The 72,089-nt window shown below is 38.4% G+C and overlaps 2 protein-coding genes across 3 annotated transcripts; one reads left to right on the top strand and one right to left on the bottom strand.

Moving 5' to 3' along the window:
- Positions 1-34,007: 34,007 nt before the first annotated feature.
- LOC113310292 (protein trichome birefringence-like 3) lies at positions 34,008-35,960 on the top strand. Its single transcript, XM_026558912.1, has 6 exons — positions 34,008-34,268; positions 34,375-34,651; positions 34,737-34,908; positions 35,011-35,210; positions 35,317-35,475; positions 35,547-35,960. The coding sequence occupies exons 1-6, from the start codon at positions 34,085-34,087 to the stop codon at positions 35,878-35,880; spliced, it is 1,326 nt and encodes a 441-aa protein (XP_026414697.1). The 5' UTR covers positions 34,008-34,084; the 3' UTR covers positions 35,881-35,960.
- LOC113310290 (asparagine synthetase [glutamine-hydrolyzing]-like) lies at positions 35,909-39,859 on the bottom strand. Of its 2 annotated transcripts, none has more exons than XM_026558910.1 (13): positions 39,665-39,859; positions 38,737-38,875; positions 38,562-38,657; positions 38,315-38,456; positions 38,045-38,235; positions 37,773-37,934; positions 37,557-37,637; positions 37,247-37,468; positions 37,026-37,160; positions 36,827-36,907; positions 36,638-36,724; positions 36,428-36,535; positions 35,909-36,337 (listed from the first exon to the last, which is right to left on the bottom strand). In XM_026558910.1, the coding sequence occupies exons 1-13, from the start codon at positions 39,742-39,744 to the stop codon at positions 36,095-36,097; spliced, it is 1,767 nt and encodes a 588-aa protein (XP_026414695.1). In that variant the 5' UTR covers positions 39,745-39,859; the 3' UTR covers positions 35,909-36,094. The 2 variants fall into 2 exon arrangements, with proteins under 2 accessions (XP_026414695.1, XP_026414696.1); XM_026558911.1 differs by lacking the exon at positions 39,665-39,859 and adding an exon at positions 39,159-39,241.
- Positions 39,860-72,089: the final 32,230 nt, after the last annotated feature.

The raw sequence follows: 72,089 nt of genomic DNA, 5'->3' as shown, positions 1-72,089 counted from the left end.
GCACGCCAGAAAATATCAAAATTCTCAGGACTGAGACGCGGATGCCTTGGGGACACGAGCACGCTATCTTGACCGACCAAGATTGGATCTTTGGCTCACAGAAGCCGGTCCCATCAATTTTCACAGTTTTGACCTAATTTTTACAATTGCTCGTATTAGGTCCAAAACTCTCCCAAACACTTTGGATTTTCATGAAGTGATCGTCAGGCGGTCACGGGACAACCCAGGGCCGGTTTCATGACTCCATGGTCTGTCCCTCGCCTCGTCATAATTAATTAGCTTTTCTCACCTAAGGCTCAGACGAGCATTTTTGAATAAATGATTAAGCCAGCATTTAATCATTCTTCCACCAACAAATCGTCAACTCTTCAGGAGTTCTTCGTATTTGCTCAATGAACATATAGAAACTACATGGTTGATCCACGGTCCCATGTAGTCGCTCCCTCCTTCGTCCCATGGTTGAAATTCTGACGAACCATGAATTGATCATCAATTGATCAAATTAGGGTTTCTGAATCCAAGGATCATCATTCCAGATTCCAACCTTAATAATTTTACGACGACCTCATGGTCATTAATTTTATTAATTATTCTCGGTTCAACGACCAGTATTCTAATTAATATTTTTGGTACGCTGCCAATAATCCATCAGACGAGCAACACATGCTCAGACGATCAAATATTCAACAATTCATAACATGAGCAACACTTGCTCAGATGATAAATATTTTTTCAAACCAAGGAATATTGGTTCAACAATCAATATTCAACGATCCACCGAATGAGCAATACTTGCTCACTTCATCGTAAGAACTATACCTCTGTCTCATGACATGTTCAATTCATGAGTTTCAGAATATCATGTTCGACACTCAGCAACTACATGGACTCATCGTCCTATCAAACCACGAAGTCATCAATTGACTAACAAACCACGAGACGTCAATCGTGTCACTTGGGGGGATATCACTTAGGGTTTTGGTATGGCAGTCTACGGCACGTGTGTTCAAACACACGATGGAATGTGAACAAGTCGTGCAATCAGTTGAAGGAATTCACGAGGTAGTGGGTGGACAATCGACCAAGTCTCCACACGTTGAGCAACTGGTTTCAAACACGATCTCCACTTCCCCACTCCTTGATTCCATCAACTGTCACACTTCATGGAATCATGGTGTCTAAAATTCCAGCAATATAAATAAGTCTCTGAATCATGATTGAATCATCATCATCATCAGTATCATCAATCTCACGTCAAACTGACAACACGAGATCATCAACTCATCAATTGAGAAACTACTCTGAATTGAGCAATTTCAATCACCCAGAGCTTATCGTATTCAGAATTCACACACACACAATCTTTGATTACCATTGATTTCACACATTTCTCAGCTTCCCTCCTACAGATCAACCCATCATCTCTTGTGACCGAATTTACTCTGGAACGGTCATTGTCTTGATTTAGGCCGGAGTACTAAAGATTGATCTCTCGAATCTAAAGCACCCCCTTTGCAGCGGTGCATCTGTGTGAGGTTTAACATTTCCCTCGGTTCGAGGAGTCTCCTCCGGACGGTCGTCCCCTCAATTCCTTAAAACCAGCAAATTGTTTTTCCCCATCTACAGATTTGCGACCACAGTGGGAGATTAATCTCTCGGTTGCAATCTAACAATTTCACAAGATGGTTGATCTCAGGTCAGGTTCAGTTACGAATCCTAACAGAAACCGTGCTAGCACTAGCAACAACAACAATCAGAATATCCCGGAGACAATTACGGCCTCTAACACTGATGGTGGTGGCACTACTCATCCTCACGCCGAAGGTCATCCACTGTCCGGACGACACCCTGAAGAAGTCAGAGGAGATCCACCGCCGACCATTGATGATCTTATCAAAGCGCAGGAGACTCTTGCAAAGAACCAGACTGACATGGCTGCTACACAGAATGAGCTGTGTAATTATCTCAAAACTCTTACTGACAAGATGTCAGAGAAGACTCAAGAGAAGGGAAAGGAGAAGGAGAAATCCTCAGACGACGGTCCTGAAGTAATTCCAATCCATACAGTAGAAGACGAAGAAGTCTACAAAACTGCTGTAGACAACTCATCAGCGAAGGGATCATCGAATTTCATCACTCGCGAGGATCTGGATCACCTTTTGGAGAACCGTGTAAAAGACAAAACATCGCATGACCATCGTCATCAACCTCCTTATCCTGCCGCTACGTAGAGGATTCCACTCCCCAGAGGTTACGTTTCTCCAACCTTCACCTTATATGATGGAACTGGCAATGCTCGGGAACATGTCTCTCGTTTTCTCGAAGCCCTGGGAGAACATGAACATAATCATGTCGTTCGTCTCAAAGAATTCTCAAAATCTCTGAAAGGCAGAGCATACACCTGGTATAACAACATTACACCAGGGACTATCAACAATTGGGGAGAAATGGTTATCGCATTCTACAGGAAATACTTCTTCGTGTCAGAACAAGTCACCCTCTCCAACTTTGGAAGGATGTTTCAGAGGGTCAGTGAAAATCCCAATTATTATGTGAAAAGATTCAGAGTCCAAGCCCTGGATTGTCATGACCCAAACATCACGGAGCAACAACTGGTGGACTTGTGCATCAAAGGCATGCTCCCGGTCTACATGGCCTTGCTGGAAAACCTTCGATTCCAGACTTTCTCAGAGCTTCACGAAGCCACGAAGAGGTCGGAAACTACTGCACCCGCTCTTTTGGAAAGAGCAAAGTCTACAAAGACTGAGGATTCAAAAGACACTCGAGGAAGCAGGCGTTTGATCAACAAGCAGTACAACCTGCAACCTTCAACAAATGCTGTCGCAGAAGGGAGTAAGCGAAAAGCAAAACCATAGCACAAGCAGACTTCCTCCACCCCTTCGAAGGCACACAAGAAGGAGAATTCGAAAATCCCTCCTCAACATACGGAAGATCAAGAAGGAACCAACTGAAGAGGCCATGGAAAATCCTCGGTATTGCCGTTTCCATAGATACGTCAGCCATCCCACAAGTGATTGCAAAATTTTGAAGCGCATATTCAAGGAAAAGGTCGAATCAGGAGAGCTCAACCTGGGGACCCTCCCAGTCAGAACTTTTATCATCTCTGAACCTCCTGTCAAGGAAACGGTCCAATCTCTGATCGAACATGTCTGCGAGTTGTTGTATCTTTCAAAACTCAAAGGAAAGACATGTTTGCTGCACTGAACCACATCGTGTTTGGAAAACGTCTGTTGATCCAAGCAACCACCACCGAACCGTCAGCCACCGACAAACAAATGTATGACTGGGGACTGCTCACCACAATGCACATTAAAGGAAATGAGTTCAAGAGAGCGTTCGTCGATGTTGGTACCGCTGTCAACATCATCCCTTTGAAAACTCTCAGAGATGCCGGTATTAATCGACAGGAAGCCACCCATGCTCCCATAGCAATTAGGGACCACGAAGGAATCTCCAGAGACGCATACGGCTTCATCACTCTCAAAGTTACGGAGAGATTGATCTGCAATGAGGCCAAGTTTTTCATAATACGGGAAGACCATGGGTACGACATGGTCCTTGGAAGAACTTGGATTTATGCCGGAAGGATAACAATTCCTTCAACACATTCTGTCATTGACGAGGATTCTGAGTCGGAAGACGAAGCAGAGGACGCACCACCATTTGAGCATCTGGAAGAAGCAACAGCTCTGATGGGACTTACGCAAGAACTTGGAGAAAATCCGCACACCTTTGTCAGAAGGTTTCGAGCTCAGGAAAGTCTTATTCCTCCTCATGCTCCAATGTTACCAATGTTCAAATACGCTACTATAGTCCAGGGACTTCTCCCCATGAACAATTTAGCAGTCATCAAAAGCTACGAGTGGGTAACTTCACCTCAGCAATATTACACTCAATAGTTGGGTTCAGAACTTCTTCAAATTGGTCACTCCATCGAGAGGTTTATTGCTAAAGACTTGTCTAAGCATGATCAACACTATGCTGGATACTCTCTTCCGCGCGAGTGTCCATATGGGCCACAATCGTGGAATTCCATCAAACAGGGAATTCCGAATCAGCGGAAGATATTCAAGGCACGATCGACCAAGCCTAACAGGTTTCATGAAGGGGACCTGGTTCTCAAAGCAGTTCAGCGCGGTCTTCATCCTACAAGGAACTCCAATTGGGAAGGACCATTCATGGTCGCTGAGTCCGTGGCCGGAGGATACTACAAATTGACAAACACAGATGGCAGAACCCTACCAGTAATTCACGAAAATTGGCTCAAGGCGTTTATCTGAAATTATTGGACATTTAAGGTATTGGGCGTTTGAAGCACTCATGGCGTTGGGATTTAACATTTAGGATTTTCTGTCATTTGTATTTCAATTCCTCCAAAACATTTGCAATACTTGCAATCAATATTTGAATTCAGCAATTTATCAAAATTCAGTTCATGTTTCGTAAAAGAAAATCTCTATCAAATCTACAAGTAAATCCTTAACCATCAGTCAATCCAAAACTATCTAAATATCAAAATCCAAGTATAAACCTCACATCTCTCATAAGTTCAAGAGATCAGCAAGAAAAGGCTTTCGCTCATCAGCATCCTTCAAGATTTTCAAATCCTCCCTCTCCTTGTTCAACTCCTCGGTCAGCTTGGTAATCTTGTCCTCCTTCTCCTCCACAGCATCATTGGGAAAGTATTATATCTGGAGTCACGGTATTCCTGGGTCTCATATGCATATCACTCACGACACGCAAGATAACGCCTACTTGCATGGTTAAAGCACAAGCACGCCCAGGGTTCCTGTCAACGATCATGTGGCCAAACTTCTTCCATATCATCTCGTACAAGCGTGCATATCCAATGGGAACGCTGAATCCGCCGACCAGTTCATGATATGGGAGTGAAGTGTTAAAGGGAGGATCGAAAGCAACCCCTGCAATTGGATATTCATACACTATTATACGGTTCTCAGTCACTGGAGCGGTTCCCACGACCAAAGCAACAATTCCTTTGGTATTCTCCGCTGCTATCTCGGTTTCTTCTATCACTGAGACGACAACCATCTGGTCTTCCATAACATCATCAGTGACCTTCTCATGGCCTCGAAGTGCAGGGATGGTTGTCTCTTCATCAATAACTTCGGAAGGGTTAGAGTTGTCATCATTGGCTCCAGTATCCTCAACTTCGGTATTTAGCACCTAATACGAAGATTACATGAGGTTAGAGCCAGGAAGCCAAAGGAGATTATGAAACATAGTATGCCTGAAAGGCAATATCATCAAAGTTCATAATATTACATTCAAGGCACGATCAAATAACATGAAAGTCATGAAAACACATTTTACGATGAGTCCGTCTGAAGAAACTGAACTCTGCCCTGTACTAAGAGATGAACTGGGAGCAATCTACAAGAAATCTTAGGATGTGTCATATGGCATTTTCTTCGTATGGATCTCCTCTATGACATGTCAAAATTTCATGACAACCCGATGAACGAGCGAGTAGATGTGGCCAAAATATCAAGTGATGCGCAATCTGAAAAAGTTCTGGAAGTCTCATGAAGTTTATTGTTTCGCCTTTTTCAAGCTCTGAACGTGCTCAAAACTTAAAAGCTTATTTAATAAAGCTTGGAAATTTTCTGGGCTTGAATTTGCACATGCAGTTCATCAAAATCCGACTCCGGACGAAGATTCTACAGCCTTTTTACTAAAAAGCTGGGTTCTGAATTTTCTGACGACGAAGTTCGACTAAGTTTTCATATATTCACATGGGTTCTCATTCATTCATTCACAATTCAGCACTTTTATACTTCTATGAAGAATATACAGGATATATACTTACTTGAGAAGTCTCCAAAGTGTGCAAGGGGTTGGAATTGTCCACATCAACGATAAGAGGAACATCACTTCCATCCGGCTCTGAATCTTGGGAATTACCTCCATTCCCATTCCCATAGGATGATTGAGTTCCAGAATTCTCCATCTCCATGACGACATCCTCTTGTACACGTCCTTTACAATCAATATTTTCATCTATGAAGCACCACATTTGAACAAGTGAAGAAATACTTACAGTTCCTTCGTCACTCAAATCAACGATTGCTTGTTCAGTAGCGAAAAATTGAAGACCTTCAAGACTTGATGGAGTAAAATTCTGCAACAAAATTAACAACATCGGCTTCATGATTCTAATGTTAATAGCAATGAAAGTCACGGTGAGAAATATTAGGTACCCACCAAAGAACGAACTGGGGACTTCATGGTATTAGGTAACATCTTATAACTTTTGTTCCTTCCTTCTCCACCGTGAACAACTTCTCCAATATCTGAAAAATCTGCATGGATTCGAGGTCTTACGCTACGACCGTCCTGTAAAGAATTCAATAACATGATCAGAATATAGTAACCACAGTTTCATAAAAGACATGTGGAGAATCTTACTTGAGAACATCCTGGAGATAATTTTCGTTTATCACCAGAAAGGTACTTCAGTCTTGGTCGACCAGAGATCATCTCAGCAGACGGAGGAATCTTCATTGGAAGCTGACTAACTGTCACGAATTCATGCAACCTCTCAAATTGTTGATGCCAGAATTCTATATAACCTGGGGTTACATATGCAAGTCTATCAGAACCAGGAAACCAGTAACTACTCCCTTCCACGTGAGTGTGATCTAAACGAAACGCAAGCTGATAAACTGATGGTTTCCTTCTCCGGGTAGTTGGAACACATTGATCCATACCCATTTGTCGAGCCGCCCTATCAATGTTGTATTCTTCTACTGCCCACTGTCCATACATAATGGATAACAAGTGACCAGGAGTACAGCTCAACATGAAGGATCTCTCACCATCATTCGGGTTAGCACCAGATTTCAGAGTCGTGCTCTCTCCAGTATTGAAAGTCATTGGTTGAGAAACATAATCAGGAACCGACACCCACGGATGAAAGTCAAACTCCGATTCTTCATCCAACACATCAATGAGGCGTGCTTTAGACCGAGGCTGCTTTGTAGACCAACGCATGATTCGGGCATTATCTTTCTCGGCGAAGATGTGACGGGCATCAGTATTTGGTCCTTGCAGGATGTTACGTGGGATAGGCGCATAATTCTTGAAGTGCTCCCACATCAAATCTTGAAGAAACATCATGTTAACATAACACTCAATCTTCATGAAGCCATTCGACGCGCTGGAATCTAACACAAAGGAGTCTAAGTTAGAATACAAGGAAACCAGGAATAAGCTACCAATTGGGAGTTGCTCACCTTGATCCATATTAATATCAAAAGGGATTACGAAAGGCTTCAACAAATGTCCACTGTGTTCGAATATGTCTCTGGATAACCACAAGCATAAGAAAGCGGGATTAGGTAACATACCGGTGATGGGACTATCAGAAACTTCATCTCTTGGCCACCAACGTGTCAACCAATGGGCATAAAAACCTTTACTACCAGACGCCTTGTTCACCTCTTCCATCGCAGCTGTCAGAGTATCGAAAACCACTTTTTCCTCATCCGAAAGACCTCCAGAGAAATTACCTGTGATTGGGAGATGCATCAAAGCAGCCACATCTTCTAAGGTAACAGTAAATTCTCCGCATCTACATATGAAGGTATGAGTGGGAACACACCAACGGGCCAGCAAAGCCACAATACTTTTCACATCATGATTAATAGACAAGTCTCCAGAAGATTGAATAGCTCTCGTCACTTGCGCCTGGTTGAGCATAGCCCTGACATGAGGGAAACCCAACATATGCCTTGCCCATCCAGAATTTTTTTCCAAAGGGCGTCGAGAAAGCTTAAACTCTATGGTCGATGAAAGGAAAAGCCCTCGTTCGAGAAAAAGTCGTATTACCATCTTCGGGGTCACCGATTTCTTCTGAGTCACAGTCCTAGGGTTGATCAGAAGACGATATACTGGGGACTTGAGATATGCTTCAGCTCCTTTTGGATCCTCCTCAAAGAATGCATCGTCTATATTCGGAATGTTCTTCACGCCAGTGGAATCCTCCTCTTCTTCACCAATGGAGGTCTCTTCCATGCGTGCATCATCCCTGGAGATGTCATCATCAGAATGCGACTCGTTCCTTGAAGTATCGTCGGCTGAGGAATTGGTCATTTTGCTAAAACAACTGCAAAGTCCACATTACATTCTACTTCAGTATGTTGTCCAGACACGAATCAAGGAAATACGAAAAAAATGGTAACTCTTAACTCATACCTTTTGTACTTCCACTAACAATAGTGATAGTAACGGTAGAATTAACACCTCAAACTCGTTCGTCTCTTCGAAAACTGCAAAAACGAACGAAACTTTATTAATTTCGAAACTGATTTTTCATAAAATCACGAACACAATTTTCATAATGTGAACATTCACACAACTGACCTATGAAGTTCATAACAATAAAATATTTCATCATAAATATATTGTCTATCTTCGAAAGTTCCTCAAAACCCAAGTTTCTGATTTTTCGAAAAAATAGCAATTAATGCAACATTGCTTACATAAATTCTCAAGAATTTTATCTAATGAAAAAAAATTCATGCAAATAAAATATATCATCATATTTTACACAATATATGTCACGGCTACATATATATATAAAAAAAAATTCCTTCGTATCGTCGTTATTTGTCTTTAAAACGAAGGTTTATTTCAAAAATAATGTCAAATCTCACATCTCATACATATGATAAAGTTTTGTATTTACATGAAAGCTCATATGCAAAATTTTATCACTGGACACAAGTTCATCATACATATTTTCCTTCGTGTCATCATTATTTGTCTTTAAAACGAAGGATTATTCCAATTTCATGAAAATTCATTTTTTTTATGATGAAACCTTGGTATACATGAAAGCTCATACACTAAGTTTTATCACTGGACCTAGGTTCATATTTTAAAAAAAAATCTCTCCTAAATCAGGGATTATAGTTAGTTTTCAAAACTAACGATCGAACGAACGTACGTTTTCAAAAACGAGGTTTTTTCATAAAACTCACACTAATATACACACATGTATATAACTTCATCATGATCAAAGAATGAACAACTCATGAGTATCATAAACATCAGCAAACAAAAAAAAACGTACCTGGGAGCGCCGGCCGGAAATTGGTCGACAGCGGCAACGACGGCAACAGGTGGTGGTCCGGCGACGACGAGAATCTTTTCCTGCTGGCGTGAAAGTGCAGAGATGATGGAGAGCTGGTCGTGGAAAAAAAAATGATTAATCCCTTTTATATCAATTTTATGTCCAAAACCTAATTTTCTAAGGATTTCCTTATTGGGCCCGACCCGCGAATCCTAACCGACCACGGACTCGTCGTCCAAACCATCGGTTCAACACCAATTTATACTCATCAAAAGACGCTCCAATCATGATATTGAATCCTTCATCAAGTCGTGGTTTTCTCATGCTCTGTAAATCCGGTAATGTCTCAACTTACGACTAAGTTCAATTACTGGTATTATTATTTATGGACGAAAAATCACCATTTAATGCTGACTGAGGAACACAGCTTTCCTCAGTAAGCAGGGGACTTAATGTAGATGGTGGATTTTCGGCAAAGGATAAAATCATAAGCTCATAATTATACGAAGCTCTGATTCATCAATCAGACGTGAGTATTGAGACACGGGTCTCTCATCGAATTCTCAACGGATAGTACTTTCTCTCAGAGTACATGTAGATATGTAGTCTCACGACTGGACAACGGCATATATCATGAATACTGAACACTTTCAGTGATTATTTCTATATAGTATCACGAGATGGACGGCTCCTAGACAGCTTGCTTTGCTAGTATAGAGCGATAACATCTTCAAGAACAAACAACGAGTTTACCCTGACTATATAAAGGATATGACTTACCGACAAGCTCATATCGGGATAATTAATGCTTCTAGACAGCTTGCTTTGCTAGTATAGAGCCACAAAGTTAATTATTCCTAATTTCAATTGCTCCTATTCCATGGTCGAATCCATGACTGGTCCCATGGAATGGCAATAATCAATTGTTCTGATTCTATGATCGAAGCCACGGCTTGATCTCATAGAATAGCAATAACTATATTATCTCATTACTCCGGATCGAATCCACAACTGGTCTCATAAATGGTAATAAATAAATCTTAATTACTCTGATTCTATGGTTGAATCTACGATCCCGTGGAATGGTAATGCTCACTTTGTTATTCTGAATTCGTAGTCGAATCCTCAGCTGATCCTATGAATTAATAATAAACATATTATTGCTCAGTTTTGTGAATTATTCTCCACCGAATTCCACCATTAGTAATAAATAATCAACAACCGGGAGTCTGAGCTACCTCTAAGTAAGCCCTGATTCAAATGGTGAAGGTGTATTCAACGACGATACACTAACAGTCACCGCACGAACGAGTATTTCAAAAATACAACAAAACGATGAACCTATGCAAAATAGGGAAGAAAATAATAAATAATTAAAAATATGGACCAGGGTGCTGGGAGTACGGACACACGACCGACCGACCGTGTGGTGGTCAATCCCATGCCAGTTTTATATTTTAATGCATTTTTATTATTTTCCACGATTTGATGAAAATTCTCTCATTTTATCAAATCTCCATCGTCTCGAGGAAACTCCTCGGTTTCATGGTACTTCCATAAATCCATAAAAAAATAATATAAAATTAAGGAAAGAATATGGGGAGTGACCATTGGCCAACCAGCCATGCCTCTGTCCCAACCGGCCCCACACCCCACGGTTCCTTATTATTTTTTTTATTATTATTATTTCTCTAATTTCATGAAAAAACTCCTTGATTTCATGGTATTTTGCACAAATCATCAAATAATAATAATAAAATAAAATAAATTATGAAAACTTGTGGGACCGGCCTTGGCCGGCCGGCCATGCCCTAGCTGTTCCCACACACCCCTTTGTTTTATTATTTCATTATTAGTTTTCCTTAAATTCATCAAATTCCTTGATTTCATGGTATTTCTCTCAAATTAGGAAAAATTCCCTCAAATCATCAAAAATACCTAAAAAATATTAAAAAATTATGAAAAACTCGTGGGACCGGTCCATAGCCGGTCGGCCATGCCTCCATGGTCCCACACGCCCTTGTTTTATTATTTTAATATTTTTTGCTTCCCTGAACTCATGAAAACTCCATAAATTCATGGAAACTCCCTAAATTCATCAAATTTCTCAAAATTCATGAATTTTTCATAAAATCATCAAAATATTATAAAATTAAGGAAAAGGCACCACGGGACCGTGGTCACGACCGGACGACCATGCCTTAACCACGACAGTCCCACGCCTTCTCATTCCTTATTTTATAATTATTTTTCATCATCTCATGGTGTTTTCCTCAGTTTCGTCGAAACCCTAATTTTGGCATATTTTCTCGAATGGATGCTCAATTGCACGCCAGAAAATATCAAAATTCTCAGGACTGAGACGCGGACGCCTTGGGGACACGAGCACGCTATCTTGACCGACCAAGATTGGCTCTTTGGCTCACGGAAGCCGGTCCCATCAATTTTCACAATTTTGAACTAATTTGCACAATTGCTCTTATTAGGTCCAAAACTCTCCCAAACACTTTGGATTTTCATGAAGTGATCGTCAGGCGGTTACGGAACAACCCAGGGCCAGTTTCATGACTCCATGGTCGGTCCCTCGCCTCGTCATAATTAATTAGGTTTTCTCACCTAAGGCTCGGACGAGCATTTTTGAATAAATCATTAAGCCAACATTTAATCATTCTTCCACCAACAAATCGTCAACTCTTCAGGAGTTCTTCGTATTTGCTCACGTGAGCATATGGACACTACATGGTTTATCCACGGTCCCATGTAGTCGCTCCCTCCTTCTTCCCATGGTTGAAATTCTGACGAACCATGAATTGATCATCAATTGATCAAATTAGGGTTTCTGAATCCAATGATCATCATTCCAGATTCCAACCTTAATAATTTTACGACGACCTCATGGTCATTAATTTTATTAATTATGCTCGGTTCAACGACCAATATTCTAATTAATATTTTTGGTACGCTGCCAATAATACATCAGACGAGCAACACATGCTCAGACGATCAAATATTCAACAATTCATCACATGAGCAACACTTGCTCAGATGATAAATATTTGTTCAAACCAAGGAATATTGGTTCAACAATCAATATTCGACGATCCACCGAATGAGCAATACTTGCTCACTTCATCGTAAGAACTATACCTCTGTCTCATGGCATGTTCAATTTATGAGTTTCAGAACATCATGTTCGACACTCAGCAACTACATGGACTCATCTTCCCATCAAACCACGAAGTCATCAATTGACTAACAAACCACGAGACATCAATCGTGTCACTTAAGGGGATATCACTTAGGGTTTTGGTATGGCAGTCTACGGCACGTGTGTTCAAACACACGATGGAATGTGAGAAAGTCGTGAAATTAGTTGAAGGAATTCACGAGGTAGTGGGTGGAAAATCGACCAAGTCTCCACACGTTGAGCAACTGGTTGCAAACACGATCTTCACTTCCCTACTCTTTGATTCCGTCAACTGCACACTTCATGGAATCATGGTGTCTACAATTCCAGCAATATAAATAAGTCTCTGAATCATGATTGCAGCATCATCAGTATCATCAATCTCACGTCTCATCGACAACACGAGATCATCAACTCATCAATTGAGCAACTACTCTCAATTGAGCAATTTAAATCACTCAGAGCTTATCGTATTCGGAATTCACACACCCACAATCTTTGATTACCATTGATTTCACACATTTCTCAGCTTCCCTTCTACAGATCAACCCATCCTCTCTTGTGACCGAATTTACTCTGGAACGGTCATTGTCTTGATTTAGGCCGGAGTACTATAGATTGATCTCTCGAATCTAAATCACCGCCTTTGCAGCGGTGCATCTGTGTGAGGTTTAACATTTCGCTCGGTTCAAGGAGTCTCCTCCGTACGGTCGTCTCCTCAATTCCTTAAAAACCAACAAATCGTTTTTCCCCATATACAACAAGTAGAAATCGTGAGACCTTATAGAGGGACTCTGTAAAGAAATTTCCAGTAAATACAACACTAGCAAGTGGACCTTGAGCTAGGATTTTAACTACTGGTATCAACCTAAATTCACAAAGACTAAATCGCTCGGTTGGATTACATCTTGAGTGGGCTACTAATTGTTGGTTCAGAAGAATACAATCTGGTAGTCGAGACCTTCTGTATCCAGTGATAAAAGGAATTTTGGAGATAACATTGAGCTAATTGCTATTATACGGTTTGTGATAAATGGTTCTAACAAAATAAAGATACTTATATTGATTAAGTCAACGTTTCTTAACGACAAATGATTCTTAATCAGATTTTATTCTTATTTTTTGTTTATTTTAGTTAATTAATCAACAAATGCCCTATTTAGTTTTTATTTTATTATAGCTTTAATAATTCGAAAAACATCTCAATTACACGGTTCTCTATAGTGTCTATCCTTACTACCGTCATATTACTAGTTAATTAGTGGGAAATACCTTTAATAATTTGTTGCACTTACGATATGTATCAGGTTTTCAAGTTGGACTAGGCCCCGAGATTTTTCCTCATTATATAATTTATCTTTATAATTGAAATATCATAAATATTATGTTAATAAACTTAGATAGTCTTAGCTCAGTTGTAGAGAACCTACAAGACTTTTTCTTATGAAACCATTAACATGTATATTTTTTATCCCCTACCCGTATGGTAAAACACAAGATGTATACACGTACTTGCTCGAGGATTTAAATGAATTTTTGAATCATATTTATCTTAAAAAGAAATTATAAGACTTGTTCGTGTTGGAGTTTGGTTCTTGTACAGTTCGGGTACATACTAGGTTAACCTTGATATACAAACAGGTAAAAGGATCTTTTACTTTTGATTTATAATTATTAATTGTACAAGGTATTATTCATACAGGTTTGCGAATGAAAAGTTTTGTGGTGTACTCTATCTCATAAGGCATAAGCTATATCCCCAGGTACAAGCCTCACCCTCAGTCTCATAAGCATGTTCATGACTATCATGAATCTAGGCCATACAAACTCGTCCAAGCATATGAAAAGATTAAATACAAACCCATTATATCCCGTCATACTTATCAAAGGGATCTAAAAAGGGTAATTTGATCTCCAAAAGAATGCATGGACGACTGTGCAAGGTTGGCACTCAACCTCAGCTCATTCCGTGTCTCACACATGATCCATATATTATCTCATGCTATCTATGCTCTATGGCTCAGGATAATCATAATGCACAAGTCAGGGAATATTCCTCCACCCCAATTAACATTGACCATGGATAATATTGATATCCTGCCAAAACATCACACATGAGGGCTGACTTATGTCACAGCAATGACTGATACCTTTAGAATTTTGGTCTGGAAGTATGCAACACATGTAAGTGTCCATCTTTACTCACATAAGAATAGAACATTCGGGCGTGGATTTTACATGAATCAAGAGATAACTATGCATCATCACTCCATTATTTCTACAGGAGAGACTCAATTCATCGATTTATCTTTAGCACAGATGGGGTGTTTATCGTATCCCTCATCCTAATACCACTGATTGACTAGAGATTAGGGGTTTCTACAACTATAAATGGATCATCAATAAGTCATTTTAAACACACCAACATTATCTTAAACTATACCTCAGAGCATTCTTCTACAACCAAGAATCACTATGATCTAAAAAATTTTCTGCTTTCTCCCTAAGACAAACCCTGATTCTTGATTCATGAGGTGAAGCAGTCTTCAAACAATTATAAGTTAGGTTTAGGCGAAGACTGTTCGTGCTCAACACATAAACTTTAACTCAAAACCCTGAAAACTTACTTCTACCATTTCACCTATTTTTTGGTACCTACACCTATGTATCCATTGTTAAGCATAACTTGGACCTTGTTTTTTTATAACCATCACCATCTTGAGCTTCACATGGAACTTGTTGATCTTCTTCTGATCAACTTTTTTCCTCCTCTTCCTCCCAATTCTTATTTGATCCTTCAAAACTTGACACATCCGTTGGTTGTGTTTCACATTTACCAAGATGATTGTAAATGTGATGGGTACGATCAACTCGTAATAGGTGGCACCTTTCAGGACTTTCCAAACGTCGCGTCTCCCTGCGTTCATGCTCAATAACCATGTCGTGCAAGATAAGAAACTATTTCATTATCAAGTCCAGATCACCTTATTTTTAATACTTGCATGGTGACGGAAAATCCTAAGCTCCAAAAGCACGCTTAATATCCTTCCTCTTAACCACTTGATACTTGTAAACCTTACCCGATCTGAAATGTCCAAGTATACTTTTAGAGCTTTGGTCGGTTGAACGCACATGCGTTGATATGTCAAATCCGATTGTCAAATTTAAAGAGAAATTTGTTGGTCTACAAAACCCGGCCTAGCTTATCTTATAGTCCAGCAACAAAAAATAATTAACCCGAGGTCCAAAAACCTTTTAAAAATTATAATTTACTTCCCTTCTCATCACCATTCACGTGCCAAATTCACCACATACCTCAATTTGTGTGAACAAAAACATGGTTATCCCCAAATCTCTTCGTTCCTCCCCTGTCTTCGTTCTCCTTCAGTCTTCATGTTTCTTCTTCAGTAAAATCCACGGAAACTTATATATACAAATCAAATCACGTGATGATCATTGAAAACCTAGATCTACAATGAAGAAATTATATAAAATAAAAAACCCCATTTTCTGAAGAATCGCAAAGCAACAAAACCCTAGTTTACTAAGAAAAATTAGCATAATACGAGATTCATCTCCTAAAATTCGGTAGAAGATTATGATTTTGAAGAACAATGTACTCCCAATTCCGAACCTACATCAAAGAAGAAGAAATCCGTTGTTTCTGAACCAATATCAAAGAAATAGAAGAAGTCGATTAATATTTAACTGATAACAAAGAAACCGAGTTTCTCCCAAAACAATGGTATTGCTTCTAATTTAAAAAAATACAATACAACATATGTAATGTTTTTATTTATTTTTTTTTGTTGATTATTCATACCAATTTACTTATATGATCCTACAGTACATACACTTATGTATTGATGAAACCCATAATATGTATTGCTTAAACCCTTCTACTGCATGGTGCATATGATGTTAATGATATGTATGTATTGTGTATGACCCTAAAGTACATATAAATATGTATTGTTGAAACCCTAGTTTATTCGTTGAAAGTACTTTGTTCTTGAATTAGTACATATCAACATGTACTGATTGAAAAAGCGGGGGTCTAACAACCGCACCCAATATTTCCTTAGCAATCTTTATGGACTAACTCCGAAATACTTTGCTAGAGAATCAACTAGACGGTCAAACTCAATCTAGATAAAAGTATCTCAAGGAGTTAATATCTCTCTCTTGTTTTTGATATTACTCAAACTAATAGAAATCAGCGAGTCATAATCAAACACAAGGAATACTTGGACGGTACCAAAGACTAATATCCAAGGATCAATCAATATCAATCAACAACCAGAGATCGGATTTCCAATTGATGATCTTTACCGCACAACCTGTATTATTTCAATTATATAAAAATATAATGCGGAAAAGAAATAACACAGACACCAGAAGTTTTGTTAATGAGGAAACTGCAAATGCGGAAAAACCCCGGGACCTAGTCCAGATTGAATACACACTGTATTAAGCCGCTACAGACACTAGCCTACTCCAAGCTAACTTCGGACTGGACTATAGTTGAACCCCAATCAGTCTCCCACCGATTCAAGGTACAGTTGTACTCCTACGCCTCTGATCCCAACAGGATATTGCGCACTTGATTCCCTTAACTGATCTCACCCACAACCAAGAGTTGCTGCAACCCAAAATCGCAGACTTGATAATAAACAAATCTGTCTCACACAGATATGTCTATCAAAAGGATAAATTTGTCTCTCACAGAAAAACCCTAGGTTTTGTTCCGTCTTAAGATATAAAATCAAGGTGAATAGGAACCAATTGATAATCCGGTCTTATATTCCCGAAGAACAGCCTCGATTAATCAATCACCTCTCAACAATCCTTCTTGACAACACAAGCGGTTTGTCGAGGAATCACAAACAATGAGACGAAGATGTGTGTGACTTATTTATCTTGCCTATCGGAGAACTCTCACGATCTCAAGCCAATCAAATATTGTACTCGTACGATAGAAGATACAAGATCAGATCACACAACTGCGATAAAAGTAGTATCGGTCTGGCTTCACAATCCCAATGAAGTCTTTAAGTCGTTAACCTGGTTTTAGAGAAGAAAACCAAAAGGTTAAAGGAGAATCGACTCTAGAGAGCGCACTAGTATCACACAGACGTGTGGGGATTAGTTTTGCACAATGTTATATGTCTCCTTTATATAGCCTTCAAATTAGGGTTTTGCCTTAGTTACAAAGCAAGCCATATTCACCGTTAGATGAAAACCTGATTTAGATTCAAGCTAATATTTCTCAACCGTTAGATCGAAAACTTAGCTTGTCTCACACACTTGGGTAAACGTTTACTGGGTTTGTGAAAACCATGCCCAAACGTGTACGTGTATGTTGGTTCAACATAGTAACCCAAAAGGTTAACCATATGAGCATTTCATATTAACCTAGTTCTTCTTCACCATAACTAGTTCAGTTGACTCAAATGAACTAGTTAGAGAGTTGTTCAATTGCTATGAGATCTTATGAAACTACACAAAACACAATTGAAACAAAGATGATTCGATTCGATGAATCGGCTCATGAACTTTATATCCACGATTTGCATAAAGCATACCTTAATAATTTAAGTTTCATGTTCAGAGTACATCTTTAGATCATAACCACTTAAGCTCACAAACAAGTTCGTGGACTTAAGGCAACCGGCATAGTTTTCCAAACTCAGCATAAAATCTCGGCAAGGAGACTTCCGCCAGTTCGCGAACTAGGTTCGCGGACTAAACACGCAAACGAGTTTTTACAAAATCCCAGCAGAAATTCTCGGTAAGAGAACTTCCGTCAGTTCGCGTACTGGGTTCGCGGACTTGGGAAAGCCAATTCCTCCGGTTTCTCTCAATCAACAAAGTTTGAAAACTTCGTATTAAGGAATACATGGTTATGTAATCTAAACTCTCATTCCAATCATTGAGACATTCTCAGAGGACGTTATATAGCCGTTATTCATAGACCGTTTCACGTCAGAGCAATTCTCAAAGTAATTGAAACTTTTCATGACTTTCGTCACTAGGTGAAGATAAACTTGATCAAAGCGAAACGATTTACCAACACACGATTTCGAGAAAAAGATAAGTAGTGAATATTCAGCTTGAAATGTCAAATTGTATGATCCAGTCTATATAGCATACGACTTTTTGTCTCATAAGAAGTAGGAGATAGAATAAATAGACTTTTGAGTGATAGATAAGTTCAAGTCTCCACATACTTTTTTGTTGATGAAGTTCCACGGTTCCTTGTATAGATCTTCGTCGTTGTATGATGAATAGCCATGAAGTCCTTGAGCTCAACTACACTTTTCTATCCTAGTCCGAGACTTAGCTATGTTGATTATAAATCAAGACTCATAGTTTTGATCACTAAGATTGACAAACATGCTTGATATAGCAACGCATTCGAGGTCGACCGATCTATGCTCTAATAATCTCCCCCTTTGTCAATTTTAGTGACAAAATTATTAATACATATGGAATACAAAAAAGATAAACTTTAGTGGCTCCTATTCCATAGTCTAATCTTCAACGTTCCTTGAAATCTTCGTCCTCCCAAGTACTCCAATGATCCCAAAGGTTGTAAGTTTAGCACCACCGATGTTGAAGATCCGTAGCTATAACAATGAGAGAAGTCGAGATTCTCGATCATTATTATACAGTGTCATAGTATCATTATGTAACATCAAAGTCCAATTGCATCACGACTTTAACAATAATACTATGGTGATATGTAATACTCCCCCTTAGTCAATACTCCATCTCGATCATGGAAACCACTCCCTCTTACACAATGGTCCGAAAACCATATGTATTTGTAGTGTGAACTACATTATTCCCTCCCCCTTTTTGTCAATAAAATTGGCAAAGGTAAAAGAACGAGTTCATAATGAAATTTCCACAAGAGACATTTCATAGACTAAAAGAAAAAAAATACATACCATCTTAATTTAGATGTAATCATAAAGCCGAAGCTAAATGCATTCATCAAGGAGTTTTAAGATACAAGATAACCCCTATAAAATTCCACAGCCGCACACCCCGCAAGATATTACCATTAAGCACAAGTTCAAAAGAACTCTCCCCCATTTGATGTCATTCCCGAAAGAACAACAAGAGCGATCTTAATTTCGAAAGAAAAGAAGGATTTTTTAATTGGACACCAAAAACCATGGAAATGATTTTCTATATCCAAAACTCAATCAAATTAATCACAAGTAAACCCATGATTAATTTAATTGGAATATGCAACTAAATCAAACCACAAAAGTGATCAATTTAATTGATTGTGCTCAACATAAGAAAACTCACGGAGCTATGACTAAGATAACCACATGGAGATGACTACCTTAATCGTTCAAATACTCAACATAAGGAAAACCTTACGGAATATACGACTACATCAACCAATAGAACATGATTAGTATAGCCGTTCATATACTCAACATAAGAACTTGTGGAATATATGAAAAACTCAACTAGATTAATTACAAGAGAACCCATAATTAATCTAATTGGAATACACAACCAAACTAATCACCGAAGCAATCAATTTAATTGTCAAAAGATTTTGCTCGACAAAAGAAGACTTTCGGAGAAAATAACTAAATAACCAATCAAGATGATTAATTTAGTTCAAGAATGCTCAACATATAGCATCTTATGGAACAACCAACAAGGCCAATATTAATGGACATGGTTGTAAGGTGCTCAACATAAGATACACAATGGAGCCTTCACGGTAAAACATAACAAAATGGATCAATGAAGATCAATACCGTGGATAACATACAAGGATCTATTCTATTTTCCATCACTATTTGCATAACGACATAATAGACTTTATCCTTGTCAAACAAAAGATTTCATCTTATTTTCCATCAAATACATGACTGCATAGGCATGACTTTTGTAATTTTCAAAAGTCCATTCGTCCTTTTATCAATACGAATATCAATTTATGAACGACTTTACTTTTCACAACATATGGGACCTTCAAGTTCACAGATGCAAACAATACATATCCCATAAACAATTGCAATATCACAAAATCATAAAGATTAATACTGCAATAACAATCTTTTCCCTTAGAAGGTAGAATCAATCTTTTTCGCACGAATTTATACCAAGAGTGGTTACCAAAAGCTATAAAAATATTTCCTTAACAAAGAAGAACATACAAAGTCATTGACGACTATGCACCATAGTTCACATGAGATGATTGTGAACACTCAAGAATATATAGGAATGTGAACTACTACCCATTCTCGAACTTCCTTCTTTATGATTCACCAACATCACTCTTGTAACAGCCAAAAAATAGCTTAGAATAGGATTTCTCCAAGAATCCCAGTGCCCAAGTTCAAGAGAATAGAACAAGTGCAACGAAACGGAGCAAACACTAAAAAACAAGAGATGGGACAAAGATCAATATTAACTCATCCAAATTCAACAATTCTGATCTCCATTTTGAAGGGAATTCAATAAGGAAGAGAATGCAAAAAGACTGAGGTAAATCCGAGTTCGGACGAAGAAGTTACGACCAAAACAAGTTTACCGAATATCAACGTCAAGTATGCATACGGGTTTGCGAACTTAAACCCCCTGGATTTTGATTTTGAATGTTGCTATGCATACTTGGTATGTGTACCATGTAATCCAAACATCCCGAACTATTATTTTCAAACCTAAACATTTAAGATCCTTAAACATAGATCAAGTTAGGTAGAAATGAACAATAAGCAAGATTATTATAAGTATTCTAAGCAAATAAAAGTACAAATCTTGCTCAAGTTTATAGACATACCTTTTTAGATGAATCCAATCGAATTCTACCGCCTTACAGAACATAATATGTGTGCCTCAATTCTTGTGCTTCCCTCACCGTATACAAAGCAGGGCATTCCTTGGTGAGGATGCACTTCCAACACAATCAAGTTGCGTTGGGGTGAACAAAGTCTTGCTCACCACAAGTGACCTTTGGATTATCATGAAAGAGATCACTTTTAGAACCTTTCACATCCAATTCCATTTTTCCAAAAAACTTGTTAAGTTCCAACATCATGGATACTGCCTTTTCCATAGTCATGGAGTTTTCTGGAAGATCATTCCTTTTCACACTCAAAACATCATCGTCTTTCTTCGGTATCCACTTCTGAGTGCGTTTAGGAATAGTTGGAACCTTCTTCCCATCACTCTCTTCTATAATTCTTGGAAGAGAATTGGATTGACTATTCTTTTGCAAGTTAGTCTTTCTCCAATTGGGAGCATCGGATCTTGTTTTCGTCTTTACGAAGTTATCCTTTTGATAACCATTACGATTATGAAAAGGATTCGTACGACGTTTATAGGCAAATCTAGGTCTATCATAGCACTGATTCCTTTGCCTAAAGGTTGGACAATAACAACCTGTAACGTTAAGAGGATAAGTTTTAACGTATGATCTTGGTTTCACAACTTCTTGTGATTCCTAAACAAGAACATCATGAAGTTTCTCATTCCTTATACAGAAACGACATCTCCTTTCCAGGTGACCTTTATTTCCGCAATAGTGGCAAACATAAGGAATGTTCTTACTCCGATCCGTGTGTGCTAACTTTGGAGGTTGATATACTTTGCTCTTTTGAACCTTAACTGTCGGAGAAGATATTTCACTTTTGCCATCAGTGGAAACCTTTTGTTGAGAAGAATCACTAGCCTTGACAAATTTTACCTCTTTGCTAGTACTTGGATCATCTATTCCCTTATAGCCCAATCCTCGTGTATCACGATGTTTTTTACTTGCTCCTAGCATAGTGGTTAATTTTCTTGAACTAGTATTGAACTTTTCAAGTCATCTTCCAACATCTTGATTTCATCAAGAGCAGCAGCTAAATCAGCCTCAAGGCATTTTTCTCGAGTGAGATAAGCGTTTTCTCTGTCGTCAAAACTTGTTTGCTGGAAGTTAAACCTTGTTTCAGATTCTGCAAGTTTCTCTTCTAACAAAAAGTACTTTTGATAAAGATTATCACATTCAAGTGACTTCATACGTAGGTTTTCCTTAGAATCGTTGATGATCGATTTGGTAGAACGATTCGAAAAATAAACACATGCGTAACATCTTCTCAATTTCTTGTTTTCTCGACAGAGAGGAGTCAGAAGAGGTGTGACATGAGAAGTTGTAATCTTCTTCATATTCCACGAATCCAAAAACTTAACATACTCTGAGACTTCCTCATCAACATCTCTATCAATATCTGAATCACCTTCATCAAAAAGTTCATCCAACTGTTCTTCTAGGAGAGTTTTCGAATCAATAGTTTTTACATCAAGAGAATGTTTGGATATTGACTTAGATGTGACAGTTCTCTCAGGTGAATCCAAGCTTTTAGAATCATCTGGTAATTTCTGAACTGGTACGTTATTAGAGATAGACTCGTCCATAATCAGATCGCTACAAACACAGACTTATAAGGTCTTTAACGTGTTTGCCTGCTCTGATACCAATTCAAAAAGCGGGGGTCTAACAACACCACCCAATATTTCGCTTAGCAATCTGTATGGACTAACTCCGAATACTTTGCTATAGAATCAACTAGTCAGACTCAATCTAGATAAAAGTATCTTAAGGAGTTAATATCTCTCTCTTGTTTTTGATTTTACTCAAGCTAATAGAAATCAGCGAGTCCTAATCAAACACAAGGAATACTTGGATGGTAACAAAGACCAATGTCCAAGGATCAATCAATATCAATCAACAACCAGAGGTCGGATTTCCAATTGATGATCTTTAACGCACAACCTGTATTATTCAATTATATAAAAATATAATGCGGAAAAGAAATAACACAGACACCAGAAGTTTTGTTAACGAGGAAACCGCAAATGCAGAAAACCCCCGGGACCTAGTCCAGATTGAATATACATTGTATTAAGCCGCTACAAACACTAGCTTACTCCAAGCTAACTTCGGACTGGACTATAGTTGAACCCCAATCAGTCTCCCACTGATTCAAGGTACAGTTGTACTCCTACGCCTCTGATCCCAGCAGGATACTGCGCACTTGATTCCCTTAGATGATCTCACCCACAACCAAGAGTTGCTGCAACCCAAAATTGCAGACTTAATAATAAACAAATTTATCTCACACAGAAAAGTCTATCAAAAGGATAAATCTGTCTCCGACAGAAAAACCCTAGGTTTTGTGCCGTCTTTAGATATAAAATCAAGGTGAACATGAACCAATTGATAATCCGGTCTTATATTCACAAAGAACAAGCTAAATTAATCAATCACCTCCCAACAATCCTTCTTGACTACACAAGCGGTTTGTCGGGGAATCACAAACAGTGAGATGAAGATGTTTGTGACTTCTTTATCTTGCCTATCGGAGAACTCTCACGATCATGCCAATCAAAGATTGTACTCGTACGATAGAAGATGCAAGATCAGATCACACAACTACGATAAAAGTAGTATCGGTATGGCTTCACAATCCCAATGAAGTCTTTAAGTCGTTAACCTGGTTTTAGAGAAGAAAACCAAAGGTTAAAGGAGAATCGACTCTAGCGAGCGCATTAGTATCACACAGACGTGTGGGGATTACTTTTGCACAATGCTAGATGTATCCTTTATATATCCTTCAAATCAGGGCTTTGCCTTAGTTACAAAGCAATCCATATTCACCGTTAAATGAAAACCTGATTTAGATTCAAGCTAATATTACTCAACCGTTAGATCGAAAACTTAGCTTGTCACACACACTTGGGTAGACGTTTACTAGGTTTGTGAAAACCATGCCCAAACGTTTACGTGTATGTTGGTTCAACATAGTAACCCAAAGGTTAACCATATGAGCATTTCATATTAACCTAGTTCTTCTTCACCATAACTAGTTCAATTGACTCAAATGAACTAGTTAGAGAGTTGTTTCAATTGATATGAGATCTTATGAAACTACACAAGACACAATTGAAACAAAGATGATTCGATTCGACGAATCGTCTCATGAACTTTATAGCCACGGTTTGCATAAAGCATACCTTAGTAATTTAAGTTCATGTTCAGAGCACATCTTTAGATCATAACCACTTAAGCTCACAAACAAGTTCGCGGACTTAAGGCTACCGACAGAGTTTTCCAAACTCAGCAGAAAATCTCGACAAGGAGACTTCCGCCAGTTCGTGGACTGAGATCGCGGACTAAACACGTAAACGAGTTTTTGGAAAATCCCAGCAGAAATTCTCGGTAAGAGAACTTCCGTCAGTTCGCGGACTGGGTTCGCGGACTTGGCAAATCCAATTCCTTCGGTTTCTCTCAATCAACAAAGTTCGAAAACTTTGGATTAAGGAATACATGGTTATGTAATCTAAACTCTTATTCCAATCATTGAGACATTCTCAGAGGACGTTATATAGCCGTTATTCATAGACCGTTTCACGTCAGAGCAATTCTCAAAGTAATTGAAACTTTTCATGACTTTCGTCACTAGGTGAAGATAAACTTGATCAAAGCGAAACGCTTTACCAACACACGATTTCGAGAAAAAGATAAGTAGTGAATATTCAGCTCGAAATGTCAAATTGTATGATCCAGTCTATATAGCATACGACTTTTTATCTCATAAGAAGTAGGAGATAGAATAGATAGACTTTTGAGTGATAGATAAGTTCAAGTCTCCACATACTTTTTTGTTGATGAAGTTCCACGGTTCCTTGTATAGATCTTCGTCGTTGTATGATGAATAGCCATGAAGTCCTTGAGCTCAACTACACTTTTCTATCCTAGTCCGAGACTTAGTTATGTAGACTAGAAATCAAGACTCATAGTTTTGATCACTAACATTGAAAAACATGCTTGATATAGCAACGCATGCGAGGTCGACCGAGCTATGCTCTAACACTGATGGATATATATGATGTGAAGGTTACGACAAGAAAAAATCAACAAAATAATAAGAGAAGTGATTGAAGGTACAACTTCTACAAATCACTCCTAATTTCATTTCTATAGAAACAGTACATATCAGTATGTATTTTTGGATAGTTTTTTAGTGTAGTGTGTATGATCTAGTAGTACATATTGACATGTATTGTGTGAAAAAGAAAACATATGAACCAGTACATATTGACATGTAACATTATGAAACAATACATATTGACATGTACTATGTGAAAAACATCTTCTATGCTTAAATAAGAATTAGTACATATCGATAGGTACATTTGGACATAATTCTACCATACATACCGATATGTATCTTAGGGGAAAAGTAATTTGTTGATACAGGTGTATCTGTACTCCTTTAGGGAATTTAGTTCACCTCAATCTAAGTTGAGGGAAGAATCCTATTCTAGGTAGGAATCCTTGTTTAGGCGGAATTCCTAGTTAGGGAAGAGTTTTGTTTTAGGCAATACTCTTAGTTTTGGAAATAGATTCCTAATAGAAGTCCTTGGTCGGATGAGTACGATGAAGGATATAAATAGAGGTCTTTGGATAATAGCTGTGGATATATACTAGATACATAAAACTTAGAGAAAGCTTTGAAAAATACTTGTGCAAGCTAGCAAATAGTTTATGGTTGATCCACTATTTAGAGAGATTGTGAGCGTAACAAAGAGGGAATTGTAATCTTTTTCTTTTTCATAATCTAGAGAAGATATTTTTCTTCGAAATACTTTCTTGTGCCTCTGTTTTCTAAGTCTTTTGGTTTATTATTATTCTGAATTCCTCCTCTATAATAATAGCTACCAAGGTAAAGGGATCAAACGTATCAAGTTGGTATTAGAGCCAGGTCCGTTTCTAGGGTAGATCCCTGTGGTTTATGGTTTTCACTAGATCTCTATACATAAAGCTTGGTGAGGTACTCGAGAAGCTAGAAGACGTTAGTAGAACAAGGGGATCAAGGATGACAAAGTCAGATGATGATCCTAAGCAAACAGACATGAAATTAATTCAAGTTACCCTTAAGGAATTGGGTGAATGTATTCGTTCTCATATACCCAAGCCGAAGATGAAGAAAAAGACTACGTCTACACCTGAAGCTTCGGAAGAAGATGACGATGATGAAGATGAAGAAGATGATGAAGAGGATGAAGACGAAGAAGAAAAGAAAAGTAGGCTTCTTAAGAGTCCTACATCAACTAAACTTCATGGTAAGAATCTGAAAATTGATTCCAGTGTTGATATTCCACTTTACTATGGGAGTGTCGATGTAGAAAAGTTGGATGATTGTATTAAACGTCTAGAGACGTATTTTTCTTTCTTTGAATATGGTTCAAAGGAAAAGATTGCTTTCGCGGCATTGAAGCTTCAGAAGCATGTTCTAACATGGTGGAAAGGCTATCAAAGACAAAATCTAGGTAAGGGAGTATTGTCGTGGAAAAGATTCAAGGCATTTGTAAAGAAACAGTTTTATCCGGTTGGCTACCTTGAGGAGAAGTGGTACAACTTAAATCAGACTTACAACCAAACCGTGCAAGAATTTACTTCGGGATTTCAGAATCAAGCTATGGTTTTGGATTTATACTTGGAAGATTATGTTATCTATATGAAGTATATCTCCAGGTTCCATGAGTATATACGGAAGAAGTTGAAGATGTTTTCAGTTGATACTATTGCTGAAGCAAGTATAAAAGCTAATGTCATTTAAGGCAGGCTTAAGAAATCTGATTCAAAGGGAAATCCTAGGGGAAAATCTGGAGGTACCACTGAGAAAGGAGGTAAAAGAAGCAAAGAAGATGGGAGGTCTAGTGACAAGGAAGGTTTGACTTGTACCCATTGCAAGTAAACATGTCATGTTATTGACAAGTGTTGGGTAAAGAAACCTCATCGAAAACCCAAAGGGGTGCAGAGAAAAGAATCCAAGAAGGTAACACTAGTCGCTCAAACTCCATAGGAAGTCCACGGACTAACTGAACCCAATTCAAAGCTCTCTCTTATGACAGGGGCAAAATAAAGACCTTCAAAAGACGATCTTAGAGAGCGACTATTCACAGTTAAGATGCAAGTCAAAACATCACTAGTTGATGTTGTTATTGACTCGGGAAGTCAGAAGAATTTACTTTCAAATTCTTTGGTGAAGAAGTTAAGCTTGAAGACTTTCAAACATCCAAAACCACATCCTTTAGGATGACTTCAAAGAGAAGGGGGCTTACAAGTTATACAGCAGTGCACGTTCAGATTTCCTCTAGATGAGTCATACATTGACGAAGTTACATGCGACGTAGTGCCTTTGGATGTTTTTCAGGTGGTACTAGGTAGTCCTTACCTATTGGATGGAGATGCAACTCTACACAGTAGGGAACAAAAGTAAACCTTTACCAAAGATGGGGAAAGTTTTGTGATTCGGGCTACAGATTCTCCTCTTGGGGGACCAAACTTGATCACAGCCACTCAGGCTAAACGGTTGGAGAATGCTAGCATGAAGTTCATTCTCCTTATGATCCGTTCTCTTGAGGAGAAGCCGAGTAGAGTTTGTTTGGCATCCTTGTATGCACAACAAGAAGGCGACCTAGAAAGGCTGAAGTTGAAGTATAAAGATTTATTTTCAGATGTCACGGGATTACCGCCAAAGAGGAGTGTGGAGCATGAGATCATGTTGACCGAGGAGAGCTCTCTACCTAATGTAGGTCTTTACCGCACATCCGTAGAGGAATCTGATGAGATCAAGAAACAAGTCCAGGAACTTCTAGAATTATGAATGATAGTGCCAATTGCTTCACCTTGTGGATCAGCTTTATTGTTAGTACCAAAGAAATATGGAAGCTGGTGTATGTGTATTGATTATAGAGCATTGAACAAGATCACTATCAAGAATCGTTAACCTCTACCAAGGATAGACGGCATGAGATGTTCTGCCGTATATTAAGATATCATCCAAGTAAACTATCAAAAGATCTTATTTAAAAGGTCGTAAAAATCATTCATCAAACGCATAAACGTTGTTGGAGCATTACACAAACCAAAAGGCATCATCAACCTTTGAACAAGCCTTGTTTGGTTTTGAAAGCAGTCTTCGATGTATCATCTTTTTGGACTCTCACTTGGTGGTATCCAAATTTGAAATCTAACTTTGTAAAGACTCGAGCTCACGTTCCGAAGGTGTTTAAAGTGTTACATGAAGGCCGGCTGAAGTTGAACGGAAAGAAGCGTGAGTTTGGAAAGAAGGAGTTAGTATATCTCGGATTCATTATTTGTGGTGGACAATGGAAGATTGATCCAAGGAAGGTTGAAGTGATCACTAAGTGGCCTAGACCTAGTACTGTAACTGAAATCAGGAGTTTCTTAGGGGCTTGCATACACTTGCGTAAGTTTATCCGGCATTTTTCGACTATTGCAAGACTATTACATGGTTTGACGGGAGCTAAGTCAAAGTTTGAATGGAAGCAAACCCATGAAGACGCTTTTCAGTTACTAAAAATGAAGATTTCAAAAGCACCGGTGTTGGCATTTCCTAACTTACGACGTACTTTTGAAGTTGAGACCGACATTTCTAACTATGCATTGGGAGGAATGTTGTTACAGGATGGTTAACCAGTGGAGTACCATTCAGAATTTTTCTCAGGTGTTATTAAGAACTACGCACCTTATGACAAAGAATTTTATGCTTTATATCAATGTATCAAGCATTGGCGAGTGTATCTCTTAGGTAAAGAAGTAGTGGTACATTCATATCACAAACCATTGGAGTATCTACATGATCAGATGAAACTACAACAAGCCCGGCACATGAAGTGGATGTCTTACTTGATGAGTTTCAACATTCTCATTAAGTACAAGAAGAGAGTAACAAACAAGTAGGAATATATGTTGTCTCGTCCACCAATTCGAGCATTAATGGTGGCCATGAAAGTTCAGCCGATTGTTCCTCAAGAGTATGCAAAGTCATATACATCTAGTAAAGACTTCAAGAAGGTGTAAAGAGTGGTTTGAAATGCGAGTTTGAAATCCGGGATGGATTGTTGTACAAGGGTCAGTTTCTTGCATTCCATAAGATGGAGATCGTTTATAATGGTTAAGAGAAGCACACACATCCCGAGTTGCTGGACACTTTGGGATGAATAAAACTCTTCTTAACCTTCATCGTTATGTCTTTTAGCCAAACATGCAAGATGATGTGGCTAAGTTGGTTAGAGGGTGTAAGTTGTGCAGCACATCTAAACCTTCCAACAAGAAACGTGGGTTATATCTACCATTACCAGTACCATCAAGACCTTGGGAGAGTATCTCTATGGATTTTCTTGGTGGGTTACCAAAGACCAAGTCTGGTATGTTCGTTGTGGTCGACCGACTCAACAAGATGATCGCATTAATTCCATGTACAAAGACGGTAACGGGAGCCGGTGCAGCAAAGCTCTTGTTTGAGCATGTGTGGAATCATTTTGGGTTACCTACTTCGATTATTTCTGATAGAGATAGTCAATTCCTTAGTCACTTTTGGGATTCTTTATGGAATTATGATGGACACTAGGTTGAAGAAGAGTACAACTTTATCTCCACAAATAGATAGACAAACAAAAGTGGTCCAACAGGATTATGGTTCACATGTTAAGGGGATATATTTCCAAGCACCCTAAAACTTGGGATGAGAGTTTACCATATCTATAATTTGCATTCAATAAAGCAGTTCAAAGTTCTTTGGGAAAATCTCCTTTCAAGACGTGCTATGGTTACTTATCACCTAGTCCTTTCGATCTAGTATTTTCTAGTGACACCTCAACGGGGGGAAATAAAGGAAGTGAAGGGAAAAAGGCACAAAAGTTCTTGGAGAAGATATATAAGATTCATGAGACTGTTGAAGCACAATTAAAGAAGTCACAAGCCAGATACAAAGAAAATCATGACAAGTATCTTGTGCCTTGTAATTTTGGTGTTGGTGACTTGGTATGGTTAAAATTAGGTAAGGAACGACTGAAGGGGTAAGGTAAGAAGTTGAAGCCATTGAGATATGGACCGTTTCATATCCTCGATCCAATTGGTGACAATGTCTTTCGTCTAGATCTGCCACCTTATCTAGCAATGTACTCGGTTATAAATGTCGAATACTTGAAGTTTTTTGAGCCTCCATCACTACATGATGAAGGTGACGACACTATGATCTTACCACGAGTAGAAGACTTATGGTTTGATAGACAGGAACCACTCAAGGAAGGCTGCGTAATGGAGCGAAGAGTGACTAAAACACGACAAGGAGAGAAAGAAACTTTTTTAATTGGATGTAAAGGTCAAGTTCCTAGCAATGCCAAGTGGTTTAACAAGGAAAAGGGGACTCTCGAGTTCCCTAACCTTCAATTTTAACTCTCACATGAGTTCAAGTTCTTAAAAGGGGGACCCATGATACAGATGTATCTGTACTCCTTTAGGGAACTTAGTTAACCTCAAGATAAGTTGAAGGAAGAATCCTATTATAGGCAAGAATCCTTGTTTAGGCAGAATTCCTAGTTAGGGAATAGTTTTGTTTTAGGCAATACTCTTAGTTTAGGAAATAGATTCCTAATAGAAGTCCTTGGTCAGCTGAGTACGATGAAGGCTATAAATAGAGGGATTTGGCTAATGGCTAAGGATATATACTAGATACAGAAAACCTAGAGACTCTATAATAATAGCTACCAAGGTAAAGGGATCAAAAGTATCATTTGTTGATGTGGTCATATTATTATATATTGTAAATACCCCTAGTCCGTGCTTGAATGTGATCCTACAATACATATAAATATGTACTTAGGGAAAAATTGTATCATCGATGCAATACATATCAATATGTACATGATAACACCCTTATAATATGTGTTTATAAGCTCAGAAACTCCTTCACCACCACTTTTAGGTGAAGATGATTGTCTCATAAGGTTGCATATGTATCGGGGACATATCAATATGTACTAGCATGTTTTTAAATAATATATTTATATGTAATGTGTAATGTGTGTATCTGTGAGTTGTTTTAGGTTAATACATATTGATATGTACTTATTATTGTGTATGAATTAACATTGCATATGTACTGATATGTACTTGTACCGAGAGTAGAAGATGCTCCTAATGAAATTCTTATCCTTTGTTACTTTGATCCAACAATATTTTGGGTTCTTGTCGATACATATTCTTATCATATTTAGTACATATATAAATTTGCAGCCACTGCCATAAAAACTTCAGTCAAGAAGAGTTAAGGTTCGCATTTCTCGCAAGCAAAATGATGATGAAGATGAAAAGGGAGAGCTCTACTCACTTTCACTATAGCATAGATTCACATAGAAGGTCTCAAGGTTTGGGAACTAAGGTCGTTAAAGATGCCGATGGCCAGAGTTGTTGTTGAAGAAATGTATTTATTTTCTCAAGCTACTGATAGAACTGAAAGAAAGCTTTGATAATATTAAGATTTTAGTTCTTTCGGGGTTTTTTTTTTGGATTGAGTTCCTAATTTTGTTTTTAGGATGATGATAACATCCTTGATAAGTGAACGATTCTTTGTTTTCCATTATGTCAACAATGAAGTTTGCAGCTATTATGTCAAGCAGAGAAACTGTATTTGTCAACTAATATCAAACATGGTTTATTGTATAACATGCACTTCATTATTGTCGAACAGAGATAAAAACAATAATGCAAACATATATAGAACTCTCAAAAATGCTGAAAAAAATTAATACAATAAAAATCTTGTATGGTTTAGCTATTAATTACATTTGTTTACATATTTTGTACTCTCTCATGGAAGAAAAAGCAAGATACAATTTTTGGTTCGTATTTTTCTTTATAACCGCATATTTTGTGTAATCCTACCGTACATGTCGATACATACTGAGTGAAACCCTGGTACATGTCGATATGTACTGAGTATCCGATTCTTCGAGATAATCAGATAATTTTTCTAGTATCTCTCTTAGCCTTCATGTTCGCAAGCTTGCTAACCTCAATGACTTGTTTGTTGCTTCTCCAACGGCCACATCTGCAACTGTTGTTTTACCATCATATGTCAACTTCCTCAAGTTGGTTTGTTGTTGAGTTGAGGGAATTCAATAGCTATTCTTCTTATCATCATATGTCAACTTCCTCAAGTTGTATCTCTTGTTGTCCTCGGGTTTTCTTTGCAGTAGTACATATTAATATGTGAGGAGTGAAAACTTTGTACATATTGATATGTACTATGTGGAACCTGATACATATTGATATGTACCGATTGAAAACTTAGTTGATATCACGCATTTGATATTATATCCTTCTTTAATAAGCAAGTTGATGATTTTGTAGACCCTATTAGCAATATTAGGTAGATATCATTGAGAAGCAAAATAATAATAGGAAAAATCATCTCAGTTTAAGTCATTCGATAACCAAAAATACTTCAGTTGAATCTCATTTCTTTTTTACGGTTTGTACCTTCGATGTGTCAAATTCAAACATCTAGACAAAATCATCAACACCAAAAGAATTGAGAGACAAACTTGAATATGACAATTATATTATGAGATGCTAGGAATGCAAATACTTACAGGAAAAAAAGTCTCATAGTTTTGACATCTTGAATCCAAAGCTCTATAAGTCCAGCGAATTGAAAACGGTGATAAAGCTGGAGAAAAAATCCTTTTATTTTAGTCTTTTCAATAGACCACTCATTTTCTCTTCCAAAAAAAATCCAGTTCTGAAAACTGACAAATCGACGAATTCCCAAGTTTTCACATTTTCAAGAATCTTAAACGGAAGAACCTTTTATCGATTTCAGTATCAAATTCATTCAAAACAAGTAGTGTCAAGTAGATCCAATTCAATTAAAACATGGTATGAATCTATGAATCACGAAAAGAAAAAAAAATACAGATCCAATTCGACCAAAACTCATAAAAAAACTAGAAATTATAAGAAAAAAAATTCAGACTTGATGAATTAGGAAACACAACCTAACTTACCATAATCTCATCAGAAAAGAGATTGAGAACTATATTCGTGTGGAACTGAAGTATATCATCTCTATCAGTATTATACACGAAGGGTGATTTTCGGCATTTAAGAAAAGGCATCATAAGAACACGCACGTGTGTTGGATGAGCGAGTAAAAAAACAGGTCTGAAAAATGTTTTTAGACCAGCGATTTTGTTTTAGTGCTGGACTACACACTGAACGATTCTTCTAAACTGGATTAACCAATAATTCCTAGAAATTTAAATGCCGAAATTTCATCCCTAGCCCGACTTCTCCTCATATGACACAAATTCTACCGGTAGCTCGAAAACCGGTACGATAATTAAAGGCTTCCACTTGATCCAATATTTACTTAAGTTTTCTCTAACCAAGATTAATCTCATCAACAATCTCTCGAATGAAGCAGACATTGTTAGTCAAGGGGTTGTTGTTCATCAATTGTCTACCTAGAACCATATCATGATGAGTGTGGCTTTATAATATAAAATAATATAACTGTAAGTGAAAGTCATCTCCATTTTTCAAACATTAGAGATAAAAATATAAGATATGGTTAGCTAGTTAGTCTTTCACACACCAAAATACTAAAAGGTCATATTTCATGACAGTTCAGAGTAGTTGGTCACTTCATCATACAACCTTTTCCTAGTTTGCACCCTACAAGACTATATCCATAGAGGCCCAGGATGTTAGCTTTGTACCTTCTTTCTCTAACCCACCTTCACTATTTGGCTTTAACTTCACTCTTACTCATATTTCATTTCTTTATCTCACTCCAAATGATCATGTTTTTCTCATTCCTCTGAGACACCTTAACTTCATACTTAGCAGCTCATAAGTTTATGACAACTTCCTCATCGGCGTGATGAAGCCCGCAAGAGGGAAGCTTCCTCTCTCAATTGTTGGAATCCTAATATGCATTTTTGTACTCATCGGTGTCTTGTATATTGAAGACACTGGCTCCCTATCTTCTGCGACTCTTCTTGCGCTAGAAAGCACATGTTCGAAGCAAGACGACTCAGACAACAATTCCAGTCGGCCAGTAAAAGGTATGTCAGTTTTAGCTCGGCGCCTCGGCCTCGTATATATCTGACAAGAACGTAATGTTTTATGTGCATTGGCCTTAAATGAGTTAAATCTATCTTTTATGTTCAGTGAAGGAGAAAACTACTGGTATTAATTCTTTAACCGAAGAGAAAGACGATATTAACGATATCAGCGAACAAGAAGAAGATGAAGAAAAAGCGGAGTTTGATCCAGAAAAGTGCAACGTTGTCAAGGGGAAATGGGTGTTTAATAGTTCTCTCAAGCCATTGTATTCTGACGAGACTTGCCCGTATCTCGATAAGCAAGTCGTTTGCGTAAAGAACGGGAGGCAGGACTCTGATTATCGTTATTGGGAATGGCAACCGGATGAGTGTAAATTGCCCAGGTTACAAACATTAACGACGAACTATAGATCAAAACATGAGAAACTGAGAAATTTATTAACTGAATTTGTGATTTTAAAATTTCAGGTTTGATCCTAAAACTGCACTTGAGAAACTGAGAGGCAAGAGACTGATGTTTGTTGGTGACTCGCTGCAGAGAGGCCAGTGGCAATCCTTTGTTTGCATGGTTGAATCAGCTATACCACCCGAAAAGAAGTCCATGAGACGCGGCCGTTCTCTCACTGTTTTCAGAGCCAAGGTAGTACTAAATACACAAATTTGGTAATCCTACTGCAATTATAACTAATTTGATTTTTCATCTATGAGTTGTCTAATTGGTGTACATGTCATTCGTCTCTAGGAGTACAATGCCACCATCGAGTTCTACTGGGCACCCTTTCTCGTCGAGTCAAATTCCGATTTACGTATTATAGGAAATCCTAAAGACAGAATACTAAGAGTTGATGCAGTGAAGAAACATGCCAAATACTGGGAAGGAGCGGATATCCTTGTGTTCAATAGTTATGTGTGGTGGATGAGTGGCTTGAAGATCAAATCACTGTAAGTTAAACCATATATCTCACAAAACTGACAGTTTCCGTAGACGAATGTAGTTTACATAAATGTATGCCTCTAAAGTATCTTATAAGCCAATTGTGCAATGCAGATGGGGCTCATTTGCAAATGGAGAAGAAGGATATGAAGAGTTAGATGCCACAATTGCTTACAGAATGGGTTTGAAAACATGGGCAAATTGGGTAGACTCAACGATTGATCCTAATAAGACCAGACTGTTTTTCACCACCATGTCTCCAACACACATGAGGTAAGTTTCATTTTCAAGTCTTAATTTATGAAAATGAATGCACTCAGCTGATCACCATTCTGACATTTCAGAAGTGCGGATTGGCACAACAAGAAAGGCATCCGTTGCTATAATGAAACGAGACCAGTGCTTAAGAGGGGATACTGGGGAAGTGGTTCAGATAAAAGGATGATGAATGTGGTATCCAGTGTGGTGGAAAGAATGAAGGTCCCTGTTTCTTTCATCAATATAACTCAAATGTCTGAGCATAGAATTGACGGTCACACATCAGTTTACACCGAGTACCAAGGTAAAGTGTTAACAGATGAGCAGAAAGAAGACCCAAAACGTTACGCGGACTGTATACATTGGTGTTTGCCTGGGGTGCCAGATACATGGAATCAATTATTCTATGCCTACTTGTAAAAAAGAAGAATCGCATAAGAACTCTGTATATCAGAAACTCAAACAAAACAAATTGCATAGATTTTTTTTTTATCACGACATATCAAGCGTTCTTTCGTACACATTACATATTCTTATATGTATATTACTCCTAGAACAGGGCAACTAATGCATATATACTATGAATTACAATCTTAAACACCGCAAACATAATATGATACTCCAAAAACAAAGATTAGCTTTGGATAGTGAGGCCTGGAGAACTTACTCCTAGAATCTTTGGTACCTTGTTCGTACTTGGAATTTTCCCAACAGTGAGAGAGGCTGGCGCCTGAGGTTCATATGCAGCAGTATGAACACCCAAAGCTGCCCTACCCGAAGGATCAAGATTGTTGGACCATGAAGCGTCCCACTTAACAGCATTTGCTGTGCTGCATGCTACACTTGCACCCCCGGGAACAGTTAATTTTGCTGCGTTCTGCAAGAGATACAATTTCTACTTTAGTCAACTTCATTCCATTACGAAACGGGTAATACAGTTGAAAAACTGAAAGAATGGGCTGGCTACCTGTGGGAAGCATCGTTCAAAAATCATTCTGTAGTAATAGGCTTCTTTGGTTATAGGAGTATTGTGAGGGAAAATATGCCGTGCATTAAGCATCATTCTATCCGTCACCTGGAACAGAAAAATGACACCCGCACATTTAGTTATGCACATACTCAAATAGGAAAAGATGGATATGATAACAATTATAGGCGACAAAGAGAAGAAAAGTACATGGTCTGAAGCATGAGCTTTAAGCCCATCGATCCAGCTATATCCAACACCGTCACTGAATTGCTCCTTCTGTCTGTATAGAATATGCTGCAACATTGAACACAATAATATAGTTTTAAACCATGTTCGGCAAGAAACAAAAGGAAATTTTGAATGTGAATAATTCTGGAGGTTGATGGTTGTATTGACCTTTGGGAGGTATGGGTGTTCTTCATCGTCGAAAGCCCTCCTGAGGATCCACTTTTCAATACGCCCCTCATCACGCTTTATCTGTAAATTGGAGAGTGTTTAGAGAACTTCCATTGTGCTAAAATTTAGTGCATCAATGCAGGTACCACACTCAGATGATTGGGGAAATCCTAGTTTGAATATCAATTCCTATACATACCATCTTCCATTCTGGGTCAATATCCATAGCAACCTTGATAAACTCTTTGTCGAGGAACGGCACCCGAGCTTCCAAACCCCAGGCAGATGTTGATTTATTAGCTCTCAAACAATCATACTGATGGAGGGCCTTAATCTGCATTTTTGGAAAACAATATCATTTTGAAGTTCTCTACTTCAACTTTTGGTCTAAGAAAGGCAACAGATTAATCAATATACTACCTTCTGACATGTCTCCTGATGGAATTCTTCTTTGTTAGGTGCCTTGTGAAAGTACAAGTACCCGCCAAATATCTCGTCAGCACCTTCGCCAGAGATCACCATCTTCACTCCTAATGCCTTTATCTTGCGAGACATGAGAAACATGGGGGTACTTGCTCTGATTGTGGTAACGTCATAAGTTTCAATATGGTAGATAACATCTTCAATGGCATCAATCCCATCCTGCGAGACACCATAACATAAATTTCACAACTGGAAAAGAAAGCAAGTACTAAAACTCTCATGAAACTTGTTAACAGTAGTTTTTTACCTGAACAGTAAAAGTGAACTCATGGTGGACAGTACCCAAATAGTCTGCAACTTCTCTTGCGGCCTTTAAATCGGGTGATCCCTGGAATGAAAAGAGCAGTGCACGGTGCACACACACACAATGAGAAAAATATAATTTGGAAAGACCATTTAAAAAAACCAACTAATACTTGTACTTGTAGTAGAAACTGCAACTTCTAAACAGTTCAGGGCCAACCTCAAGGCCAACACAGAATGAATGAAGTTGAGCTCCCCATTGCATGGCGGCCTTAGTGCCAGCCATATAGCGAGCTGTAACAGAAGCAACTAGGGATGAATCAAGGCCTCCGGACAGAAGAACTCCAAAAGGCACATCAGTCATTAGTCTCTTGATTACAGCCTGCATGAAGATTGGAGAGAATGTAATGAGTGATAGTAGTGGACAGGTGACTCCATGTAATAAAAAAAAGATCGGTTAACTTGAAAATCCTGCATTATCAGTAATCTCACATCTTCAAAAGCGCGTCTAAGAACCAGGGGATCATATGGAGTAGATGGAATAGCTTCTGAGAACCAAGATGGGTTGTACCATCTACGCAAACCTCCTTGTTTACTCGAGTACAAGTGACCAGGAGGAAAGCACTCAAAATGTTCACAATCATCGTTTAGCCCTTTCATTTCTGACGAAACCCAAATTGAGCCTAACCAAAAACAGGGAAGAAAATTACTTGAAAGAAAAAAATGATTCTAAGTGCAACAAAACAAATGAACAAGAAATACCATCAAGTCCCCAGCCAATGTAGAGAGAAGTGATCCCAATAGCATCTCGGGCAACAATGAAGCTGTTATCACGCGTGTCCAACAATACGAATGAGAAAATTCCATCCAACATGTCCACAAAATTCTCCCCATGTTCCTCATACTATAAAACCAAAACCAGAGGAGAAAACTGTTAGCCATGGAATTTTACAGTCTATAAATAGTAGTAATAAGTAAAAAGTAAAAACATATGAAAAATAAGACTAACCAGATGAGCAATAACATCACAATCACTCCCAGTCCTGAAACGATGATTCGGCATACTCTTCCTTAACTCTTCATGGTTGTAAATTTCTCCATTCACCTATTACAACCCCACAACAATTACATCACTGAAAAAACTACTTAAGACACGTAACATGAATTCGGTTTTTTCTTCTTACCGTTACGGCGATAGACTTGTCCTCGTTGAATAGAGGCTGGTCACCAGAAGTAGGATCGATAATTGCTAATCGTTGATGAGCTAAAAAACTATTCCCATATTGATGGATTCCACTCCAATCCGGTCCACGGTGCTTCAATCTGCAATAACAATAAACATAAGCAGCCACTTAGAAACCATGGAGCTAAGCCAACTCGACATGTTCTTAACACAAACAAATTCGCTAGCAGCATCCAACCAACCATTTAACATATGGTTAGTTGTGATAATTCTTGCAAAAATATGTGTTAAATGAAAAATTTTCTGAAATCAACTAGATGATTATATGCCGTCTAAGATATCCACCATAAGGCTCATGGATTAGTCAAGTTAAATCCAGACACCAAAGATATCATAAGCAAAATATTGGTAAAAAAAGTTTACCATAATTTCTTTGGTTTAGGAGAAAGTAATTATAATCTTGGAGTCCATGGTTCTGAGATTTTTGACAAGAAACAAAGAATAATACTACTGCGTACATTATTGAGCTAAAAGTTCAATTTTGTGCAGTGACAAAATTATATTCTCATAATCATAAAAAAAAAGGTCCCATCCAAAGTCCAAACCCAATAAGGAGGAAGTCATGTCCTGTCAATACCATGTGAGTGGACACATAATAAGAATGATGGCAATGGTTTCTTATTTAGAAAAAGGAAAAAAAACCTCAAAAAGAAATAATAAATGAAAGTGACCTCAATTAACTAGGTTTTCCTTAAAAACACTGTAGATCAATTGAATGGATGCAAGTAATTATGAAGAGTATCTTCTTCGTTTTGCTCTTAAAAAAATGATGAAAAGATGAAGATTGATACACAAAATTGGTGATGAAGAATGAGAAACAAACACATGAGAAGGAAAAACAAATTAAGAAGAAGGGGAAACGAAATTGCCTGCGAGAAAGCTCGAGGACACGAACACGTTTAGCCTGAGAATCATCTGAGGAACCAAGAACTGCTAGTATTCCACACATTATGATGATGAATATTGATTATCGCACAGACACTCTCTGGTGATCTCTTGAGAAGAAAATGAACGTCAATCACTCAGATTAGTAATGAAATGACAATGGAGGGAGGATACTACTAAACCACATTAGTACGTCCCGTATTTATAGTGCTGCAACGCTAACAAGGACTTCAACTTTATCAGAGTGAAATGAATAAGAGGGTGGCCCACACCGTGGGCCCTACTTGTGAGACGATAACAACAATGACAAATAATAATGTCATGAAGCGGCGACGGGTATCGCGTCATATGGGAACCCAGCCCCCGCTACTGTGTCATTCAGAAGACGGACAGTCCCCTGAGAGGTACACGTGTCTATGGTTTTTGACCACCGGATTCCGATTAAAATCCGTGATATCCTAATAAGTCATTTTAAATTACTAGCAAAAAAGAAAAAAAAATGTAAAGTTGTATATTTTCTTTTCTTGTTTTAATTTATTATTCGTCGAGGAAGATTAGCTTGGAATACACATTCTTCATCTCATAGGAAGATTAGCTTGGAATTTATTAAGAAATCTAGAATGTGGGATCAAATCCTAAGAGCAAAGTACTATCGATGATCTAGCTGGGAATTTGGATGTAAGACGGAAAAATTACCCTTTACTTATCTTGGAATGCCAATTGGTGCGCATTGGAGAAGCATTTAAGTTTGGGAGCATGTGTTAGTGAAAATAGAGAAAAAGTTAGCTTCATGGAAGAAAAGAATGTTGAAGAAAGCTGATAGAATAACTTTAATTAAGAGCTATCTTGCTAGCTTACATATATATTACATATCCTTATTTCATCTGCCAGTGAGTATTGAAAAGAAAATGATAAAGATCATGAGTAATTTTCTGTGGGGTACGGTGGAATGTAGGATGAAGTGAGCATGGGTTTCTTGGTCGAAGATATGTATGCATTAAGAGAATGGAGGACTTGGGGTGAGAATCTTAAGGAAAACAAATCAAGTTTTATTAGTTAAATGGATTTGGAGATACTTGAAGAACCAAAACAGTTTATGAAGGAAGATTATGCACCAAAAGTTCAAAAACAATAAAGAGGTGTTAATGCCTGATGTAGACAATCAACCCCAATGTAGGAGTTTATGGAAGAAGGTCGTGAATCTGGTTTCAGCTGTTCAAAACGATGCTCATTTATGGTAAAGAATGGCAAAGGGATAAGATTTTGGAAGGACAAATGGCTTAATAGAGCGTGTTTGAACGATCTTCTTTTGGTGGTGTTTAAGGTTGCTAAAGAGAAAGATGTTGCAATTGTTGATATGATAGATTACAACAGGTGTAATAGCGCTTTCAAGAAAGCTTTGAATGTGAATGAGCAGCTTGAATGGGACTTCCTCGGAAGGGACCTTGCTAATGGCCCTGAATTGGTGAATGAAGACGACGAGATACAGATTATGGAACATTTCAGCATACAAAAATGATATGAGACTTTAGCAGGGGACTTCCCTTCATGAAATTTTGAGAAATATTTATGTAAGAGCTACATTCCTCACAAGGTCGGATTCATTATTTTGGAAAGTTTCCATAATTCTTCACCCACGAGGGATGTGTTAAGTCATAGAGGCATTGAGAACCCGGAAAGAGAAACAACTGATCATATGTTTATGCATTGCTTTTTTTCTTTCAAGATATGTGATTACTTCATTAAAGCTTCCAAAATCTCATGGCATATGCCGAGAACCCTATTTTAATTGTTTAAAGCATGGTCGACGAACGTGCTGCGCAGGAGAGAGAAAACGGTTTAGAGGATTATACATTATGCAATATGCTCTCTCGAACAGCCCAGATATGATTCACGGACAGAACCTCTTTTTTTTCATGCTGGATTTTTTGGAAGGAAAGAAATGGAATGGTTTTCGGAAAGAGAAAGAAAACGCAGCTGAATTAATTGATCACGTAAAACTGCTTATTGTGGTGTGGTCATGTGATACTGAAACATTTAAGTATATAGACTTCTGTATGGAAGGAAGAATCTCATGTGCGAAGGAAGAAGCTAATTTCCAAAGTGTTTATGGAGTGGTGGACCTGCTTGCGATCTCTATCCTGCAATATTATAAGTGGTGGAATTATCCAGGTTTTTTTAGATGGAGGATTGTTATTGTTAACGGTGCTTGGAATTTTGTTTCTAATCTGGGCGGACTTGTTTTCATCTCGGATGTGTAGTATACTGTTTTATGTTGGATGAATCTCAATAGCAGAACTATGTGTCCTTCTGCAGTATTAGTTTTGGGTCCACAATGTGCAGTTCCCAGTCTTTGCACAACTATCTATAGACTTGGTAGCTTGACTTTTAGCAGTTTTTCTGCAGTTTTGCCACTTCTAAAATCTTGTTTATTCTCTGCAGTCTTGGTTATTCTCTTCTTCAGAACTGTGCAGTGTCTTCAATGTACAGTTTTGAGTACCGCGGTTTTTACTCTATTGTCTGCAGTCTTCGTTGTCTAAATTGTTTTGCTTCTTATATATCCATTGATTATGGTGCTGTATGTTGAGAATTCTAGTCCTAGTTTGTATTTCACTGGCTTGGACTTTCTTGTTTAATATAACCTTTTCTTTCGAAAAAAATTGGGAGACTTCCGGTAAGCTTGAGTACATGTAGGATAGACAGGTGTTAAAACCTTTGCTAGAGATCGATTCTCCATTGGATGCCTTGCTACGGATCTTGGTCCCCCGCTTTGAAAGCAGTACATTCCGTAGTTTGAGAATCCCGCTGATCCCTAGAAACCCATTGGAATCTCTTTCGGTGCCTTACGTTCCCCTAGGAAAAAGCAAGCTTTATTCTTTCATCCAATAGAACCCGACCGCCTAAACGACACTCACTTTCATCTGAACAATGATTGCGCCCTACTAGTCGACCTAATTGTTTTATCTATCATACCTTCTCGATAGCTACATATCAAAAAGAGGCATAAGCAAGATATTGATCCCCCAAAAAAGGTATGTGTACTTTTCGTGCGATGATTCACCTTTCCTTAACGAAGTAGGCGAGAGGGCAAGAAGTGGTATATATCTAAAGAAGTACGCCTCCTCGAAAGGTTGCTTTCTGAGCCTTTGTTCCTAGATGAACCAATGTTTATCTTTAAGAGTTTTGAAAAACCGGGGGTCTAATAACCACACCCAATATTTCGCTTAGCAATCTGTATGGACTAACTGCAATATACTTTCAAGAGAACCAACTAGACAGTCAGACTCAATTTTAAGAAAAGTATATCAAAGAGTGACATCTCAATTTCTCAATTCAATCTGCAATTAAACAAATAGGAATTTGTGAGCCCAATTGAATATAATAAATAACTTGGACGGTATCAAAAATCAATATCCAAGTGTCAGTCAATTTAATCAACAACCAAAGGCTGGATTCACAATTGATTGAACTTACGCACAACCTGTGATATTTCAATTATATAAACAAATATAATGCGGAAAAGAATTACACAGACACCAGAAGTTTTATTAACGAGGAACCCGCAAATGCAGAAAAACCCCGGGACCTTGTCCAGATTTGAACACCACACTGTATTAAGTCGTTACAGACACTAGCCTACTCCAAGTTAACTTTAGACTGGAATGTAGTTGAGACCTAACCAACCTTACACTGATCAAGGTACATTTGCGCTCCTTACGTCTCCGAATCCCATGCATCCCTTAGCTGATCTCACCCACAACTAAGAGTTGTTACGACCCAAAGTCGAAGACTTGATAAACCAATTTGTCTCACACATAAAAGTTTATTGAATAGATAAATCTGTCTCCCACAGATAAACCTATGAGTTTCGTTTCGTATTTTGATAAATCAAGGTGAACATGAACCAATTGATATACCGGACTTATCTTCCCGAAGAACGGCCTAGGAATATCAATCACCTCACAATAATCTTAATCATATGGTAGCGAAACAAGATATTGTGGAATCACAAACAATGAGACGAAGACGTTTGTGACTACTTTTTATCTTGCATATCGAAGATTAAATCTCGAGCAATTCTTAAAGAAGATAGTACTCAATTACGATAGAAAACGGCAAGATCAGAACACACAACTACAGAGAAAATAGTTGGGTCTGGCTTCACAATCCTAATAAAGTCTTCAAGTCGTTAACCTACAGGGTTTTGGAAAAACGTAAGGTTAAAGGAGAATTGGCTCTAGTCGCAACTAGTATCACACATGATGTGTGGGTATTAGGTTTCCCAGTTGTTAGAGTTCTCCTTTATATAGTCTTCGAATCATGGTTTGCAATCAATGTTACCTTGGTAACAAAGCATTCAATATTCACGGTTATATGAAAATTTGATTAGACTCAAGCTAATATCTTTCAACCATTAGATCGAACTTAGATTGTTACACACAAATGAAATGTGACTTCAATTAGATATGAGTAACCGTACCTAAATGTGTACAACTTTGTTGGCTCAACAATAGTTAACCAAAGTTATCCATATGAACACTTTCATACCAACCTTATTCATCTTAACCATAACTAGTTCAAATGACTCAAATGAAACTAGTTCTATAGTTGTTCAATTGTTTATATTCTCATAGAAGTGTACAAGACACGATTAAAGCAAAATCGATTTTGATTCACTCGAATCAAGTCATGAACATTATAGTCACGGTTGGCAAAAGATTGCATTCTTTATTATATAAATGTATTAGTTCATGAACAAACCGATTTTAGAACATAGCCCACTCAAGTACGCAAACGGGTACGCATACCTTAGTGGCCGGACTAAGTTTGGGTTCGACATTATGCGAATGGGTACGCATACCACCAAACTCAGTAAAGTCCCGGAACTTGAACCTCACGCAAGTATGCATACCGGTATGCGTACTTAGTTCCTGGATCTACTAAACCAATCAGTACGCATACGTGTATGCATACCATGGTTCCCGGACTTGGATTACACATATGCAAGTACATATATTGTGCTTACATCTAATTGTTCTAAACTCTCATTTCAACCATTGAAACATTATCGGAAGACGACAATATTTGTGTCACACAGACTATTAGCTTCAAAGCAATTTATAAGTGATCGAACGATCAAAACAAAACATTTAGAGTCTATATCAAATGATTGTCTTACACAAATCATGTAAAATGTTACCAGACGATTTTCACATGATTATCTTTTGAGTTTCGTAAAGAATATAAGATGAACTTGGTTAAAGCAAAAGCTTACCAACACATATTTCGAGAAATATGTAAGCAAGTTAAATTCAGATCGAAATATCAAATATGTATAATTGAAGTCTATATAGCTATACGACTTTTGTCTCAAATAGGATATATAGTATAAAGACTTTTGAGTGATAGATGAGTTCAAATCTCCACATACCTTTTGTTGATGAAGTTCCACAAGATCCCCTTAGCAGTTCTTCGTCTTCAATCGATGAACGCCATGAAGTCTAATGCTCAACTACACTTTCTATCTTAATCTGAGACTTATCTATAAGTAGACTAGAAATCAAGACTTATAGTTTTGGCAACTAAACTTGACAAACAAGCTTGAGATAGCAACGCTTGCGAGTTCGACTGACAGTGCTCTAACAAGTTTTCTTTCCTAAAATCGATGAAATACCATATATATTAAGACTATAAATTGTTGAATCAACTGCTTCTCCAGAATGACTCGTAATACCACTTAAGGGAGGATAGACCGTCCACCCAGGTTGAAACTGCCTACCTAGTTGCTTAGTTCGGTATGAGCAAGTGAACGATCCGAGCACCGCAGAGAGAAGTAAAAGTGACCAAGATGCGAAGGAAAAATTGAGGAATTGTTTTTGACTTCTAGAAATCCAAAAGCCAGAAGCTGATCTGACGAATGAATTTCAAAATGACTTCTAGAAGAAGAAAAAGGTTAACATTTTTATTGTTGATTTCTAAAACTGACTTCTGCTTCTGGCATACAAACGAGATATTAGTAGATAAGGGAAATAGGAAAAAGAAATATCATCCACGTACATTATGAGAAGCTTCATGGATACTTAGATACCATATATATTAAAATATTACTGCCACCCTGAGTGATATGAGTGCTTATCGTCTTCTCTTTTTTTCTTTTGAAGTAAAGTTATATGGTCTTTGGCTACTGGATTTCCTATAAAACTGCTTTGTCCTGAGCTATAGTGTAAAATAGATTTTTGATAGAGGTACATCAAAAACAGATCCGAGGGAGTTCAAAAACAGCTTAAGATAGATTCCTTATTCAATGTAGTTTCCTAACTCGGACTAAATTAACGTTACTAAATTTACCAACTAATTTTCATCGAGACAAAAAAAAAAACCATTAACCATTGTGAAACTCATACCTATCTTCCTAAAACCTCCGCCACCACCGTCAACTCCAACCCCAAGCTTAGAAATTATATGAGGAGATTGGAAGGCGTAATGGAAACAGAGAAAAATAGAATCCTTGAGAGAGGAAGGAATTGAAGATCGGTTGTTAATTACAAAAGTGTTTAGGGCTTTACCACCGATGAAGATGGATTCAAAAATAGTTGAAAGTTGTTATGAAAAGACAAACTCTTTAAGGAAATCGAACAGATCAAGGTTGTTTTGGTACCGTTTTTTCTTTTTCAAAAAGCACTTTCAAAACATATATATGGTAATAAGTGATAAGTTTTGATTTTGGTGTTTGTAAAAAAAATTAAAGTGCTTTGTATCCAAAATTCCTCAATTTTTTAAGGAAAATCTACAAAATAATCCTATTATTAAGACCTGATTTACAAAACAGTCATACTATTACAAACTATTAACAAATGGTCATACTTTCATTAATAGAGAGTTAAGTGGTGGTTCACAGTTACATATGTTGATGAAATTACCTATGTATCCTTCCTATTTATCCTTCCATACACAATTTCAAAAAAATTTCTTCATTATAGCTTTTTTGACGGTGGTGCTATCTGTAGGTGGTGGTGTCGCCGCTTACATATCGTTACATCACATTCAGGATCGTTATAGCGCAATCAGGATCGCTACACCACATTCAAGATCGTCACACAGCATTCACCCAAAGGGTTCATTTCTTCCCCTCTGGGATTTTGCGAACAATTCTTAAGCTTCCACCACCACCACCACCGCTTCATTACCACCACCTCAACCAAGTAGTTGAGTGAGGAAGGTATTTTGGGCAAGGTTATTTTGGGAAAAGTTAACACTGTTTTATTCAAAAGTGTTAAATCGAATAGAAGTATGACTATTTTGTAACCAAATCACAAAAATATGACCATTTTGTGAACGAATTACAAAAAATATGACCATTATGTAATTGACACATTTTTAAAAGTCGGGGCGAAGGACCTTTTAAAAGCTACAAAACCATAAACTTTGAATCTAACCTAAATTTAATGTTTGATTTATCTTTCATATCCCTATTTTACTTTATAAACGACAACAAATTACCATTAAATTTTATATACAGTCAGCTTTTTTTATTGATTATACTTTATTCTTAAAGATTACTATTATTTTTCTTTTTCAAACTATTTATTAGCGTTTCATCGAATTTTGTTTCAATTTATCAATAATAAAAATAAGAACAAATATTAAATAAGAACAACAGGTAGCTAGCTCAGCTGGTCATCCTCGTTCCTCAAAATATTTCATGCGCTCCATGAGGTCACAGGTTCGGACCCCTGATGGTGTAACATTGCAAAATTTGAAATATAAAGTAGAGTTAGCTTGCCCCCTGCGACATAATCAGCCCCCGATCCGCTTCGGCTCCCTTGGATGGTTCCTCATGAGGTTCGCTGGTAGGCTAGCACAACAACTTGTTCAACAGATGTAGCAGTGTGTTTTCGAGCTTAGCTTGTTGGGTTTCCAATTATTTTCTTGTAATAATCTTTATCCAATAATATTAAATAATGATAGTAATAATTAAGAATTTTAATATTATATATAGGGTCCGATTATATGCGTCAGTGGGTGCACATTTCTCCCCTCTTTATTCGAGCAAGTTAACAAGAGGTTTTCACCATATTAATTTATCTTTTTTGTAATAATTTTATTTAGAGAAAGAAAATACAAGTTCTGAAATTATCTGGTATATTTTTTTTTAATACCTGAATTGCACATACTACAAGAGGAACCGTGACCATGAAAGTATCTATTAAGTACATATTTAGCAGGAAGAATATTTTCATGGCACTTCCAAGCACAGATTTATAAACAGTCAGTTTTTTATTGATTATACTTTATTCTTAAGAATTATTATTTTTCTTTTTCAAACTATTTATTAGCGTTTCATCGAATTTTGTTTTAATTTATCAATAATAAAAATAAGAGCAAATATTAAATAAGAACAACGGGTAGGTAGCTCAGCTGGTCATCTCCGTTCCTCAAAAGGTTTCATGCGCTCCAGGAGATCTTAGGTTCGAGTCTCCGATGGCGCAATATTGAAGAATTTGACATGGAAGGTAGAATTAGCTTGCCCCTTTGCAACATAATCATTCCCGGTCCGCTTCGGCTCCCTTGGCTGGTTCCTCATGAGGCTCGCTAGGCTAACACAGCGAATGTAGTAGTATGTTGTTGGAGCTTAGCTTGTAATAATCTTTATCCAATAATATACTAATTAATAATTTTAATATTATATATAGGGTCCGACTGTATGCACTCGTGGGTGCATATTTCTCCCTTCTTTATTCGATCAAGTTAACAAGCCGTTTTCACCATTTTAATTTATTTTTTTGTTATAATTTTATTTTAAAAAAGAGTTCCGAAATTATCAGGTACTTATATATTTTCTTTTTCTTTTTCTCTTTCCTCGTTTTTCTGCTTCCATCTTCTATACTTCTTTGTTCCTGTATCTCAAAATTCTTTAATTCTTCTAACTAAAATTGAAACTCTTTATAATAACAATCTAGATCTTCCAGGATGAAACAGACTCATGGAGAAGCAGGCCTAACTGTAAACTCCCACCCAACTGCATAATGAGTTTGTAGCAAATAAATATATAAAATGGCATGCCTTATTCGCCAAAAATATGGTTTCACATGTTTATCGTTAAGTGCTTTCAGATGCAGTGGTGTTGGACAAATCGCAAAAAAAAAAACTCCCCAAAAAAACAGGGACGGAACTATCTCTGGGCTAAAGGGGCTAAAGCCCAGGTGATCTTACTAGTCCATAAACCTTTTTTTTTTTTTTGCTCGACCAAGCTTCTAGTCCGTGACTTAAAGAAAATTTATATATCCTGGGTCATTGCAAAAAAGAGGAGTGATTTGTAACAGCTGGCCATTGCAATGAATCTGGAAAAACTGAATAAAACATAAAAGGTTAACATCTTTGTAAAGTGTTGTTAGCCATCAAAGTAGACTTTTTATGGCAAACAATGCTTACTTCATATATCGAGTTACGGATAACTATAGTAGAGTAGACTATATACCACCGCAATGAATAGTCAAATTATTATTATTATAATAGACCAGTCAGGGAAAATTATATTGTAGTTTCTTTCTTGCAGTTTTGCAATGATATATAAAGAGTCCAATCATTTGTCCTGGACGCAATTAGTACGTTTCATTTCATAAAGATTGGTTAATATTTGCTTAGATATATAAACTACAATTCTCTGAGGCACAATGCATTTGTTGGTGGTTATGGGTAAACCATTATTAAAATTTTGATTTCTTTATAAATTGGAGTAGATTAAGAAACGTGTAAAGATCTATTTGATTATGAATGCATCTTACGTTTACTTTGATTACGCGAAGAAGAGGAGATCTTAATTACTAGTATATAAGCCACATTTTTCTTGAGTATATATTGCCTGCTTTTTTTTCTTCTAGTCTTTATCTGTTGTGTGACTCATGCTCTACATTACACGTGACTCGGATCCACGGCTTAGATAACATACCAACTTCCAAGAACACGTAAACTTTATCGAATTTCAAAGTCTAGTTTCCGATCAAAATAAAAATAGAGAGTAACCTGTTCCAGATGATAGGGTAAGTTGCAGCCGAACCGAAATGCCCTCAAGAGTAACGCTATCTCTGAAGAACGGACACGTAAATTCGATACTGTTTAAATGGACGAGAATATAAAAATAACAGGATGTAAACAGTTTCATCCTATCCATTTTCAAATATTTTTTCTTATTTTTAATTTACATCAGGATGCATCCAGTTTCATCCTCACTCTTTTTTAAGTTTAAGCTAGGATGAATCAGTTTCATTCTTGCTAAAATAAATTTATGTCAATTTCACACATACAAATTTAATTCGCTCAATAAAACCATGTCTTAAAAATATTTTGATAAATGACCCATTTTCCGTTAAATATAGGAATTTTTTGTGTACCGTTTCAGTTAAGCTGCTTAAGAAAAAATGGTAGTACACTTTATCGTATCCACACACACCTTAGATGGAATGTGCTTGTCACAAACTTTAGGGGTAATGGATTGATATTTGATAAAGAAATGACCGGTGAAATTGCCTTCAGATGGGTCAATTCCAAGCTAAAATTTATTTTGCGTCTAATCGTGGTCACCCATTAATTACAATGGTGAAACATGCCGGCACGCCAACGACTTGACACATTGCTCCATGTCAGTAATCACATTATTGGTCGCCTTTTGCGTTCGGAAAATATGGGTCATTTAAAATATTTTTAAAACATGATTCAAATTGACGAGTGAAAATTATTATGGGTGAAATGGACACCAAAAAAATCGCAAGGATAAAACTGGATTCATTCTGACTTAAACTTAGAAAAATAGCAAGGATGAAACTGGATGCATCCTGATGTAAATTAAAAATAAGAAAAAATATTTGAAAATGGGTAGGATGAAACTGTTTACATCCTGGCTATTTTTACATTTTTGTCCATTTAGACAGTATCAAAATCTAACTATCCTTTTCACTCAGGAATTATTGATTTTGGTCTTTTTAACCAATTTTGTGTTTTGCGTTCCTCTGCGTAACAAGCTCCCGTATAGTTGCTTTTTTTTAATACTCAAGTATTATGATATTTTCATAGTTTGGATACTCCATTCCATCCGTCTCATTATTAATTGACCTAATTTATTAAATTAATTTTAAAATAGGTCAATTAATAGGGAGACTGACGGAGTACAAGACTTATAAAAAGAAGCAAGAAGAGATCCAAGGGAACATAATTTACGTGATGGTTTATTTCGTTAGCGTCACAACTTAGTTAAATTTGATGTGATTTGTACATGGATGTATGCCTGAAACTTTGCCAATGAAGAAAATTCTTTGAAAACGAGTTTCTTAAGAATTGTTGAAGTTTTTCCATTTTTCTCTTTGGATAACAACCCAATGAAATAGACACTTGTCGCATTTACATATGAGTGAATACAGCACAGCGTGTTTAAGATATAGTCAGCTGCAAGTTTCCCCATTTTTATCAAGGAAACATTGGTTTTTCATTTTCATTTAATCTTATTGTAATCCATGGTGCGTCTTTTTCAATTTCTATTGGTTCTACTCAGAATATTTGGGACTCTGTATCCTTAACCAATCACACATATGAGTTTTAATCCTCAAGAGTGATACTGTCAGTTATGACTTGCAAGTATCAAAAACAACACGATATCTAATTTTCCATATATGCCACATGGTAAAGCAAATAGAACGAACTTGAGTAGTCTTTGTTGGTTTATTCTGGACACTTTTAGCGAACCAAGATTTGATCAATTGATGGACATTTCTCCCCCGCAATAGCTGAAGATAGTTAGGAACAACAACAGCAAGAACAGAAGAAAAAATGTCGCGTTCAAGAAAAAGATACAGATAGGATTCATTATGATTCTTATAAATAGGACAAACAATATTTATATGAGAGGTGAATTTTGACGGTTTGTCTAGTGGCCAACTATGACATGGTTGTCAAGTGTCCAAGTGAAAATGTGCAACTGTAGTGCATTATCGGTGGTTTGGCCAAAGTCAGACATACGTAGTGCATGTCTGAATTTCAGCTAGATAATGGCATGTGACAAACAGGGTTTGAACATGGCAAATGATGCGAGATTAACATCAAGAGATGCCAAATGAGTTTGGAAAGTAAACTGTATGCATGAGACGTACAGGCATGCAAGCAAGACTTGCATTGGCACGCTTGCATCATTAGGAGAATGATGCTCAACAATGATTGCGCGACTTTGGCTGGTAGACGCAATCATTATGCAACAAGGCTGGATGACATGTGTCGGGCACATGGCCTTGACGGTTTTTAGTTGGTTACACGGAAGTTGCTTTGCTTTATCCATAACTGAAGGCTAGGACTTGTTTGTTTAGCTTTAAAATGTAGTGGCGTCAGTTGGCACGGTTGGCTAACTTCCTGGCATAAATTAAATTTGCAACTGCCTGACAGTTAGTTGTACATAGCTTTTGTAAGGCTATATATATAAGCCTAATATTGTGAAGGGATTGGGGAATCCAGAACAAAAAGAGTGTGTAACCCTAAGTGTGCAATAAATAAAAGGCTACGACCTAGTTTAAAGTTAAGTTCCGTTGGTGCATTGTCCCTTTGTTTTGGCTTACGTTTATCCATCAAGAAGAGTTGGAAAATTTGGTTGAAGATTTGGAAGATTTGTGAGCAGAACCTCTGTTTAGTATGGGTTGAATAGAGTTTTAGTCAAAAAGTTGAAGTATTGGCTAAGTGCGAGTTGGTTGAAATTGTGTTGTGGAGCATAGTTGCCATTGTCAGGGTTGGCTGTAACATTTGGGTGTTGCGGACCTGTGACAATTCGGGTATCGAAGCTCTGGTTAAAGGTCTCTCTGTTCACGTTGGTTTATAGAAGGCTGAGTAAATTTGTTGTTGTTCTTGAGTTTGGTCGTGAATTGTATTTGAAGTGAATGATCCATATAGAAAGTACAAGGAAATGCAAAGGATGTGGCAAAGATCAGACCAAAGGTTGGAATTAAAGGTATGTGAAACCTTAATTCAAGAATCTACAAGTGATAACCATACACGAAGGATATCCTCGGAACAACTTGATGAGGGTGAAACGAGTTGTTCTACATATCAGAACTGCACTAAGGGTACCGAAGACGTTGCAAGTGTTATTGAGTTACAACACGATGCTGGGAAGGCTCAGCAAGGTGTTGGCAGGGGTCAACATAACAACATCAGTCGTGAAAAAGCGTGGGTCTAACAACACCACCCAATATTTCGCTTAGCAATATGTATGGACTAACTCCGAACCACTTACTAGAGAATCAACTAGACAATCAGACTCAATCTAGATAAAAGTATCTCAAGGAGTTAATATCTCTCTCTTATTTTGATTCACTCAAGCTAATAGTTTTCAGCGAGTCTATAATCAAACACAAGGAATAACTTGGACGGTACCAAAGACCAATGTCCAAGGATCAATCAACAACCAAAGGTCGGATTTCCAATTGATTGATTCAAACACACAACCTGTATTATTTCAAATATATAAACAAATATAATGCGGAAATAGAAATAACACAGACATCAGAATTTTGTTAACGAGGAAACCGCAAATGCAGAAAAACCCTGGGACCTAGTCCAGATTGAATACATATGAGCGTTTCATACCAACCATGTTCTTCTTCACCATAACTAGTTCAATTGCAAGGAAATCTTATGTAACTACACAAGACACAATTGAAGCAAAGATGATTTGATTCACTCGAATCGTTTCATGAAATTTAATAGCCACGGTTTGCAAATGCATTCCTTAGTCTTTTAAGATTAAGTTCAGAAATCATCTTTAGATATATAACCTTATCAAGTTTGCAGACTAGGTTCGCGGACTTAAGACACCAGATAGAGTTTAGAAACTCCAACAGAAATTCTCGGGTTCGAGAACTACGCCGGTTCGCGGGCTGGGTTCGCGGACTTGGCTCGCGTAAGTAGTTTGTCAACTCCAGCAGAAATTCTCGGGTTTGAGAACTTCGGCAGTTCGCGGACTGAGTTCGCGGACTTGGCACTTTCCATTCTTCTGGTTCTCTTGATCAACAAAGTTCGAAAACTTCGTTTCAAGGAATCCATTGGTTATGTAATTTAAACTCTCATTCCAATCATTGAAACATTTTTTAGAGGACGTTATATAGTTGTTACACTATTTCTCGTCAAATCAATTTTCAAGGTGATTCAAACATTCATGACTTTCGTCACTAGGTAAAGTTAAACTTGGTCGAAGCAAAAATCTTACCAACACATATTTCGAGATATAGATAGGCGAGGTATACTCGATTCGAAATACCAAATGTGTATGATCTAGTCTATATATATAGCATACGACTTTTGTCTCAAAGAGTAGGAGATAAAATATATAGACTTTTGAGTGACAGATAAGTTCAAGTCTCCGCATACCTTTTTGTCGAGAAGTTCCACCGGTTCCCTGAGTAGATCTTCTACTTGTATGATTAATCACCATGAAGTCCTTTAGCTCAACTTCACTTACTATCCTAGTCCGAGACTTAACAATAAGAGACTAGAAATCAAGACTTATAGTTTTGATCACTAACATTGACAAACATGCTTGAGAAAGCAACGCATGCGAGTTTGACCGAGCAGTGCTCTAACAAGTCGTTTGCTAGGGAGCAAAGCACACACAGAAAAAATATGTCTTATGGACTGATGTACATTGATGTGAAGATCAATGGAAAATGGGTATTACCGATGGATGATACCGGTGCTAACAAGTATTTTATGCATCCAGACGTTGCCATGGCATTGAACTTAACAGTTGCTAGCACGGCTAGCACCATCAAAATTGTTAAACCAGAACCACAAACCAGTCGAGGGAAAGCTCGCAATGCAGATGTGCAAGTTGGATAATGTAAGGGATAACTAGAATTTCTAGTGAAGGTCATGGATGATTATGGCCTGATTTTGGGAATGGATTTCTTTTACGCGGAGAAGCCGTCGCCATTACCTCATAGAAATTGGATATTGATACCTCACCCTCAATACCCATGTTTTGTCTCTATGGTGAGGCAAAGTGAACCAGACAAGACACTTACGCCATGTTTGTCTGAGGTTCGGGTGAATGAAGGTATGCGCTAATGCTTGGCTACTTTCCTATGCATGTTGGTTGAGATCAAACCAGGAAAGGTAGTGGAAGTGGAGGATGGAATAGCTGAGGTCTTAGAAGAGTTTGTCGACACGATGCCTGCAGAACTGCCTAAGACGCTACCACCGTGGCGTATGATCGATCATATGATAGAGTTTGTGCCAGGGGTGAGGTGATGTGGAAATGAGGAGCACACAAAACACTTGCAAGTATACAAGGCCAAGTTTTATAGTATAGGGATGAGTAGGGGTTTGTCCACAGGGAGTGGGAGCATACAAGAAGTCTTCCTAGCTAAAGTTTACAGTGAGCTAAGGGCAGTAACTATGGTGACAGTGACAATGATCTAGAGTGGTAGTGAAACAAAGGCAGCAGCCTAAGGCAAGGGTATTGAGCAACAGTGACAGAAAAGGAGAAAGATGCAGAATTATGTGAAGTTACTAAGGCAATTGAATCCACCTTGTGCCCTAATCAAGCAATGCAATCTAGGTTGAGTTGGAAATCCTATGCATACATATAGAATGAGATGAAAATCAGCTTGCTCACTGATATGCCCCTAGCATTGACTGTCTTTTGACAGCACAATCAATCACAGGCATGCCAGAGCACTGAGTACTTCCCATTGCTCAAGCAAACAGGCATTAAGAAAACTATCCTAACCATGCATCATCTAACAGTGCACTAGGCTTCATCAGAACCTTAGTTGCAGTGAATTAGCTCATGCTAGACATGAGTATAACAACAACATTTATCAAACAAACTAAATTAAGATGCAACATGCATACATGTTACACACAATCAACTGTTGCTAAAATAGAAATTGGAAAATGAAAATTGATTGAAAATCTTGTTCACTGGCTAGTCCAGAGATATCTCTCACACACACCCTCCAGTTCTATTTATACCCAAAACATCAAATTAGGGTTATCACCCATTTTCCCAAAATCCCAAAATAAAACAGTACAATTAGGTTTACTGTTTTTCTAATGTCATGGGTCTAATTGAGCCCATTTCCCTACTCTAATCCTCTCCTGGTACGGTCCCAACATGAATTAGGGTTTCTAGAGAAACCCCCAAATTACAGAGAAATTAGGGTTAGTGATACTCACCCAAATCGAGGAAATTTCTTCCATGTAGTCTCGACCCATGCTTCCTCTGACCTTCCTGCTCTTCTCGGCTGCTTCAATTTCTGTCTCTAACCTCACCTATTTCATCAACTTCTAAACTAGGGTTGTCGGGTTGAGAAGTTGATGTAATAGATGGCTAGAGAAGAAGGGGACGTGATGGTGGTATCTGCTACGGTCGGGGAAGAAGTGATGGTGGTGGAGAAGGCGAGGTAGTGACAGTTTGCAGAGACAGGGCATGGAGGTGGTGGTGGTTCTGCAACTGATTTTGGGAGAAGGGGAAGAAGCTCGACTGTTTTGGGAGAAAGGAAGTGTTTGTTTGGGTATAGGGTATCGGGTTCTACGGTGTGAAGCGGGGATAGCGCGGTTTGATGATCTGCGACAAGGAGCGATGGATGGGAAGATGGTAGGTGGATCCAACGGCGATACGGAGGTAAGCGTGGAGCGACCGTCGGATGAAGGGATGTAGCAAAACGGACGACCCAAGATGGAGATGGGCGTTGCGATGTAAAGCGGGGGCTTCGGAGTTTGATGTGCGATGATGGAGCGACCGTAGGATGCTGAGATGCTTCGATCTGACGGTTGAAATCCGAGATGGGCTTGGATAGTGGAAATGTGTTTGAGTAAGGGTTTTGGGCCTTGGGTATGCCAAGCCCATATCTTCTTTAAGGACAATTCTTCTTCTTCAAGCCCATTTCTAGCCTTTTGGTCTTGTGCACACCATTCTTCGCGGCTTCCTTGTGTAATTCCTCCCGGCTTTTCACTACTTTTCTGCTCTTTTCCGCTCTGCTATTCATCCAAACTTTATTTATTACCTAAAAATGCAAAATTAAGTAAGAAAAATATTTATTCTTGAAAACAATGAAAATACAGAATATGGGATAAAATGTAGAATTAATGCACAAAAGATGAGTTAAATGCCAACAAAAAGGGATAAATATATACAATATTTGGCACTCATCAAATACCCCCAAACCTGAATTTTACTTGTCCTCAAGTAAAACAAAACTAAGGAAATCCTACCTATACCACTGTCGCTGGTCTCTCGAATGCATTTAGCGTATGCACTAAGCCTTTTAAACCACTAAGTGTCCCTAGTGGACGAGTTGAAGTCTCGTGAAGGTTTGCTTAGAACGTACCTACAAAGTTCTAGGTCAAAATATAAGCTCAGATTCCATCAAATGTGACACGTGCAAGTCAGTTAAGCTCACAGCAAAATGGAGATGTCAATCTAGCTATCGAAGGCACAATCCTAGCACTGATAACAAATAAAGACATGTGATAAGAGTGTAAAGTGTATATACACATGTGTAAAGAAAGATCGGATGTTATGACTACTAATCACCAAGAGATAGTTTCTCAGGCTAAGAACCAAGGTCGAAATCTAGCTAGCTGTCCGGACTTTACGAGAATTGTGAATGAGTTGGAGGTATTTCACAATTACTCGCGTTGTACATCAATGGCATACACCCTTCCTTGCTTATTACAATAAAACAAAAGATGACTCTTTACATGACTCTTATTTACATTGACTACTCTCTTTTATTTTTGGAACACGAGAGGATGGAATTGATAAATACTTGATTTTTTTTTTTTTTTTTTAAACATGGAAACACTTTTGATACATATACAAAAGGAAACAAAAATTACATGACACTTTGCAAGAGGTAGCCCTTTTTGATGCACCCAGTTAAATTCGATGGTTGTCTTTCTTAATGTAACCTCCACCTTCTATCCCAACCAACCAAAGAACAATCTAGTCAAGTTTCGTTCAGTATTCTAAAGTGATTGGCAATCGTAACTTCCTATCAAACACCTTGAAGATCGAGGCCATACATGTATTGGTAGATCGTGCGCGTGCAAATTTCTTATCACTATGTGAATTGTGCTAGAATCAGGGTGCCTAAATATCTAGACTAAGACTCCTAATAAAAATACATATTTGCACAAGAGTCAACATTTCAAGGTAAATGAGCTCCATTTTTATGATTTTTAGTTTTTAGTTTTTTTTTTTTTTTTTGGAATTTTTCAATTTTTTCAAAAAGATGGAGTTTTGTTTTCAATTATGGCAAATTATCAAAGTATCTACTCTATACCCCCAAACCTAAACTAAACATTGTCCTCAATGTTTCAAAATATGGAAAGAATTATAAAAAAATATATGAAGAGGAACATGCTGAGTAGAGTAAAAGGAGAGAGAATACCCGATTGTACGGCGAAAGATCGATTAAAACTCCGTTATTCAAGGCAAAAATCCATCATATTAGGAGTCACAATGGATGAGCACAAAATATATACAAAAGGAAATTTAACTAACACATTATCTACAAGAAAATTTGGTTTTTAATGGGATTGGACTTTTTGGGAAAAATTTGGTTTTGTCGGGAGACATTTGGTTTTGATGGTAAAAAGAAAAATTTTGGTTTTTAGGGAAACATTTGGAAAACTTTTTGGTTATTTAGGGAAAGAGTGGACCAGTTTAGTCCACATAGACCGGGTCCTCCAGGTTGGTTGTTTCAATGTCGGGTGGAAATGGTTCAAGGAATGGCTTCAATCTCTGCCCATTTACTTTGAAAATGTTCTTGTTGGAGACATCTTCTAGCTCCACAGCTCCATGAGGAAAAACTATGCGTACTAGGTACGGACCCTTCCATCTGGAACGCAGTTTTCCCGGAAAAAGATGTAATCGGGAGTCATACAGCAAGACTTTCTGACCAGGAGTGAAGGATTTGCGCAGAATACGCTTATCATGAAACATCTTCATCTTCTGTTTATATAACTTGGCACTGTCATAAGCCTCATTTCTCAATTCTTCTAACTCGTTGAGTTGAAGTTTCCTTTGAATTCCAGCTTCGTCCAGAGAGAAGTTCAGCTCTTTGATTGCCCAGTAGGCACGATGTTCTAATTCCACAGGTAGATGGCACGGCTTTCCATACACTAGACGATAGGGGGACATGCCAATTGGTGTCTTATAAGCTGTTCTATAGGCCCACAAAGCATCATTCAATCTTAATGACCAATCTTTCCTAGACGGGTTAACTGTCTTCTCGAGAATGTGCTGAATTTCCCTATTAGAAACTTCTACATGTCAACTCTTCTGAGGGTGGTACGGAGTAGCAACCTTGTGAGTTATGCCATACTTGCGCACTAAAGACTCAAAGTACTTGTTACGAAAATGTGAACCGCCGTCACTGATGATAGCTCGAGGGGTACCAAAACGTGCAAATATGTTTTCCTTTAGAAATGAAAGTACCACCTTGTGGTCATTTGTTCTGGTTGCTATGGCTTCTACCCACTTAGAAACGTAATTAACTGCGACTAGGATGTACAATCTACCGTCAAAAATAGGGAATGGACCCATGAAGTCGATCCCCCAAACATCAAAAATCTCCACAATCAAAATGGGGTTCAATGGCATCATGTTTCTCCTCGAAATGCTTCCTAGCTTTTGACAGCGTTCACAAGCAACACAATAATCATGGCAATCCTTGAACAATGATGGCCAATAGAATCCACACTGCAAGATCTTTGCAGCGGTTTTCTTGGCACTGAAATGGCCTCCACATGCTTGGTCATGACAGAAAGATATCACATCTTTCTGTGCGGTGTTGGGGACACATCTCCTAATGATTTTGTCCCGGCAGTACTTAAACAAATATGGGTCATCCCAAAGGAAATGTTTAACTTCAGCCAAAAACTTATAGCGGTCTTGTCTCGACCAATGTGAGGGCATCCTACCTGCAGCAAGGTAGTTAACGATGTCGGCAAACCAAGGAAGGTTTGACACAGACATCAATTGATCATCAGGAAATGATTCTCTGATTAGCATGGACTCATCAATAGACTCAATGGTTAATCTAGACAAATGATCAGCAACCACATTCTCACAACCTTTCTTATCACGGATTTCGAGATCGAATTCCTGTAATAAAAGTATCCATCGAATAAGGCGAGCTTTAGCATCCTTCTTGGAAAGAAGATACTTCAAAGCCGCATGGTCAGTGTATATGATGATCTTAGATCCTATGAGATAAGATCTAAACTTGTCTAATGCGAAAACGACAGCAAGCAATTCCTTCTCGGTAGTTGTGTAATTGAGTTGAGTATCATTAAGGGTTTTGCTAGCGTAGTATATCACGTATGGTAGTCTATCAACACGCTGTCCTAAAACAGCACCAACAGCATAATCAGAGGCATCACACATGAGTTCAAACGGTAGTTCCCAGTTGGGTGGTCGGACTATAGGAGCGGCGGTGAGAAGAGTTTTTAATTCCTCCCAAGCTTTCACACAAGCATCATCGAAATTGAAGGTAACATCTTTGGCGAGTAGACTACACAGAGGTCTTGAGATTTTGCTAAAGTCTTTGATGAATCGCCGGTAAAAACCAGCATGACCTAAAAGTGATCGAATTTCCCTCACAGAGCGGGGTTTTGGTAAATGTCGGATGAGGTCTACTTTAGCTTTATCTACTTCAATGCCTTTTTCCGAGATGATGTGTCCTAGAACTATTCCTGAATTCACCATAAAATGGCACTTTTCCTAATTTAGAACAAGGTTCCTTTTCTTACATCTGGACAGCACAAGGGTAAGATGTCTTAAACATTTATCAAACGAAGAACCGAACACGGAGAAATCATCCATAAAGATCTCGAGAAAACTATCTATCATGTCAGAAAAAATGCTCATCATGCATCGCTGAAAAGTGGCAGGTGCATTACACAACCCAAAGGGCATGCGTCTATAAGCAAATGTCCCAAAGGGACACGTGAACGTAGTTTTTTCCTGATCTTCTGGTGCAATGTGAATTTGGTTATAACCGGAAAAGCCATCTAGAAAACAGTAGTGACTGTGTCCAGACACACGTTCTAGCATTTGGTCTATGAAAGGGAGCGGGAAGTGATCCTTCCTGGTTACTGTGTTCAACTTTCTGTAGTCGATACATACTCGCCATCCTGTGGTTGTACGTGAGGGGACTAACTCATTCTTGTCGTTCTGAACTACAGTAATGCCTGACTTCTTAGGCACAACTTGAATGGGACTAACCCATTTACTATCTGGTATTGGGTATATGATACCCGCATCAAGTAGTTTCAGGATTTCTCCCTTGACTACATCTCTCATGTTAGGATTAAGTCTCCTTTGCATTTCCCTAGATGGTTTGGCATTCTCTTCGAGATTAATGTGGTGCATGCAAATGGTGGGGCTTATTCCTTTGAGGTCTGAGATGGTCCATCCTAAGGCCTCTTTGTGTTCCTTAAGTACTTCTAAGAGCTTACTTTCCTGTTCCGTGTCTAAACATGATGAAATAATGACAGGTAAAGTATCAGAAGAACCTAGGAATGCGTACTTCAACGTACTAGGCAATGTTTTTAATTCAAGCTTGGGTGGCTCAACAATGGATGGAATGAGCTTGGAATCAGAGAGTAAGGGTGGTTCCACTTCATATCTTCTTTCAGTGACGTCCATTTGAGGTACAGATTCGAGCAGAGATAGGACGTCACTACAGTATGCATCATCATAGGAATCTGAGTTAAAGTTCTCCATACATGCTTGAAAGGGGTCGACGGATAGAATGTTAGTCAACGAATCTTGTATTAATCCTTTAATCATATTAACTTCATGCACCTCATCATCATCAAGATTCACAGGTTGTTGACTAATATCGAACACATTCAATTCTACCGTCATGTTGCCAAAAGACAGTTTCAACACTCCATTACGACAATTAATGATTGCGTTGGACGTAGCCAAGAAAGGACGTCCTAAGATGACAGGAATGTGACAGTCTGGGTTTTGTACAGGTTGAGTGTCTAAGACAATGAAGTCTACGGGAAAATAGAATTTGTCAACCTTGATCAAAACGTCTTCGACCACTCCACGAGGAATCTTGACAGATCGGTCTGCCAGTTGTAGAGTGATAGATGTTGGCTTCAACTCCCCAAGACCTAACTGCTCATAAACAGAATATGGCAGAAGGTTAACACTTGCACCTAGGTCCAATAACGCTTTATTGACCGTGTGTTCTCCTATAGTGCAAGAAATTGTTGGACATCCTGGATCCCTAAACTTGGGTGGAGTTTTGTTCAGAATGATGGAACTCACCTGTTCAGCTAAGAAAGCACGTTTTTGCACATTAAGCTTGCGCTTTTGAGTACACAAGTCTTTGAGGAATTTAGCATATGCCAGGATTTGCCTAATTGCTTCAAGAAAAGGAATGTTGATGTTGACTCTCTTGAACAGATCTAACATCTCATTATAATGGGTACTTTTCTGTTGATAAATCAATCTTTGAGGAAATGGGGCAACAGGAGAATGAGTTGGCAAAGGGACATTCACAGCAGTAGAATTGTCAGGCTTTCCAACTTGCTCAGATTCTTTGGTTTTCTGGGGTTGTGGAGACAGCGTGGAATTTGTATCAGATTCATTAGGTTCGCCCACGTTGTTCTCGATGATTTTACCACTTCGGAGGGTGGTAATGGCATGGACTTGATCGGGTGAGGTTTCAGTGCAGGATGTTGTGCCTGTTTGAAATATCCTCTTTGGATTTTGTTGGGGTTGGATAGGAAGTGTGCCCTTTTCTCTCTCACTTATGGAATCACAGATTTGACCCATCTTTTGATCAAGACTTTTCTGACTTTGCACTAGACTCTGGAACATCTCCTCTAGGGCGGATAATCTCTTGTCGGTATTGTGTTGAGGATATGATTGTTGAGAGTTCGATTGTTGTTGAGGGTTCCTAGGATATTGATAACCTTGATTGTTCTGAGATCCCTGATTGTTTTGATAGCTATGATTGGTTTGAGATGGTCCTCCCTGAGTGGGTCCTTTGGACCATGAAAAGTTAGGGTGGTTTCTCCATCCTGGATTGTAGGTCTGTGAATAGGGGTTATGCTCTTGTTTTTGAAACATGGCATGTGCCTGTTCAAGCCTAGATTCCTGGACTGCAAGCAAATCGGGGCAATTTTGGAATTGATGGTTGGGATCGTTACAAGCGGCACATACAGACGAAGCGACATGTTCTCGGAGAGTAGTGGTGGAAGGTTTTGAATTTTTATGTAGTTCTAACTCTTCTAATCTCCTAACTATCGATGCCATGTTTGCTCTTCCCTCGAAATCTGCTTCAATCCTAAAAGCTTTAGCTTCGGATGTAGTCTTTCTGGGTTCACGGATGGATTCCCACTGTTGCGTCTTTTCAGCTACTTCAATCAAGAAGTCCCAAGACGCATCAGCAGTTTTGTCTACGAATAGACCATTACACATTGACTCAACCGTTGTTCGGGTGGACACATCTAGACCCTCATACAAAATTGCACAAGTCTCCATTTTTCAAAACCATGATGGGGACATTGGAGCAATAATTCATTGAATCTCTCCAGGTATCTAGCTAAGGTCTCACCCTCTAATTGCACAAAGCTATTCAGACTTTGACGAATTGTCGCAGTCTTGTGATTCGGGAAAAACTTTTTGAAAAACTCCTTTATGAGGTCATCCCATGTCATGATGGATTGAGGCTGTAAAGCATAAAGCCAGGCCTTTGCCTTATCTTTCAGGGAGAAAGGAAAGAGCCTTAACTTTAGGGTTTCGTCGGACATTTGAGTGAAACGCAGAGTTCCACAAATTTCCTCGAATTCTCTCACGTGGTGGTAAGGGTTTTCATTCTCAACACCTCTAAAAATAGGGAGCATCTGTATTGTGCTTGATTTCAGCTCATAATGGCCATTAGCCTCGGGTAGCACAATACAAGAAGGTTGACTGGCTCTAGTTGGGTACATATAATCCTTGAGGGTACGGGGTTCTCCCATTGTTTCAGATTGGTCCGGTGTGTTTTCCTCAGAAGTTGTGGGTATGTCAATTGGGTCTATTTGATTTACTCTAACTAGTCTATTTGATTCCTAGCTAAAGTTTACAGTGAGCTAAGGGCAGTAACTATGGTGACAGTGACAATGATCTAGAGTGGTAGTGAAACAAAGGCAGCAGCCTAAGGCAAGGGTATTGAGCAACAGTGACAGAAAAGGAGAAAGATGCAGAATTGTGTGAAGTTACTAAGGCAATTGAATCCACCTTGTGCCCTAATCAAGCAATGCAATCTAGGTTGAGTTGGAAATCCTATGCATACATATAGAATGAGATGAAAATCAGCTTGCTCACTGATATGCCCCTAGCATTGACTGTCTTTTGACAGCACAATCAATCACAGGCATGCCAGAGCACTGAGTACTTCCCATTGCTCAAGCAAACAGGCATTAAGAAAACTATCCTAACCATGCATCATCTAACAGTGCACTAGGCTTCATAAGAACCTTAGTTGCAGTGAATTAGCTCATGTTAGACATGAGTATAACAACAACATTTATCAAACAAACTAAATTAAGATGCAACATGCATACAGGTTACACACAATCAACTGTTGCTAAAATAGAAATTGGAAAATGAAAATTGATTGAAAATCTTGTTCACTGGCTAGTCCAGAGATATCTCTCACACACACCCTCCAGTTCTATTTATACCCAAAACATCAAATTAGGGTTATCACCCATTTTCCCAAAATCCCAAAATAAAACAGTACAATTAGGTTTACTGTTTTTCTAATGTCATGGGTCTAATTGAGCCCATTTCCCTACTCTAATCCTCTCCTGGTACGGTCCCAACATGAATTATGGTTTCTAGAGAAACCCCCAAATTATAGAGAAATTAGGGTTAGTGATACTCACCCAAATCGAGGAAATTTCTTCCATGTAGTCTCGACCCATGCTTCCTCTGACCTTCCTGCTCTTCTCGGCTGCTTCAATTTCTGTCTCTAACCTCACCTATTTCATCAACTTCTAAACTAGGGTTGTCGGGTTGAGAAGTTGATGTAATAGATGGCTAGAGAAGAAGGGGACGTGATGGTGGTATCTGCTACGGTCGGGGAAGAAGTGATGGTGGTGGAGAAGGCGAGGTAGTGACAGTTTGCAGAGACAGGGCATGGAGGTGGTGGTGGTTCTGCAACTGATTTTGGGAGAAGGGGAAGAAGCTCGACTGTTTTGGGAGAAAGGAAGTGTTTGTTTGGGTATAGGGTATCGGGTTCTACGGTGTGAAGCGGGGATAGCGCGGTTTGATGATCTGCGACAAGGAGCGATGGATGGGAAGATGGTAGGTGGATCCAACGGCGATACGGAGGTAAGCGTGGAGCGACTGTTGGATGAAGGGATGTAGCAAAACGGACGACCCAAGATGGAGATGGGCGTTGCGATGTAAAGCGAGGGCTTCAGTGTTTGATGTGCGATGATGGAGCGACCGTAGGATGCTGAGATGCTGAGATGCTGACGGCTGAAATCCGAGACGGGCTTGGATAGTGGAAATGTGTTTGAGTAAGGGTTTTGGGCCTTGGGTATGCCAAGCCCATATCTTCTTTAAGGACAATTCTTCTTCTTCAAGCCCATTTCTAGCCTTTTGGTCTTGTGCACACCATTCTTCGCGGCTTCCTTGTGTAATTCCTCCCGGCTTTTCACTACTTTTCTGCTCTTTTCCGCTCTGCTATTCATCCAAACATTATTTATTACCTAAAAATGCAAAATTAAGTAAGAAAAATATTTATTCTTGAAAACAATGAAAATACAGAATATGGGATAAAATGTAGAATTAATGCACAAAAGATGAGTTAAATGCCAACAAAAAGGGATAAATATATACAATATTTGGCACTCATCACGAGGCCACATGCGCAAGCACCATATCGGATGTCACCGCTTGAACTTGAGGAGATGCACAAACAGATTTTTGAACCGCTGGAGGCACCGTCTAAAGCTCCATTTAGTGCTTGGGTTATGTTCCAAAAGAAGCAATATGGCTTGCTTCATGTGTGTGTTGATTATAGGGCTTTGAACAGGCTAACAGTGAAGAAAAAATACACAATTCCTCTAGTGGAAGACTTGTTTGATCGGTAAGCCAAGGCTAAATTCTTCACCAAGTTGGATTTGCACTCAGCTTATTCCCAAGTGCGCATAGCAGAAGGAGATGAACCAAAGATTGCAATGGTAACAAGGTATGAATCGTTTGAATACCGTGTGATGCCATTCGGCTTGACGAGTACACCTGCAACTTTTTGCAACCTGATGAATGATGTGTTTGCGGAGTATATCGACCGCTTTGTTATGGTAAACTTGGATGACATAGTTATTTACAGTGACACTTTGGAAGAGCATGCGATGCAACTTCGCAAAATGTTTGCAAAACTTAAAGAGGAAAGTTTGTATGTGAATAAGGAAAAGTGTGAGTTTTCCCAGACCAAAATTACTATCCTTGGCCATGTGATATTGCAAGGATGCGTGCATATGGACCAGAAAAAGGTAGAGGCCACTATGGATTGTCATGATCCTAAGAAGCTTGGAGAGCTTCGTTCTTTCTTGGGTTTGGCTAACTATTACCGGCGTGTCATAGTTGGTTATTCAAATAAAGTGGACCCTTTGACAGATTTGTTGAGGAAGGACAAATCATGGGCATGGACTGACGAGTGTCAGCGGTCGTTCGATGCATTGAAGGAAGCGGTCTCGACAAAAACATTTCTTCGTTTTCCTAGCTTTGATTTACCATTTGAAGTGCACATTGATGCTTCAGGAAGGGATCTAGGGGGAGTCTTGGTGCAAGATAGCCATCCAGTGGCTTACGAGAGTCGTAAGCTTAACGATGTTGAAGGGAGATACACTGTGCATGAGAAAGAGATATTGGCAGTGATACATTTCCTAAGAACGTGGCTCCATTATTTTTTGGGAACTTATTTCATCATAAGGACGGATAATGTGGCGATTACGTTCTTTTCCAGCCAGAAGAGACTTTCACCAAAACAAGCAAGGTGACTTGACTTTTTGAGCGAGTTCGACTACAAGTTCGAGCATAATCCAGGAAGGCTTAATTCTGTGCCAGATACGTTAAGCAGAAAGTTGGTGGCAGAATATGTTGCGGCACTGACCACGATTGAGGCAAAGTTGTTGCCTCAAATTAAAGAAGAGACGAAGAATGATCAGGCATGTGTGCGCCTGACTAAGCAAATCAGTGATGGCATCGTTCGTCGATATTGTCTAGATGATGGAGTCATTTATGCCAAGGGATGAAAATTTTATGTACCTAATTCAGGTGGACTGAAAAAGGAACTCTTGCGAGAGACGTATGATTCCATTTGGGATGGTCATCCAGGCATGGAACGAGCGCATGCTCTGATAGCTTGTTCCTATTACTGGCCTAAAATGGAAAAAGCTCTTGAGTTGTATGTGAAGACATGCTTAGTGTGTCAACTGGATAAGACGGAAATGATAAATGTAGCAGGATTGCTACAATATTTGCCGATTCCAGACAAGCCATGGCAGTGCTTCTCGATGGACTTTATTAACGGGATGCCAAAGGTACAAGGCTTTAACTCGATAATGCTCGTTGTTGATCGCTTTTCGAAGTATGCTACATTCATTCCCTGTCCCCATTCTTGTAATGCAGATGTTCCAGCGGATCTATTCTTCAAGAATGTAGTGAAGTATTGGGACTTCCTCGAGATATTGTGAGTGATAGAGACCCATGGTTTACAGGAAGGTTTTGGACCACCTTTTTCGGAATAATTGGTTCCGAACTAAAGTTTTCTACCAGCAATCAACCCAAACAGGTGGTTAGATATAGAGTATAAATGCATTGCTAGAAGAGTACTTGCGTCATTATGTGACGGCAAGCCATGGAAATTGGGTGGCGTTGTTGGATACGGCCCAATTTTTGTTACAATTGCACAAAAATTCATCAAAAAAGTTGAGTCCTTTCGAGTTAGCTATATGCCAGCAGCCATTAACCCCTCATGAGGTTCCAAAGGCGAAAAAGCAAGGTTCCTGTCCAGCAGCTTATCGTTATGCAAGGTCAAAAACGGAGATGACTAAGCAGGCGCGTGATAGTTTATCAAAGGCGTAGAGACGAATGAAGAAGTATGCTGATTTGCATCGCAGAGATGTGGAATTTGAGGTGGGAGATATCCCCAAATTTGGAAGAAGATTTATATCAAGACAGTGCGTAGAGGCCTAATTCCAAGATATGATGGTCCTTTTGAAGTGAGGAAAAGAGTTGGTAAGGTGGCTTACAGACTTGCATTGTCGGAGCGTTTGAAAGTGCACCCTACTTTTCATGTCAGCTTCTTGAAAAAGTACCATCCTGATTTGCTGGACACCTCGAGATGACAAGTGAAGCGTGCACCACCAGTAATCAGATCACAATTCGACAAGCAAATTGAGACTATACTTGATGATCGAGTTGACGGGCAAAGCAAGAAGAATAGGAGAACTTACTTTTTAGTAAAGTGGCATGGTTTACCAGACTCTGAAGCTTCTTTGTGAAGGATACAACATTGTGACAATTTGAAGAACAAGTTCAGGCTTACGTAAAGCAAAAAGAATCGACGAGGGCGTCGAGTTCAGATGGTGGGGGAGGTCTATGACATGGATGTCAAGTGGCCAAGTGAAAATGCGCAATTGTAGTGCATTATCAGTGGCTTGGCCGAAGTCAGACATGCAGAGTGCATGTCGAGTACAGTTCACAAACCTGGTTGGCGAACGTGGTGAACTGGATTTTATAAGTTGGATAACTTGGATAGAAGTTGGCAAACCCAGTTCACGAACTGTGGTTAATGGTGTTCCAAAGTCTAGTAGGGTCGGCGAACTCGGTTCACAAACCGTTGCGTTCTGACTTGCGAACAAGCCATGCGGTTTACCAAGCATTGTACCAACTATCCTGATGATAGACACATTTTTGTGTCTAATTTGATCTCAATACTATATATTGTTGGTACTCGATTTTGTACTAATTTCGTTATTTTATGTGTTTGTAGCCATTTTTGGGAAATAAACATTTTTGGAAAATTCGGCTCGAAAAGTTGATTTTGGCACCCGGAGGACACGTGCTATGCGCACTCTCATTTTAGTTAAGGGGCATCTCAGTTGGGCACCTGCTATTCGCACCCCAGAACAGGATAGTGGGACACCATCTTCTTCATTCAAATTTTACTTTTTGGCGGGAACTTTTGCAGCCACCGGCCAGAGATTATGGTTGGAGATTTGAGCTTGTTGCAGTGAAATTCAATGGCTGATTTTTGTTGGGTCGGCTCAATTCAGCTAAACAGGGATGGTGTGAGCTTTAGAATCGGCTAAATTTGGATGGATAATCCGTTCGAAGCAAGACAGGGGAGTATGATGTGCACCGGATTTTGGTCGGATTTCTGCTTTGAATTTCAAAGTGATTTTTTTTTGTTTTTTTGGATTGATACCACCCTGTTACGACTAAACAGGGATGGTAAGTCTTATGTTTTCGAAAGTTACGTGGAGTTAGAAGAAAACAGGGTATATGCACATACCTAAGTATTATCGGGATTTTCCGAGTTATTTTTGGAGTTCTGCGTGTGGCTGGAGGAAGTTGGATTCGTGCTGGATGTTGACCGAGACTGTCGGAATGTGTCAACACCATTCAGACGCGCGACAAAGTCAAATATGGAAAGATATTCCAGAGAGTATATTTTCTTTACTGCCGAAGTTATGTGGATGATTTGGAGAAGATTCGAGAAGTTAATGAGGCACTGTCGAGTATTTAAAGAGTGCTGGGATGTCATAGAAGGGCGATGGAGAGTTAGGGGTGAGAACAGAGTGTAGAAATTAGAGTTGCAGAGAGTTGTTGCTGCTACTATTAGAGAAGAACAATAGACTGCAAGTAGCAGTCGTTTTCTAGTGTCTTAAAACCGTTTCGTTTTCTTCCAGAAAAAGACTGTTGCTTCTGCGACTGTTTTGTGCTATAATTTTGTAACAGCTTCTTTGCAACATTTGTAACACCCGTGGACCATTGCAAATCTCTGTTTTATCTTATTTCTCCAATAAAAACACCATTTGAGCTATGAATTACCTTTTTTGAGTGTATTTTCACCATGTGGAGTTAGAACCCATCACTGGGACGACGGAGGAAGTGGTATTTCGTCCTTGGGGTAATTTAATAAATTCCTTATTTACTTTTTGCACAAATTTTAAATGATTTATGATTTCTATTAATCAATTTTTATCTTGTTAGATAGTGTATGCTTAGTCTTAGATGCTTTAGATACACTATGCTTGTAATTTACAATTGATGTTTTACGAAATCTACTTTGGAAAAAAATAGAGTTGTTGTTTCTTTTGTTTTGACCTATAAATGTCTAGGATTAATTTACGAACCCCATGAACATAAAAAGCAGTGGAATTCCGAGTCTCGGTCTCTCTTCATCATGTGACAAAATTTGTATATATATTTTCTTATTTGTAGTATTCTTATTTTATTAAAACTTAAAATCAATCCAACAAAGTCCGAGTGAACGACAACCTATTTACCACTATTCAAAATTCGATCAATTTTTGGCGCCGCCGACGCGGACTTGTGTATAGAATTGTTTTTAGGTTTTATTTATTTATTTATTTATTATTTTTGTTCTTTTTTATGCGTTTTGGTATTTCTTGTTTGCTTTCAGATTTGGAGCTGAGCTAAAGAAAAAGAGAGAAAGTGCTGAAAAGAAAAGCGAAGCTAAAGAAGGAATCCAAAAGGAGTGAAGAAGATGATTTTGTATATTAGTATTTATTTTTTTTAGAAACTGTAATTAAGGTTTTTATTTTTGTAATCTTTTATTTTTGGACATTTTTTTTCTTCTTTCGGACATTGAACATTAGACTTTGTTTTTAAAACCCTAAGGAAGGGTTGGTTTAAATATAAACTGCACAGGGAAGGACGGCGATTACGATATCGCCTCGGCCCCTCGGGTGCGTAAATGACATAGGAGTCGTGGCCCGAGTCAACTTCAACGGTTCATCCCCCGTCTGGAACGGGAGGTAAGAATTATAAACACCCGTGAATCCCCTGTCAGCGGGTTTACTGGATGATTTTGTATGCATATATGTTGAGGACCTGAAATCGGATATAATTTTCTAGTAAAGGGCAAGGCCTGGCCAAATCAAGATAATGACTCAGATTTCATCATCGTTTCTTTCTTGCCCGCCTTAGGAACACGTAACCTACGCGAACCTAAGCCTTAAAATTTGGACTAGAACGAGACCGATAGGGTAACGATCTTAATAGGAAAGTCGTTCAAAAAATATTGGTTGCTCTATTGAGCATACTTCGAAGTTCATGATGGTTTCTGTGAGTTGAATGCGTGACTGCGCCGTGTTGTAATACCGTTGAGGCCTTGGGTATCAAAGCTCCATCAATCTTCACTCGCCTTTATTCAACTTACTTTGACTCGGATTGATTCCAGAGGGGTTTACTTAAATTGTAACGAATTCCATTTCGAAGGATTAGAAGCTGGTCTAGAAACAATCTAAGTGGAGCCATCATGCTTTTTGTTTGCTAGATAAAATAGGCTTGTTGTGGTCGAGTCAACTTTCTTTGTGTTTGTTTAGAATTCCCTTGCAGTTAGGATGTCGAACTGGTATTATAATAGCCAATACAATGAGTATCCCACTGAGCAGCTTGGACATTATCCTTTTTATGACCATAGTGTGAATAGTGATTGGGACTTTTGAAGGTTATGGTCCATACCATTGCGAGCCCAATTACTATGCACATACCCACAGGTCATACGAGCAAAATAATACTTCTATTTCTCCAGAAGAGTCTGTCAAGAGTTTCAATGAGTCAACACGGAAGTTATTTATGAAAGAGACTTATAATATTCTTCTCCCAGAAGAGTCCGTAGAGCGGTCAACTAAGATATCTCTATAAGAGTCCCTCAAGCAATTTACTGAGAGTACAAATAGGATTGTGGAAAAACTTGCTCAGGTTAGTCTTTGTAGGATCAGAATCTCGCAACAATTATGTGTCAGCGAAATTATCATTGGTACAGCACAATAGCGTCGCAAAAAAATTTCAGAAACGACGTCAGCAAGGATCATGAGAAAGATGTGATAGTCCTGCGAAAATTAGAGAGCTTGCGAAATTAACATTTGTAAGGTTGCAACAATATCGCAAACCATATCTGAAAATAAAGGATAGATTAGCTGTCATCCACTATGTATTTCCTTATAAATAGTCATTCGAGTTGTAAAGGAGGGGAGATCTTTTTTTAGTAAGAAATAAGTAAATATGAGAGAGAAAGTTCAGAGCAGAGATCATTCTTGACTTCTTTATCTTTCTTGTAAGAACATTCAAAATTTAATCAATAAAATTAAGAA

The sequence above is a fragment of the Papaver somniferum genome, chromosome 9, assembly GCF_003573695.1.
Source record: "Papaver somniferum cultivar HN1 chromosome 9, ASM357369v1, whole genome shotgun sequence".
NCBI classification, from domain to species: Eukaryota; Viridiplantae; Streptophyta; class Magnoliopsida; order Ranunculales; family Papaveraceae; genus Papaver; species Papaver somniferum.
The sequence above is the reverse complement of the archived record's forward strand: the minus strand, read 5'-3'. Positions and strand labels throughout refer to the sequence as shown.

What these genes read in the sequence shown, in the direction of transcription:
- LOC113310290 (XM_026558910.1), bottom strand. Translation starts at nt 39,744, where the DNA reads ATGTGTGGAATACTAGCAGTTCTTGGTTCCTCAGATGATTCTCAGGCT. An exon ending in GTCCTCGAGCTTTCTCGCAG is followed by an intron (nt 38,876 to 39,664) that starts GCAATTTCGTTT and finishes TTGTTATTGCAG; the next exon opens with ATTGAAGCACCGTGGACCGG. An exon ending in CATTCTGTGTTGGCCTTGAG is followed by an intron (nt 37,638 to 37,772) that starts GTTGGCCCTGAA and finishes TTTTCATTCCAG; the next exon opens with GGATCACCCGATTTAAAGGC.
- LOC113310292 (XM_026558912.1), top strand. Translation starts at nt 34,085, where the DNA reads ATGAAGCCCGCAAGAGGGAAGCTTCCTCTCTCAATTGTTGGAATCCTA. An exon ending in TTCCAGTCGGCCAGTAAAAG is followed by an intron (nt 34,269 to 34,374) that starts GTATGTCAGTTT and finishes TTTTATGTTCAG; the next exon opens with TGAAGGAGAAAACTACTGGT. An exon ending in ATGTCTCCAACACACATGAG is followed by an intron (nt 35,476 to 35,546) that starts GTAAGTTTCATT and finishes CTGACATTTCAG; the next exon opens with AAGTGCGGATTGGCACAACA.